This window comes from Trachinotus anak, unplaced genomic scaffold (genome assembly GCF_046630095.1).
Source record: "Trachinotus anak isolate AG129_WGS33_773 ecotype Australia unplaced genomic scaffold, CSIRO_AGI_Tana_v1 ptg000014l, whole genome shotgun sequence".
Taxonomy (NCBI): domain Eukaryota; kingdom Metazoa; phylum Chordata; class Actinopteri; order Carangiformes; family Carangidae; genus Trachinotus; species Trachinotus anak.
Window position 1 is genome coordinate 10013023 of NW_027273865.1, and position 51052 is coordinate 10064074.

The 51052-nt window shown below is 41.7% G+C and overlaps 7 protein-coding genes and 1 long non-coding RNA gene across 8 annotated transcripts; 5 read left to right on the top strand and 3 right to left on the bottom strand.

Annotated features, from left to right (window-relative positions):
* Positions 1-420: 420 nt before the first annotated feature.
* Positions 421-3999, top strand: LOC139632382 (odorant receptor 131-2-like). Its single transcript, XM_071497303.1, has one exon. It carries the CDS (start codon positions 790-792, stop codon positions 1714-1716), a length of 927 nt encoding a protein of 308 aa, XP_071353404.1. The 5' UTR covers positions 421-789; the 3' UTR covers positions 1717-3999.
* Positions 4000-11538: 7539 nt separating this feature from the next.
* Positions 11539-12785, bottom strand: LOC139632373 (odorant receptor 131-2-like). The gene has a single exon (XM_071497285.1). It carries the CDS (start codon positions 12735-12737, stop codon positions 11793-11795), a length of 945 nt encoding a protein of 314 aa, XP_071353386.1. The 5' UTR covers positions 12738-12785; the 3' UTR covers positions 11539-11792.
* A 312-nt stretch (positions 12786-13097) lies between these two features.
* On the bottom strand, positions 13098-17559 carry LOC139632307 (odorant receptor 131-2-like). The gene has a single exon (XM_071497183.1). It carries the CDS (start codon positions 15620-15622, stop codon positions 14693-14695), a length of 930 nt encoding a protein of 309 aa, XP_071353284.1. The 5' UTR covers positions 15623-17559; the 3' UTR covers positions 13098-14692.
* A 71-nt stretch (positions 17560-17630) lies between these two features.
* LOC139632308 (uncharacterized) lies at positions 17631-22516 on the bottom strand. Its single transcript, XR_011693542.1, has 3 exons — positions 20953-22516; positions 18728-18805; positions 17631-18619 (listed from the first exon to the last, which is right to left on the bottom strand). It is a non-coding gene; the product is annotated as an uncharacterized lncRNA (long non-coding RNA).
* Positions 22517-24764: 2248 nt separating this feature from the next.
* On the top strand, positions 24765-29468 carry LOC139632306 (odorant receptor 131-2-like). Its single transcript, XM_071497182.1, has one exon. The coding sequence runs from the start codon at positions 27792-27794 to the stop codon at positions 28770-28772; it is 981 nt and encodes a 326-aa protein (XP_071353283.1). The 5' UTR covers positions 24765-27791; the 3' UTR covers positions 28773-29468.
* Positions 29469-30651: 1183 nt separating this feature from the next.
* LOC139632230 (odorant receptor 131-2-like) lies at positions 30652-32003 on the top strand. Its single transcript, XM_071497053.1, has one exon. The coding sequence runs from the start codon at positions 30893-30895 to the stop codon at positions 31568-31570; it is 678 nt and encodes a 225-aa protein (XP_071353154.1). The 5' UTR covers positions 30652-30892; the 3' UTR covers positions 31571-32003.
* A 4843-nt stretch (positions 32004-36846) lies between these two features.
* Positions 36847-39865, top strand: LOC139631999 (uncharacterized). The gene is made up of 3 exons (XM_071496708.1): positions 36847-38245; positions 38530-38594; positions 38741-39865. The coding sequence occupies exons 2-3, from the start codon at positions 38552-38554 to the stop codon at positions 39250-39252; spliced, it is 555 nt and encodes a 184-aa protein (XP_071352809.1). The 5' UTR covers positions 36847-38245; positions 38530-38551; the 3' UTR covers positions 39253-39865.
* A 3560-nt stretch (positions 39866-43425) lies between these two features.
* Positions 43426-44969, top strand: LOC139632392 (odorant receptor 131-2-like). The gene has a single exon (XM_071497313.1). It carries the CDS (start codon positions 43426-43428, stop codon positions 44350-44352), a length of 927 nt encoding a protein of 308 aa, XP_071353414.1. The 3' UTR covers positions 44353-44969.
* The last annotated feature ends 6083 nt before the right edge of the window (positions 44970-51052 follow it).

Below are 51052 nucleotides of genomic sequence, written 5' to 3' on the forward strand. Positions count from 1 at the left end.
TGTCATCATAAGAGATGATACTTCAATTAGAAATTAATTACACTGCTCTTAATCACGTGAACAAGTTATCGGCCTGGAGAATTATTCAGAATTAAGGGCTCTGAAATTTTGCCCTAGCCCAGACTACATCTCTCTCTTTAAGTAGACAAGATAATTCAGGTGAAAACCAGGGATGGCATTGTCCTGTCACCCCTAATTTAAAGAAGTGGACATGTCATTTGTAATGCCATTAAACTCTTCAAAAAGTAATTCTTATCGAACTCATCATCAATTAGACTTATCCTGTCCCACTCAAAGAGACACAGATCATGATAGAAAGCTTTAGCTTTTTTGGCAAGAGTGTTTCAAAACATGTCTAAATAAAAGACAAGCAGAGGCCTTTATTTTTTGTCACAACTTGATGATGATGAATAACTTTGGAAAAAACAGGACTTGCAAATAATTTTAATTACACTGCAGCACTCCTATCCAACTGTGAACATGCAATGAGGGAGACAACAGTTAAGTGGCAATGACGACACTGGTGTTATTTTTGGACATTTTAGTCTTTAAAGTCATCATCATGCACAGCCCTTTCTCAGAAGGCTGCACAGAGCTCAGCAGACATTATTCCTAAGGCAGCATGTAGAGTTTGGGAAACTGCTCCACTCTTTCCACCATTGTATCACTTCAGAGAAGGTTGCTTGTGGACATACATAATATTGTATATATAATCCTGTTTTCTTTTGATAATGACTCTTTCAATGACTTTTTGCAGAGGCTGAAACTCGTCTATGTTTGCTAAGAAATATGGCAGATAACAATTCACTGACTGGTGTTGAGTCCTTGGAGGTGGAGCTTCCAGACCGGATTGTTACAGCGCAGATCCTGGTAGTGATTTTTCTCTGCATCAACTTGATGCTCATCATAACCTTTTTTACAAAAGAGTGCTTCTACACAACTACACGCTATATCTTATTTGCTGTTACATTACTGTCAGATAGTTTCCTGTTCTTCTCGTCTGATATCCTTCTCATCTTCACCCAGTTCTATATTACCATCCAAGTGTGGTTATGTATCATTATCTGTGTTGTGGTACTTGTGTATTCTACAGTCACACCAGTTACCCTGACAGCAATGACCCTGGAGCGTTATGTGGCCATTTGCATGCCCCTGCGCCATGGAGAGCTGTGCTCTCCACGCAATACTATTCACTGCATCCTCATCATCCATGGCCTCAGCTCTGTACCCTGCATTGTTATTCTTTCCACCTTATTTGGATCAGCACCCCTTAGCTTTTACAAACAATATCAGTTATGTTCAGTGGAACTGTTTTTATTATCTATTTGGCAGCAATATCTTAGGTCAGCTGTATTTCAATTCCAGTTTTTGATTATGTGGATCGTCCTTGTTTTTTCTTATGTTAAAATCATGAAAGTGGCCAAAGCTGCATCAGGAGAGGATAAAAAGTCAACAAAGAAAGGGCTCAGAACAGTGGTTCTTCATGGTTTTCAGCTACTACTCTGTCTCATCCAGCTGTGGTGTCCATTCATAGAAGCTCCTTTGCTTCAGATTAGTTTTAGCTTATTCAATCATGTCAGGTACTTTAACTACATCATATTTTTTCTTGCACCAAGATGTCTGAGTCCTCTGATTTATGGCCTCAGAGATGAAGTTTTTTTTCATGCACTTAAAAACTGTGCCTCCTTTGGCTTGTATAAAGGAAATACTATTTGATTATTTGACAAATTAGAATCAAAATGACTCACTGTGTGTTTGGAATTATTTGTCTATGAAAAGCATGGATGTTGAACTGGGCTTTAATCGGTGTGTGCTCACGAATAATTGGCCAGCAGGCCAGGTGTTTTTCCACAAAACCACAGTATCAGTGATGATGGATCAGTCTCAGGACCTGCATAACAATGTAATGAGTAATGATATGCAGTGAGGTGCTTGGCCGCCAGAAGTCATGAAGTTTTTTCCATATAGTACAGCATAGGAATGGCTTTAGATGGAAATTGCTTCATTGGATAAATCGGTAACTTTGAGAAATGAAATGCTGTTCACTTTTTTTCCCCCCTGTCAACAGGTCTGACATATCATACATAATGTAAATGGAAACTAACAACATTGCCCTCTATGACAGTATAAAATCTTTTATCTGCTTTTTGGAACCCTTGTAAACTTTCAAACAAATCAAGTCAATCCATCCATTTTATATTGTTTTTATTCTGCCTTGATAACAATGTGTACATATGACACAGATGAGCAGAGCAGTTCACTGCTTACCATTTGCTGGTAAGTTAGACCCTGTCTGTGAGGTATAACTTAACCTGCACCCTGGGGCAGAGTGGAAACATGGAGCCTCAGTGGGCTATTTTCAAACTTCAGGAGTCCATCAGGCTAAACAAGGAGGATGAAAATGATATGTCTGTTATTTTCTAGGGGCAATTTTGTTGTACAGTTAGCAGTGACCACACAACCATCAGACTGCCAATAACAAATGGACAATTAACACATCAAAATCCCTCAGAGTAAAATAAAAGACAATAAATTCAACATATAACTCAAATTGTGTTATTTAAAGGGTCAATGGTAGCTGGGACAGATCAGTTCTTGGGTCTATTTGTCACAGTGGCAGAACATGGTGGCAGATTGTATCCATGGCCAGGGGGTGGTTAGGATCAAGGGGTTACTATGATCAGCCAGGATCACCTGTGCTTCTTCATTGTCCTAACCTTGTACAAATTAATCAAGTCACTCAACGTTGTGCCAGTAATTTTGCTGCACAGATTGACAATACCCTGCAATATCTATTTTTTGGTTTAAGTGACCCATAGCAGCTGACAAAGGAGAATGTGAGGACAGAATCAAAAACCAAGAATAAAACATTTTCAAACAGATATCATCAACAGTCCTATCAGGAAAACCTTAATTTGTGTTCATGAATAAACTTTTATTGCCATGTGCAAAATGAGAGAAAAAGTGTGAGATGTGAGAGTCTTTGGTAATTACAGCCCACTGTGATGTCATATTTGAAAAGGGGCTGAGGCTGTGCACAGTTTAAGAGATGCTGCAAAATAAAAGCAAAAGAAGGAAGAATGACAAACCAGCTTGTTATATCAAACCTTACCTAACTGCCCGAAGTAAAGTTATGTGAGGCAGCAATTTTAGATAAATGTGAAAATTTAAGATGTGGTTGAATGCCAGGGGGTAGAAGCGTCTCACTGCAGCGATCTTGTGGGGGAGTTGTTCCAGCACCGGTCTTGGCCAAGGCTGGTGCTGCGGGGGCCGGAACGCAGATTAGATTATGATTGTTTGGGTTAGGGCGAGCAGTCGTATTTCAATAGACACGGCTTACTCTGTTAGTCCATTCTGGTCATCTTCATCCATACTCCTTTTCAAAGCTGCAAGCTTCTCCAAGATGTGACCCATGTTGCGATTTATGACCACAGTCTGAGCATTAACAGCTCTGTCTATTACCACAGACAGGGTGTTGACAGCTCCTTCCAAGGTTGGTCCCAAGTTGCGGTTCACAATCACAGTCTGAGTGCTTACAGCTTTACTCACTCCATCAATTATGTCGGGCAGCGTGGGGATTTGGACTGCTGTCACCGTCTTCCGAATTTTCCGATACACCAGGGCAATGCCTAATCCAATCAGCAGAAAGCCTGATATCACAATTCCAAATATATAAAGATCTTCTATGTCCTCAACGGAAAGAATCGCCAGGCACACGACCCTCCACTGCTCCCAGGAGTCCCTCATGTAACCAGCGGCGTACGTTCCTCCAGGGCAGACAGGTTCCCCCGAACCTGGGCTTCTCGTCGAGAAGATCCTGTCAATTGCGTTGAGAGACCAGTTGACCAATTCCATGATTTTAGATTTAGAGAGCAGTGCGGAGAGAGGCTTCCAAGGTTTAGACAAGACAGGACGAGACGTGAGATGCAAAGCAGGGAAAAAAAGGGAAAGGAGAGAGGGGGAAGATGCGTCCGCCTTCGTTGGGAGCCGGAAGAAGAAGATATCAGAATCAGAATCAGAATCAGGTTTATTGCCAAGTATGTTTTCACGTACAAGGAATTTGTTCTAGTGAATGGTGCAGAGCGCACCAAAACACCGAGGCAGCCATCTGCGGCGCCATTTAAAGAGGAGGAATGGGGAAAAAAACAAGTGGAGAGGAGAGGAGAAAAAATAACAGAACCCAAACTATACTCTCGGGGGGGGGGGGGGGGGGGGGGGGTACAGTGTGGGATTCGGGAAAAAAAACCTCAGCAACATAGGCATATATAAACAAACACATCTTACAACACAGTGACTCAAGACAATTTGCTCCAGGGGAGGGGGGAAAGGGGGGAGGAGGTGATTCCAGTGCAGACAGGCAGCCAGCCGCAGCCGCTGCCATTAAGGCGCAGCTATCGGACCCCGCCCGCCGCGCTGGATGGGAGGAAGCGGCGAAGGCGTGGGATGGGGTTGGGTTGTGAGTTGCATATGTACATGTAAGAGGTGTCCGTGAATGTGTGTGTGTGCATAGGCCTGGGGAGTCGCTTCGTCTAGTTCACAATCAGTGCCTCAGTTCGCAGGGTGTCATCGCGATAACACAGCAAGTTGCCATGGAGACATCCTTGATTGGGTCCCGGACGGAGTCAACAATCCACAGGTGTCCGTGGAGGAGGGGGGGGGTAGGAGTAGAAGCGTCTCACTGCAGAGATCTCGTGGGGGAGTTGTTCCAGCACCGGTCTTGGCCAAGGCCGGTGCTGCGGGGGCCGGAACGCAGATTAGATTATGATTGTTTGGGTTAGGGCGAGCAGTCGTATTTCAATAGACACGGCTTACTCTGTTAGTCCATTCTGGTCATCTCCATCCATTCTCCTTTTCAAAGCTGCAAGCTTCTCCAAGATGTGACCCATGTTGCGATTTATGACCACAGTCTGAGCATTAACAGCTCCTTCCAAGGTGGTTCCCAAGTTGCGGTTCACAATCACAGTCTGAGTGCTTACAGCTTTACTCACTCCATCAATTATGTGGGGCAGCGTGGGGATTTGGACTGCTGTCACCGTCTTCCGAATTTTCCGATACACCAGGGCAATGCCTAATCCAATCAGCAGAAAGCCTGATATCACAGTTCCGAATATATAGAGATCTTCGATGTCCTCAACGGAAAGACTCGCCAGGCACACGACCCTCCAGTCCTCCCAGGAGTCCCTCATGTAGCCAGCGGGGTACGTTCCGCCAGGGCAGACAGGTTCCCCCGAACCCGGGCTTCTCGTCGAGAAGATCCTGTCAATTGCGTTGAGAGACCAGTTGACCAATTCCATGATTTTAGATTTGGAGAGCAGTGCGGAGAGAGGCTTCCAAGGTTTAGACAAGACAGGACGAGACGTGAGATGCAAAGCAGGGAAAAAAAAGGGAGAGGAGAGAGGGGGAAGATGCGTCCGCCTTCGTTGGGAGCCGGAAGAAGAGATGTCAGAGCTCCTTACCCTATCTCTAAGGCTGAGCCCAGTCACCCTGCAGAAGAAGTGCATTTCAGCTCCCTCCTCACTACAGTGGTCTAGTACAACAACCATTTTACTGCTGATGGGGTGCTGATCCACCTATCAGTCTCACACTCCATCCTACCCCCACTAGTGAACAAGACATAGAGATACTCAAACTCCTTCACTTGGGGGAGAAACTTCCAACCTGAAGAGAGCAATCGACCATTTTCCAGCAGAGATCCATTGCCTCAGACTTGGAAGTGCTGAACCTCATCCCAACTGCTTCATAATTGACTGCAATCCACCCTAGTGCATGCTGAAGGTCCCAGTCTGATGAAGCCACCAGAGCAGAACCACATAATCTGCAAATAGCAGAGAGGAAATTCTGAGGCCCCCAAACTGGACACACTCCTCCACTGGGCTGTGCCTTCAAATCCTGTCCATGAAAATCCCAAACAGGATTGGAGACAAGGGACAACTCTGGTGGAGGCTAACACCCACAAGTTGGCTGCCTAGAATATGGACACAACTCTCAGTTGGGTCATATGGGGACCAGATAGCTTGTAGCAATGGCCCCCGTATTCGTAAGTCCACAACGCACATGTAGACTTGATGCATGCTTCTTTGTTTCTTGGTATAATTAGTTAGCTTTAAGAAATCAGATGCTGTCTGATTTGTTTCCTCTGTCAAAAGGTCTGACATGTTTCCTTTTACTGTTGAAAATTCTGTCAGTCATGTTTGTGGCTGATGCACAAGTACTTAAACTTTAAGACAGCATGCCTTTTCCTTATTTCAGTATTTGTTCTTTATCATTGGATCTTTAGGTCTCGATGTAGTATTACGTAGTGTTTTTTCCAAAGGTCCCACACAGGTCCCTTATTGTAAGCAATGGTTCACTATTTATTTCTAGCATAGCTGATTGTATCCAGCTTCCCAGCCCCCACTGGCAGTTACCATAGCAATTATGGTCCACAGACCCTCAGTGAAAGGACAAGTCAGAGTCTCTGGTAAATTGTCGTAACACCCCACAACTATCACACTCCTCAGGGGAACATATTCTCTGGGAGGAAAATGTTTCATAGTTATACACAAGGTAAAGGTGATTTAAATTTTAGAAGTAGTTACGCAATCTTCACACAGGTGTGGATATGATGTGGTTCCATGAAGAATAACCTTATTTGAACATGTAATAAGTATGAGATGGCATAAGGATACAGTTGACCGGGGATTAATCCTTCAGAATTAGGTAACATTCTACTTATTAACTTGTTAAAGTTAGTGCTCATTTCTTTTCTCTTTGAGTAGTCAAGCTCCAATGAATGCTTAAAGTTAAGACATCTGGGTCTCCTCCTGTACCTTCTTCCATCAGCTCAGCTTTCTATCCTAGTAAATAGTTAGCTTGGGGAAGTGCTGTCCAGCACTTTTTTCCTCTGTCAGCAGGTCTAACATGTTTCCTCTGCCTAAAATTCTGTCAGTCTGTGTTTGTACATACACCCAGACCATGGGTTAAAGGGTAATCTCCAGAGGATCAACAAATGCACACAAGATTGAAGTGTGATTAACACTAATGTGTGAATCCTGAACTCTCGGTCTCACACATGCACACGCACACACATATCCAAACTAAGGTTTACCGTTCTTCCTCAGCCACCCAGGGTCCGCCGTCAAGATTACTGCTCAGCTGCTTCAGGTTCCAGCTGGGTCTCAAGCTACAGCCAACTCACCCTAGGCAAAGTCTTAATATTCTGCTCAAAATAATATTCAATCATCAGATTCCATTCCATTCCATTTAGTTTTATAGCATATTTGCCAATAGCCACCACACGTTCTCTTCCAAAATTGCTTAACCACTGGTCTTCTATTCCACTTTTCAACCTATTGACATTGCATTTACTCTGTAAATAGTAGTGTAGCTAATAAATCTCTGATAATCAGTTGTTTTGCTGTTGTGTTTCTTTGAAAAAAAAAAAAAAAAGAGACTGGAGATCAATTTAATAGAGAAGTTATGACTTCTGATATTTGATTGATTAATTGAATTTATGGATTCATATGTTTTTTCCTCTTCAGAGACTTGTGCCCCATTCAGTGAGGATTCTCAATCATAATAATGTGGCTTTAGTATGCTACACATGTCTCAAACTAAATTATGTAATTTTTTTTTTTTCTGAGCTCTGGAATGCAGTCAACATAAGAGAGAGACGCAGTGGAGAAAGGCCCGTGGTTGCCATGCTCGCACTCTTGATGGTGTCCATGAGAGGCTTTACACTGAAGAGTTTGTAGTGGTTGACTGTGCCCTTGTTTTGGACATTTTGTAGATCCTCATCAGTGTTGCTGAGATGAATGTTCAGGGACAACGTTCTGTACCTGTCCTGTGACTTGATCTGTACTGGATGTGGCAAAGAAAAGAGGTGATTCCTCCTCCAGTAATCTGCAATGCTGTCCAGTTTTACTATGGCCATATATATAAGCAGTCCAAAACAAATATAAAATCCCCCTACATTAAAGTCTGTCCACTTTAATTTTATTTTCCTGTGCAATCTTTTTAGCAGCCTGCTTGTTTGTCTTCTCACACAGTGTTTGTACAGGGGAGAAAAGTGTTAAGTGTAATAAGTTCAAGGGGTGTATATATGGAGGTGAAGCTGAGCTGCGGCTCTGTTGTCTGAGCGGGTTGAAACTTGGAAACAGGGGGAGCATTGTCAGGGTCTTTGGGGGTGCTGGTGGAGTTGGGGGAGCTATTTGTGCTTTGGGGGCATGGGATCTCTTTGCTGGCAGTGATGCTGAGGTTGGTCTTGACCTGGTGACAGGCAGAGTAGGAGGCAGCATCAGACAAGGAGGTGGTGGCAGAGCATTATGTGGTGGCTGCTGGGGAGATTCTGCATATGATGCACTGGTCAGCTCTGAATCCTCACTGGTTTGTGGTCTTTGGTGGAGCCACCTCAACCACAACTGCTGAGATGAATTTGGATGTGTTAGGATAGGGTCACTAGTGAACAGAGTCTTTAATGATGTAAATGCAGTCTCTGCCTCAGGTGACCAGGAAAATGGGTGAGGAGGTGAGGTGAGGTTTGTGAGAGGGGCAGCCACCTTACTGTAATCCCTTAAGAACATCTGGTAAAAGTTGGCAAATCCCAGGAACCGCTGGAGCTGTTTTCTGGTCTCTGGTCTCAGCCACTCCACCACTGCTTTGAATCCCAGAAAACTGATTAACATTTTTCTGCTTTACCAAACAACCTGTTCTTGAGTAGTCTTTGGAGCACTAACCTTACATGCTGTTGGTTTTCCTGTAGGGTCCTGGAGAAGATCAAGATGTCATCGAGATAGACAAACTGGTTGAGCATGTCCCTAAGAAGGCGTCTGGTGGGCAGGGAGGCTTTTGGAAGCAGGTTTATCACACAGTTGTAAGGATAGTGAGGAGGCAGGGAAAGGGCTGTGTCTTTGCTGAACACTTCAGCTCAATCATGGTAAACAGTAGGGACACTATTTTGCCTCATTTGAAGAATATGTTGTTGAGAAAACACTAGGGAACACTGCAGTAAGAACCGTCTGCAAGCACCCAACTCACTGCTGTAGTGCTCTGGGGTTGACATGTGGGGTTCCCGGAGGAGAGAAGCAGGGGTAGCCTGGGCAGAGGGAGCTGGAAGCTGCTGTGCCATGAGTGGAGCTTCAGCAGCTACAGGTTGAGACAGGCAAGTGGACACTTCGTCCATTTGTATGCCAAGCTGGGTGACGCTGGTGCTGAGGGCTTTCAGGTTCTCCATGACATCCAGGAGAATCCTCTTGTGTTGTCTGATGACAGTTCCCTGAGCAGCTAATGCCTGGCAAAGTGCATCTGAATCCATGGGGTCCATGTTGGCCAGATTGTTCTGTTACGTTAGATACAGACTCACAGCAGGCAAGATAGAATAAAAGATCTTTGTTGGCAAATGCCACAGGAAATTCAGTGAGTGAAAATCTTTGGGTAACTGGAGTTGGGGGTAATGGGTCCAGGTGGAGGCTAGTAGAGACCAGAGTTGGTTTATTAAGTGGAGACAGGTGAGGGAGCAGCTTGTAGGCTAAAGGTGAGTAGAGTGGTGGATAACGACGATGAGCTTTCAGCAGGAGCAGCGCTGGTGCAGATAACACTGAGGTGGAGAGAGACACTGGTGATAGCAATCTAAAACAACAATGACAAGTTATCAGAGTTTCTTCACTGGAGAGTTTTGTGGCCTGGAGAGTTACCACATTGATAGTAGAATAATCTGACGACAAGTGGGCGAAGACCCGGGGTTTTTATACAGTGCTTGATGAGTGATGAGAGACATGTGTGCCATGTACCTGGTGCTGTGTCATGCCCCTGCTGAGCACACACATGCACACACACAAAGGGGAGGAGACAGAAGGAAGGACAAAAGACACAGGGAAAAAAAAACAGGGAAAAATGAACACAGAGAACACTGGGGAAAACTTGAAGTCACACTGTGGCTGTGATATAGACAAGGATGTTAAAACCAGTACAAACACCAAATAAAACAGTGCCACTTTAAAAATCTGTGGTTTCCTGGCGCTTCTTGGCAGACACAAAGTCTTGGAATTGCTGGAAACTGAGACTCCTTACCTTTGTTTCTTTGATAACTTATGAACCAGACGTTCAAGATGTTTTTAAAGGCACACCATGCAGCCGCTAATCCATCAAGCAGGCAAGTCCCGGCCAGGACTCTTAAGTGCATCACATTGCCCTTTTCTCAGTCTTAACTGGTATTTATAAAGGTGCCCTCCTCTCCATAACAAATGGACCAGGACGTTAAAAGACACAGCAAATAAAACAGTTTCATTTAAGAAATCTGTGATTCGCTGATGCTCTTCAGTGGACACAGAGCATCTCAGAGTTGATGCACTGACATTTTGCCTGGATGTTTTCTCTGATAACTTAAATCCAGATGTCCACTATAGTTGAAAACGACCCAGGTGTAAAATGTTTATCTTAAAACAGGTTGAAAATAAAACAAGCTTAAAATAGGATAAAAGTAAACTCTGAACTTCTGGCAAGCAATTGCGACACTTTTTGCTTTTTTTTTATTCTTTATTGAAAGGGGGCCAAGATGCTGACACGTACGCTTAAGGGATATGACATCCTTGACAGGGGATCAAATGAAACAGACTGTTACTATGATTAAAATCACTATTTCTCTGGTTTGGGAATTGCTATAAACATGCCAGATAATTACATTTAAGTACATAACTCAAAAAAGTATATAACATAGGTCTAGTCATTGTGAAACATTTTAATGTGGAAAAGTTACGTAGTAAAACAATTTAAATTGCATTTCTTCAATATGTTTTCAGTTGAGAATATTTCACAGTAATCTTAAATCTTATATTTTATGAGAATTTGAAGAAATGTATCTATTGTTAATGAGTACAGTAGTTTAAATATTAAATGTTGTATTTCCTTTAAAGTTTGTACTTTAATTCTACAAAATACTGAATTATATATTGTCTGTAGATTTTGCTTCTATGGGTTTTAAACATTACTTAAACATTCAATGTAAACACAAATTCTGCAAGTTAAAGTTTGAGATGATTTTAATGCTTACACAGTAGTTTTATTTTGACACTTTTTTAATTTTATTATCAAGAAAAATCAGTAAAAAACTGTTTTTCTCTCCAGAGCCTTTAGCACCATCACTTTATTGAAGGTGTTTGATCATAATAATTTGTCAGAAGAAAAAAATCTGTAAAATAACAGCGTTTCACTGTTGAAACTTTAATGAAAATTTCTGGAAATGTATTGTTTTTACACTTTATTTGAATTAGGATATTTTACTTTAATATTATGGCAGCTGGTACTCCCAGTCGTTTGACTGTTTTTTCACAATTTTCTTTTTCTACTATATGTAATTGCAATGTAAATTTTCATTCAAATTTGATTTTTTTTTTTTTTTTTTATCAAAAGCCATCACATATTGTCCCTTGAACACTCCTGCAGTGGTCCATTTTTATTTTTTAACATTCATGTTCAGAAAAGAGCAGACATAATGTTATGTTACAATGATGTTACAGTGTTACAATGACTAACAAGTGTATGATGAAGGTTGATGAAAAGTAATGTATTTTAAGTTTGAATTTTTTATCTTTATGTTATCTTTATCAATATATATTTGTCTCATTGAGATCTCATCAAGATCTTTTTTTAAGAGAGACCCAAGAACAAAAAGCAATCACACACACAATCAATAACAAAGACAACACTACACAATACAATAAACTAAGAAACAAAGAATGAAGAAAAATGTATGTAATTAACTGTGAGCAAGTGATGAAAAATAATAGCAACAGATCATAATGCTTCATAATAATTTTTCAAACAATAGAAATCTGCACATTGTTTTTTACACAGTGAAATCCAAAAGAGGTATTACATTTCAGAGCATCAAAAAACTTGTCATCCCTGAGGCCATAAATCAGAGGACTCAGACATCTTGGAGCAAGATTAAACATTATGTAATTAAAGTACCTGACATCAATAAATAACTTTAAATTAATCTGAAGTACAGCATTTTCTATAAATGGACACCACAGCTGGATGAGGCAGAGCAGCAGCTGGAAACCATGAAGAACCACTGTTCTGAGCCCTTTCCATGTTGACTTTTTATCCTCTCCTGATGCAGCTTTGGCCACTTTCATTATTTCACCATAAGAGAAAATGATGGTAATGGTCAGGATCAAGAAGTAGAACTGATATACAGCTAATTTAACATTATTCTGCCACTGGAGAAACACAAACATGCCCATAGAGCATATGGTGTGTTGGGTATACAAGCTCTGTGGGGCGGATGCAAAGAAGATGGAGAGAATAATAACACAGGGTAGAGAGCTGAGGCTGTGAATGATAACGATACAGTTTATAGTAATGCGTGTGGAGCACAGCTCTCCATGGCGCAGGGGCATGCAAATGGCCACATAGCGCTCCAGTGTCATTGCTGTCAGAGTAACTGGTGTGATAAAAGTGCATAAAACCAAAAGAATATAGATGATGACACATAAGCCAATTTGTATGGTGAAATGCAAGTAGCTCAAGATGAGCAGGATATTAGACATGATTAATATCAAGCTATCAGACAAGAGTGTAACAGCAAATAAGATGTAACGCATGGTTGTGTAGAAGTAGACCTTTGAAAAAAAGGTCACTGTGAGCAAGAAGTTGATGCAAAGGAAAATCAAAACCACGAGCTGCACTATAGTGACCCGGTCAGTCATCTGCCAATGCAGGGACTCACCACCACTCACAGAGTTGTTATCTGCCATACTATATAAATTATTTTAGGTACTACCAAAAGTCAAATGACATGCCTTGTAATGTCGACACATAGTAATATGACAATCTTAGCCAAGTACAACATCAGCATCTTTTAAGCAATAAGGTCTTGGTTCAAGTGTAGTCATTTACCAAATCCTCTCAGTGCTAATGTGTCATTTAGGCACATTATTGAGCCCTCCTGAGCTCTGTGCAGCCCTCTGCAAGAGGATTGTGCATTATGACTTTATAAGAGTGACAAAACAATCCCAGATTGGTACCAAATTAAACTTCAGTTGATGTCTGCCTTACTATATCACAACATGGTCGTCACTGCTCTTTAACTGCCTTTGTTACTCATTGGTGCTGGAGTGCAGGAGAGTCTCTAGAGTGACCTCATTAAGTGTACCAAATAAGTTTTGGAATAGACTTATAGGAGAACTTTTTTTTTAAGTTTTCCATCAATGTTTAATGGTCAGGTTGGTAGATGGATAATTATGTAGAACCTCTGACTTTTGTGAAATTTGTGTTCTGTCAGAGACATGCATGTAACCGCAATTTTGTTTTGTTAACCCTAACAAGACAAACATCTTTATATGCCAAAAAATGGCATACTTAAGCCGGCAAGATATCTATGGCCTGCATAAAATACATGATGAATGAGCTAGGGAAGAGCCTCCAAAGTTAAATCACGTTTGTGTATTTAATGATAACTGACAGTTTTCTAAGTTGATAATTTAATAGCTGAATATGCTGTATGTCAGGATTTCGTGGTGAGGTGTGCGACATGCTCTACATTCATTTGCAGCTGATATGGGGTTTCAGCAGTCCAAGTTACTCAAATCCAGTAGATGTCTTAGTGCTGGTAGTCATGTGTAGGTTTACTAATGGTGTTATGCCCTTGAACCAAATCTCTGTGACTATCAGCTCTGCTGCAAAGAGAGAATACAAAGAAACACCAGGAGAGAATCTGAAGCTGCCAAGAGTAGAGAGATAAGTTTGGTCGCCTCAGGATTTCATGTTTGTTTTCAGCAGCTATTATTGTCCTTCTGCCTGTAACCTCCAGCACCTCCAGCACGTCATTTCAGGTCTGTTGTGGTAAAAGCACGAAAAAATTAACACAGCCCTGACAGCAGCTCTTTGAGGCTGTACTTAGCACAGTCACATATAGTGAAAAGTGAGATTTCCATTTCTTTATTGAATATAAAGATCTATAAAGGTCTATGTGCCCTATAAATACTCATCTACCAATTGTTGGATTACTTTTATCTTGCTGTTTTAAGTTGCCTGTGTTGTTTAATGAGTTACACTTGGACTGAAAACCAGCTATTATTATGGCTATGTGTGTGGACTCCAAACTTTCACACTGACAGGTTAGGGATGGTGTCTTCAGCCTGTAGTCATATCTCCACAAACAGGTTAAGCTGCTTGACAGCTTTGTCCCATAGCTGCGGAAACAGCAGAACCTGTGCTAGCCCTGTGCTACCCCTTAATTGAACCTTCATGGGAGGGGGTACGATATTTGAGAAAAGAGCTCAAAGAGCAATGGATTCATGGATCCAAAGGCAGCATTATTAAATATACAAGCACACATCCAAAATATGGCGCATGAGAACCTTTATTTTCAACACAGTTATCACTGCAACAACAAAACACAATTTTTTATTTTTTATTTTTTTGGAACTGGTTGATCACTTCAATCAATCAATCAATCAATCATACTTTATTTGTATAGCACTTTTCATACAATAAAATGTAGCACAAAGTGCTTTACATATACACTTGACATTTAGTATAGCAAAGACTGTTTTAACATGATTTAAACAAACATGATAAAGTTTGTTGGCAATGGGAAGTGACTAACTAAAAACAACAAAGCGATAAAAAGATTGAGATTGTTTCATGTGTTGCGATGTAAGTGTACAAGGAATGGGATGGGATGATCACACATGTCTTAGTAGTGACTTTAATTTGTCAATCGTAGTAAATCTGACAGTTGTTTCTTATACAAACCACAGAGAGCATAGCTTTTCAGTGCATGAAAAAACTTATCATCCCTGAGACCATAAATGAGCGGACTCAGACATCTTGGGGCAAGAATAAAAGTTATGTAATTAAAGTACCTGACATTGATATATAACACAACATTAATCTGGAGCACAGCAGCTTCTATGAATGGACACCACAGTTGGATGAGACAGAGGAACAGCTGGAAAGCATGAAGAACAACTGTTCTGAGACCTTTCCATGTTGATTTTTTATCCTCTCCTGATGCAGCTTTGGCCACTTTCATTATTTTAGCATAAGAGAACACAATGGTGACACACATGATCAAGAAGTAAAACTGACTTATTGTTGACCGAAGATGACCCTGCCAAGTGTGAAAGATAAAGATTTCCACAGAGCATATTCTGCCCTGATTGTAGAAGCTGTTGGTCGCAGATGCAAAGAAGATGGAGAGAACAACAGTGCAGGGAACAGAGCTGAGGCTGTGAATGATGAGAATGCAATGCAGAGCACTGCGTGTGGAGCACAGCTCTGCATGGCGCAGGGGCATGCAAATGGCCACATAGCGCTCCAGTGTCATTGTTGTCAGAGTAACTGGTGTAACAAAAGTGTATAGTGACAAAACAATATATACAATAAGGCACAACCACATTTCTATGTTAAAGCGAAAATAGCTCAAAATGAGCAGGATATCAGTCATGAGTAAAAACAGACTATCAGACAGTAGTGTAATAGCGAATAAGATGTAGCGCATGGTGGTACAGAAGAAATCCTTCATAAAAAAAGTTGTGAGTAGCAAAAAGTTGATGAGAAGGAAAATTGCTACAAAAACTTGAACCAAAATGACCCTGTCATTGATCTTGTACACAGCAGAGTCATTGGCTGCCATATAGTTCTCTCCCTAGACACAGCCACAATTCATTGAGCTCCAAAGACAGATCCAAAAGAAGTCAATTACTCATCTAAGACTAAAGTGGAAATATAATTTAAAATGTTTGTTTAGGATGTATGTCAAGATTTTTTGTGGAAAAGGGCTCAATTAATTTAATTTTAAACAATGTGGAATTTATACTGATGAAAACAAGCACTATACAGAAAAATTAAACAGAAAAATATCAGTCAGTTTACCAAACCATCCCTGGAGTGAATGAATGAATGAATGTCTTCTGCTGAGTTCTGTGCAGTCTTCTGAGTAATGGCTGTATATGACGACTTTATAGGGGCAACTATTACACAAGGGGAAACACAAATGAAAGTACTCACAACAGTGTCATCATTGTCAACTTTTGCAAACAATACACCTTGAAGGCTATTACTGTAGTGATGACTCAAAGGCAATTAGGCATTATTGTGTACATCAGGTTTACAATTTTAAGCAGGAGGGCCTTGTTATGTGAGACATGTTGACATGTTTTGTCAATTTATTCCCTCGTGATGCAGCTTTGTTAAGGCCTGTTCATTTTGTGTTTGAAGAATCCTAACAATGGGATGTACATTTTAAGCAGCTGTGATGGAAATGTTGGCAAATAATCTGCCTGCAGATACAACTCAGTTTCCTAAGAAGTTGGGACTTGGAAGTTGTTAAATGTAAATAAAAACAGAATGCTATGATTTTCAAATCATGTAAACCCATATTTAATTGACAATAGAACAAAGACAACATATCAAATGTTGAAATGCTGAAATGTTATTGTTTTATGAAAAATATATGTTCAATTTGAATTTTATGCCAGCAACACGCTTCAAAAAAGTCCGGACAGTGGCATGTTTACCACTTTGTTGCATCACTTCTTCTTTTAACAACACTCTGTAAACATTTTGGAGCTGAGGAGAAGTAAAATGTAAAATCCTAATATAGGATTTCAATTGCTCAACAGTTCGGGGTCTCCCTTGTCATATTTCTCATTTCATGATGTGCCAAATGTTTTCAATGGGTGACAGGTCTGGACTGCAGGCAGGCCAGTTTAGCGTCTGGACTCTTCTACTGCAGAGCCATGCATTTGCAATATGCTCAGAATGCAGTTTGGCATTGTCTTGCTAAAATACAACATATAAGACATTGTCTGGATAGCAGCATATGTTGCTCCAAAACCCGTATATATCGTTCAGCATTAATGATGCCTTCCCAGATGTGCAAGCTACCCGAGCCATAGGCACTAATGCACCCCCATACCATCACGAATGCTGGCTTTTGAACTGTGCGCTGATAACTAGCTGGATAGTCCCTCTTCTCTTTAGCCTGGAGGACGTGGCGTCCATGATTTCCAAAAAGAATTAGAAATTTTGATTTGTCAGACCACAGGACAGTTTTCCATTTCACCTCAGACTATCTTAAATGAGCTCAGGTCAAGAGAAGTCGGCGATGTTTCTGGATCATGTTTAGATATGGTTTTTTCATTGCATGGTAGAATTTCAACCTGCATTTGTGAATGAAACAACAAACTGTGTTCACAGACAATGGTTTTCAGAAGTGTTCCCGTGCCCATGCAGTGATTTCCACAATAGCATTATGTCTGTTTTTAATGCCATGCTGCCTGGGGACCCAAAGATCACAGCCATCTAGCATTGGTTCTCAGCCTTGTCCCTTGCATACAGAGATTTCTCCTGATTCTCTGAAACTTTTAATGACATTATGAGCTGTAGATGCTGAAATTCCCAAACTCTTTGCAATTTTATGTTGAGGAACATTATTCTTCAACTGTTGCACTATTTGCCCACGCAGTCTTTCACAGAGTAGTGAACCTCTCTGCATCATCACTGCACAGAGACTCTGCCTGTCTGGGAAGTTATTTTTATACCCAATCATCTTACTGACCTGTTGCCAATTAAGATATTCAACCAGATGTTTTATTTTTTTTTTAATTAATTTATTTTTTTTAAACAGAGATTGGATCCACTTTAACAAACAAGGCTCTAGAATGCTAATTGCAAATATGCTGCACACGGTGCTGTCTCACCCATTTGACTGACTGTTGACATCTTATAAATGCTGCTCAGAAATGCCCTCTTTTTCTGAGGTCCCAGCTCACTTTGCTGAATGGAACACTAGCACATCCTACTGTCCTCTCCCCTCCATATCACCCTCACAATCTCCTCCCTGTAAAACCATCACCAACACCTACAGCACAACCAATATTAATCTGTGACAATCCAAACGACTGTGTCATCCCTGTTAAAATCCATTATCAACCACGCAAATCACCTGCACTGAGAGGACAGAATTTCCTAAATATTCGATGACTGGTGTATACTTAGTACTGGAAGTACAACAGGAAGTCGTCAGGACGCATTTGAGATCCAATCACTAAGACCACATTCAGAGGTGGTTTGGGCCACATGTGGCCACATTCTTTTAGCAGTGCAAACATAAATGGGTCCTAGCTACACTGAAGGATCGCCTCCTCTACTGACGTCCTCTGCCACAGTCTAATTAGTCCCATCACAGTTTCACAATGAACCGAAAATATTTTACTATTTTAAATGGATAAACCCTTATTTCACTGTAGAGCAGTGCACAGCACATTGATTCGCTCAACCCCTCCGTACTGCTCTCTTTCACTGGCTCTTTCTCACTCACACACACACACACAAACACAAACTCAGAAGCAACACCGCATACTTGTCTATTTGCATATGAAGCAGGGAAGTGAGATCTGATCACAAGTGATCACTGGAGACAGATGTGGAGACGCATTTTAAAGCCAGGTGTGAACAGACGAACTCAAGAGTTGAACACTTGTAATTGGATCACTCAGGACGCATGTTAATACCAGGTCCGAACAGGGCCTTAAATTAAGGGCTTGTCCGGTCTCGTTATTTTGTACTGCCTGTCTTTCCTTTGCTGCCCTTTGCCTGGATATCTTCACCTTGCTGCACTCCTTCTTATCTGAAGGGGGATAAGGATTGTTCCTTTAAAATGTTGGTAAATACAATGAAATGTGAAGTATTGAGGAAAATATAACATTACTTCTATGTTAATCTTCAAAATATTTACCAGTGATTGACAGTGACACACCCCAGTGACAATGCAGAATGTTCTTCCTGCCTCAATATTCATGGATCATCAGTTGGACTGTTGTTGGGAAGCACAGAGAGGACAGAGTAAATTCTCCCTTCGACTAAACACACAACCTATGTAATGACCTTTTCTTGACTTTACTTGTTTACTCACTACTGTTGCCTCTTAATGCTTGGGAAGAAAAAACTAAGCTGTCAGAGCAATTTTCAAATGTGCAAGTTTAGTTTCCACAACCATTTGTGTATTTGTATAATGCCTGCAATATCATAGCTCATGTTAGACAAGTAGAAGCTAAGCCAGGGATAGCTTTGCAACCACATTTTAGCTTTGCTATTCACCCATCAAAGTTCCCAGCATAATCCTCAATGCACATGTGAAAACGTCCAAAAAACTCTTGATAAGCACAGTCACTCCCTCAAAAATGACAGAAAAAATCGATATAACAGCTGGTATTTAAGCTAACATTCAAAAGACAGTAGCCTACTGCTGCCACACAAGGGCAGTAAATTACATGATAAACTGTCTGCAGAGTAGGTTGGAAGTAAGCTGAGTCAGTACAGGCAGCAGGTGAACCAACCCATGCCATCTGGAATGCAGGCTGGTTAGCCAACTGGGAAGCAGGCAGAAACTTAGCAATCCCTGGGGTGTTGGGCGTCTAACTGGATGTGTAACTGACTAGGAGACTACCTGTTGGCTAGGTGACTGGGTGACTGGTGGCTGAGTAGCAGGCCAGAGGCTAGCTGACTGTGGGACAAGCTGGCAACTAGCTGGCTGGAGGGTAGCCAACTGCTTGGCAAGTGTGAAGTCAGAGGTGTTAAGGATGCTGCCGGCATGCAGCTGGCCACCAATAGTTAGACACTGATATTTAGTTAAATGTCATATGTGATGTTGGATGACAAAAATTTAATGAATTTTAATGTGAAGGAGCGGCAGCTCTACTCCAAACTGATGATGTCTGAGCTCCTTACGCTGTCTCTAAGACTGAGCCCAGCCACCCTATGGAGGAAACCCATTTCAGCCACTTGTATCCACAATCTCATTCTCTCAGTCTCTACCTGAAGCTCATGACCATAGGTGAGGGCTAGAACGAAGATCGACTGGTATATTGAGAGCTTTGCCTTTCAGCTCAGTTCCCTCTTCACCACAACGGCCCGGTACAAGGTCTGCATTACTGCTGATGCTGCACTACTGATCTCCTGCTCCATCTTACCCTCATTCGTGAACAAGATACTTAACACTTGGCTGCAAACCATCCTAAGGAGCACTGGAGGTCACACTCCAAAGAACCACATCATTTGCAAAGAGCAGAGATGCAATTCTGAGGTTCCCAAAGCTGACACACTCCTTACCTCAGCTGCGCCGCAAGATCCTGCCCATGAATGTTGCAAACATGATCGGAGACAAGGGGCAACCTCGGTGGAGCTCAAAACTCACCAAAAATGCACTTGACTTTATGCTGAGGATGCAGATACAGCTCTCACTTTGGTTGTACAGGGACCGAATGGCTCGTAATAATGAGTGGGGCACAGTCATAAGCTTTCTCCAAGTCGACAAAGAACAAGTGGACTGATAGGTCAAACTCCCATGACCCCCTCAGAACTCCTGCAAGGGAAAAGAGCTGGTCCACTGTTCCACGGCCAGGACGGAACCTGCATTGTTCCTCCTCAATCTGAGGCTCAACAATTGGTTGGAGCCTCCTTTCCAGCACCCTGGTGTAGACTTTCCCATGGAGGCTGAGCAGTGTAATACCCTGATAGTTGGCGAGCCCTGCTTTCCCTACCTGAGCCAGAATCTCCTTGAGGCTAAACGAAAGTCCTTCTCCATAGCCTCACCGAACTCTTCCCACACCTGAGTTTTTGCTTCTGCTTCCGGAAACCCCTGGGTCAACCAGGTCCTAAAGGCCTCCTTCTTTAGCTTGACGGCCTCCCTCACTGCCGGTGTCCACCTGTTCTTGGGTTGCTGCCTCAACAGACACTGACGACCTTAAGACCACAGGTCCCAACCACCGCTTCTGCAATATAGGCTTTGAACAGGGCCCACTCAGACTCCATGTCCCCAATCTCCCCTGGGATGTACAAGAAATTGTGCAAGATGAAAACCTCACGGACAGGGTCCTCTGCCGGACGTTCCCAGCTCACCCTCACTACACGTTTGGGTTTACTAGGTCTGTCCGGCCTTCCCCACCATCTGATCCAACTCACCATCAGGTGGCGATCAGTTGACAGCTCTGCCCCTTTCTTCACCCAAGTATCCAGAACATAGAGCCGTAGATCTTTTGAAACGACCATGAAGTTAATCATTGACCTTTGGCCTAAGGTACTCTTGTACCAGGTACACTTATGAGCTACCTTCTGTTCGAACATGGTGTTTGTTAAAGCCAAACTACACTATATTGCCAAAAGTATTCACTCACCCATCCAAATAATTGAAATCAGGTGTTCCAATCACCTCCATGGCCACAGGTGTATAAAATCCAATCACCTAGGTATGCAGACTGTTTCTACAAACATTTGTGAAAGAATGGGTCACTCTCAGGAGCTCAGTGAATTCCAGGGTGGTACTGTGATAGGATGCCACCTGTGCAACAAGTCCAGTCATGAAATTTCCTTGCTCCTAAATTTCCACAGTCAACTGTCAGTGGTATTATAACAAAGTGGAAGCTATTGGGAATGACAGCAACTCAGCCACGAAGTGGTAGGCCACGTAACTTGACGGAACGGGGTCAGCGGATGCTGAGGCACATAGTGCACAGAGGTCGCCAACTTTCTGTAGAGTCAATTGCTACAGACCTCCAAACTTCATGTGGCCTTCAGATTAGTTCAAGAACAGTGCGTAGAGAGCTTCATGGAATGGGTTTCCATGGCCGAGCAGCTGCATCCAAGACATACTTCACCAAGTGCAATGCAAAGCATTGGATGCAGTGGTGTAAAGCACGCCGGCACTGGACTCTAGAGCAGTGGAGACGCGTTCTCTGGAGTGACAAATCGCGCTTCTCCATCTGGCAATCTGATGGACGAGTCTGGGTTTGGTGGTTGCCAGGAGAACGGTACTTGTCTGACTGCATTGTGCCAAGTGTAAAGTTTGGTGGAGGGGGGGGTTATGGTGTGGGGTTGTTTTTCAGGAGCTGGGCTTGGCCCCTTACTTCCAGTGAAAGGAACTCTGAATGCTTCTGCATACCAAGAGATTTTGGACAATTCCATGCTCCCAACTTTGTGGGAACAGTTTGGAGATGGCCCCTTCCTCTTCCAACATGACTGTGCACCAGTGCACAAAGCTAGGTCCATAAAGACATGGATGAGAAAGTTTGGTGTGAATGAACTTGACCGGCCTGCACAGAGTCCTGACCTCAACCCGAACACCTTTGGGATGAATTAGAGCAGAGACTGAGGGCCAGGCCTTCTCGTTCAACATCAGTGTGTGACCTCACAAATGTGCTTCTGGAAGAATGGTCACAAATCCCCATAAACACACTCCTGAACCTTGTGAACAGCCTTCCCAGAAGAGTTGAAGCTGTTACAGCTGCAAAGGGTGGATCGACGTCATATTAAACCCTATGGATTAAGAATTGTCACTTAAGTTCATATGCGAGTCAAGGCAGGTGAGCGAATACTTTTGGCAATATAGTGTATGACTTGCACAGAAGTCCAATAACAAAGCACTGCTCGGGTTTAGATCAGGGAGGTCATTCCTCTCAATCATGCCCCTCCAGGTTTCTCCATTGTTGCCCACATCGACATTGTGGCCCAGCAGAACTATAGAGTCCCCACACGGAACCCCCCCCCCAACTCTCAGGTACAGAGAGGCGACCCTCTCATCTGCCAAGGAAAACTCCAACACCGCGCTGCTCAACCGGGGGCTTGTGATTATCCCCACACCTGACAACCGGGGCAACTTAGGAAAAGAAGATAGTCCAGCCCCTCTCCAGAAGTTTGGTTCCAGAGCCCCTGCTATGCATAGAGATGAGCCCAACTATATCTAGTCGCTACCGCTCAACCACCCGTACCAGCTCAGGCTTCTTCCCCACAAAAGAATTGACATTGCATGTCCCCACAACCAGTCTGTGATACTTTTGTGTATCTGGTGTGTGACGACCCCCTCACTTGGGCACAAGTGGTTCCTGTTTCTTTTGTTGTTTTTTTAAGGTGCTAAATGGAGGGTCACCAGCTGCATCAGCTACACATGGGCCTGCTGTGCTCAGAGCTATAAAACTATCCTCACTCTGCAGCCTCTCTCTCATTAAAAGAGCTTCCCTCTCCCTTGCTGACCCTTGCTGTGGCCTTTGTTTTTTTCATTGATATTTTTATGCCTCCATGTTGGCAACAGCCAGGGCCAGAGGGATATTGTTTTCGAGTTGTCCGTCCCATTCTCGTGAACACAGTATCTCAATAATGCTTTCATTGAACTTCTACAAATTTGGCACAAATGTTCAGTTGTACTCAAGGATTACCTGATCAGATTTAGGTTGTCAAGGCCAAGGTCGTGATGACCTCCAAAAACATGGGTTCTCTCAGGAACGCCTTGAACGAACTTCTTCAAATTTGGCACAAATGTCCATTGGGATTCGATGGTGAACAGATTAGATTAAAATTCAATGTCAAAGGTCAAGGTCACAGTAAGCCCACAAAATGCAGTTTTAGCTGTATGAATGTATTATCTATGTAACACCTTGATGGAATTTCTTCAGATTTGGTAAAAACATTCACCTGGACTCAAAGACAAACTGATCAGGTCAAAGGTCAAGATCACAGTGACCTCACAAAACATGATTATGGCCTTGTGAACACAACATCTTGAGAATGCCTCAAGGGAATCCCTTCAAAATTGGCGCTAATATCCACTTGGACTCAAGAACAAACTGATTAGACTTTTGTGGTCAAAGGCCAAGCTCACTGTGACCTCACAAAATGTGGTTTTGGCCTTGTGAACATAATATCTCTGTAATGCCTTGAAGGAAATTCTTTGAATTTTGCACAAACATTCACTAGGACTCAAGAGCAAACTGAAGATTTTGGTGGTGACAGTGTGACCTCACAAAACACTTTTTAGCATTACTGAAGACTTCATACAGCGATTATGACAACATTTCACACAAATGGTTATTATTTTCAATGACTCTGTATAAACAGGGATGTAATCTGAAACTAGTCTGAGTTTCAGAGGCATCCAACTGCAAAGTGGTAATTCTAGTTTTATTGGTCAACGTAATTCTACTTTCTGTAAATAAATTACTTTTATTTAGTTGCCAATTTGTGCTGTCTCCCTCCAAGGCTGCCATTTAGATTTTGAATATATGGTCTGTTTATCCAAATAATGCCTGTTTGGAAATTTGGTCCTGAGATGAAAGGCCAGTTAGTGGTCACCCTTGTCCTGGTAGAAAAAGTGTTATCTCTGTGAGCCCTTTTGAAATATGATAAAAGTCCTTTTGAAAGATTTGGTCTCTGAGTTGAAATATTACCTGTGTTGCTGCCAGTTAGACTGAGAAGATTAAGCTAAAAACATGATTTAATGGACAGTTAAAATACGGCGCTGCCTCTGTGGGCCTCTTATATGTACAAATATACCACCACACTTTAATAAAAGTGAAAAAGGAGCAAAGGCAATGTCCATTTTACATTTTATTAGATTTTTAAGCATACATTTATATATTACAGATTGGATTTTCCCTGAACAAGCCTGTGTGTATTTATTATTTTGTCACAGTACAGCCAGGTATAGTTGTGTTGAAGTGTAACCTGTGCCAAGCTGAGCACATTCAACTGCTCAATTCCCCAGTAAGCCAGGACATTCTTGCTACCCACTCCACTCTCAGCCCAACCATACTTGCTGCCCGCATCTCTCTCTGCCTCCCTCTGCCAGCTGCTCACCTCTCACGATGCCCTGATTCTGCCAACTGCACCCAGCCCCTTTACCAAGATCCCCACTCACATTCAAACTAGCAATAAACTTACCTTAAATGCAAACTTTATGTTCCTGTCCTTCATTTGGGTTCCTCTTTTTTTGTGACAGGGGTCTTTTCCTCTCCCCAGACCAACACACAAGGGAATACGACAGATTATACAGTTCATATTCAAAAAGGTCTGTTGGGTCTGGTCAGTTTGTACAATTTTCAACATTTTCTAAACAGGCAGGGGGGACAAATTGTCAAATATCCAGTCAATTTTTCAGTGACTGTAAGCACAAAAGGATATATCATTCAGATACACCAGCATTGTAAACCTGCAAGACAGCAAAGCGGTGGTGACTCCCTACTGCACCAGCAGCCGTGAAGTCCTATTGTCTTTATGCTTCTTGATTATTTATAATCCTTTTGTCTGTAAGGTTCAACAGATCTCAAAAATCAAGTGGTTTTTCCAATGGATATGCCCGACATGTATTGCGTACAAATTGGAAGGCATCTACACAATTTTCTGTTGGGTTTTCACCCTGGAAGAATCAAGTGAATGTAGGCGAGCACACCTGCTCTGAAAAGCCAATAATGATTTTCTGCCAGTGGTTGAGTGCACTGTCATTGGCTAGAGGCTTTGTCAATCATTCTGCAATCAAGACCGGCATTTACACTGTCCAGTGATACCAAATAAGGGTTGGTCAGCATTGTTGTAGCCAATGCTATTGGCCTCCATTATGCTTTAAGAATCTGTTTTATGTACAAGATTAATATTGAGTGGAATGACATATAGACACGATAGTGGAGAGGAGACAGCAATAAGAAGAGAATCAACAGAGAGAACAAAATAATAGCAGGATTTAGTCGGTTCTGCATTGTGTAACGTTGTCAGTGTAACACTGTAAGCAAGCAGAATGATGTAGAGAGAGACAAAATTGTGGAGGGGAGACAGCAGTGAGAAAAGATCAACAGAGAGAAGAGGAGAGAACAAAGTAATAGCAGAAATTAGTCAGTTTTGCTGTGTTATATTTTTCTACATTCCTTTGCAATACCAAGGGATCAAGGAAAGACAGGGTTTACCACAGACAAGGCTCTGGATTCTGTCATTGCCTCGTCTGATGACAGTGAAGACAGCAGGTGTGACTCAGACAGGAGATGTTTGCTCAAGGACTCAACCCAACCCCATTTTAGATTTTATGTTTCATTGAGTTTAGTTTGAATTTTGCTGTCTGTATACTTACTTTAGGGTCTCTATATTTACTTTGATGTGAAGTTTAGCAAAACATGCTATTTTGCACTGATATAAACAGATTGGTAGGGATTTCTTTATAGTATTGAAGTTACATTAAACTTTAGAGATAGTGAATTGTGAATGACTATATATTGTCACATTGAATATTCTTACATTACAACTCCTCTGTGTATATGTGTTGTTATGGAAATTTCACGGTATGCCTGTAGAGAGTCAAAAAACAAGACTGGAAGGGTAGCATGCACCAAAATGTTTAATCTCTATAAAGAGGAAGCAACACATGGAACCACACGGTAGTAAGCAGTTCAGAGTTGTGCCCCCTTGATCGAAGGCTTTACCCCATTTTTATACTTTCTGATATACCTCTGGCCCTTTGTTTGAAGCTTCACAAACATTCCTCTACAGATGAAGTAACAATCAGGGTACAATAAAAGGCAGGTAGTGACCTATCTCAGGAATTTACAACTGGGTGTAATCTCCTGTGGTGATCAAGATATCATCCTGCCATCTTCCCTATACCCAGGAAGTTATTTACAGTGGGAACATAACAGTAAGGTTCATCAGGTCATCCTTTGATCACTATAATAGTACACAACTAAGGCTACAGACTAATTCTATCAAGTATAGGATTATCTCATTGTTACTACAAAGCATGGAAAGATTCCATCACGGTGTTTTTTTTGATGTTGGTGTTTCATGCTTGCTAAGGCTATGTAAATGTGTTTCCTATGTCAATAAAGCCCCTTTCAACTGATCTTAATATTTTGCTAACTGTGCATTAAATTTTGTTTTTTGGGCCAGAGGAAGATAGCAGTGAGGACTGGGAGCCTGACACAGCTCACTTCATCTAAGAGACCATGGTGCTCCTCTTCTGCTGCCATCATTACTGCATCCACTCCTACACCCACTGGATCAGGGGATGCTGCTGCCACCACACCCACCACTGGATAGGCCCGTGCTGCCAGAGGTGCTTGGGGTAGCTGTAGAGCCAGAGACAACGTGATATTTGAGAGCATCTGTGGGTGTAGTTTAAGTTTGTCAAGTTCAAAATTCATGTTCAAAAGGCCTCAAATAAAGAGCCTGCTGATGTACAGTGCTTATTAAAACAAGAATATCTGCCTTATCAGTCACGAAATGGGAGCCATCAGCAATATGTGTGCAATCAACAGAAGATGTCACAATCCTCCAAAACATCCTTGGATCTTTTAGCTTTTCATAATTTATGTGAGATAAAATTCATTCTGAGATTTTTTTAATCAGACTTGTTTATCAATTTCTGAGTTGTCTAAAATACAGACAGTCAGACTCTAAATTTGTTTTCCTTGCCCTAGCTAAGGTTACATGGCTACACAAAGGGGGAATGTTGGTTTGTAATGCCATTAAACCCTTCATAAAAGTAATTTCAAACCAACTCAAAATGAGCAATTAGACAAATTCTGTCCCACAGAGTCACAGAAAAGTATTTCAAGTCACGAAGACATGCCCTGGACTTTACTCTTAGTTACAACTTGTGATTAATAATTTTGGGAAAACAGGACCTACTGAATAAAATATTCTATTGGAAGCAACTTTGAAAGAGCACACCCTCTGAGGTCACTTTGGAGTCTGCAGTACTCTATCTATATATAGACAGCCAATGAGTGGCGATGATGACACTGGTAAAATCTAGTTTCATTTGGTGTTAATTCTGGATGATCTATTCTTTAAAGTCATCATCATACACAGCTCTCTTACAGAAGGCTGCACAGAGAGCACAGCAGACAGTGTTACTCTCTTGAAAAGCATGTAGGATTTGGGAAAGTACTGGATTTAATCTATCATTGTATCACTTCAGATAGATTGAAAGTGGACATGCATCATCTTGTATAAAAAATCCAATTTTCTTTTTTGTTAATGAGACTTTAATGGACTTTTTGCAGTGGCTGCAACTCCTCTGTGTTTGCTTAGAAAACAGATACATGGCAAATAACAATTCACTGTTTGGTGTTGAGTCCTTGCAGGTGCTGTACAATGACCAGGTGGTTATTGTACAGATCTTAATCATGATTTTTCTCTGCATCAACTTGCTGCTCATCATAACCTTTTTCAAAAAAGAGTGCCTCTACACGACTGCACGGTACATCTTATTTGCTGTTATGTTACTCTCAGATAGTTTTTTGTTATTCATGTCTGATATCCTTGTCATCTTCACCCATTTTTATATTACCATTCAAGTGTGGTTATGTATCATTATCTGTGTCGTGGTACTTGTGTATACTACAGTCACACCAGTTACTCTGGCAGCAATGACACTGGAGCGTTATGTGGCCATTTGCATGCCCCTGCGCCATGGAGAGCTGTGCTCCACACGCAATACTGTGAACTGTATCCTCATCATTCATGGCCTCAGCTCTGTTCCCTGCATTATTATTCTCTCCACCTTCTTTGCATCAGTATCGCTAAGGTTTTACAAACAATGTCAGTTGTGCTCAGTGGAGGTGTTTATGATTAACATATGGCAGCAACATCTCAGGTCAGCTATATATCAATTCCAGTTTTTGATAATGTGCATCATCATTGTTTTCTCTTATATTAAAATAATGAAAGTGGCCAAAGCTGCATCAGGAGAAAGTAAAAAGTCATCAAGGAAAGGGCTCAGAACAGTGGTTCTTCATGGTTTTCAGCTACTGCTCTGTCTCATCCAGTTGTGGTGCCCATTTATAGAAGCTGCTTTGCTTCAGATTAATTTCACTTTATTCTATAATTTCAGGTTTGTTAACTACATAATGTTTTTTCTTGCACCCAGATGTCTGAGTCCTCTTATTTATGGCCTCAGGGATGAAGTTTTCTTTCATACACTGAAAAGCTATGCCTCCTTTGGCTTGTATAAAAGAAATATTATTTGACATTTAAATTAAAACCACAGTTCTTACTGCGTGCAATTGTTCTTCTGTGACAAGCGTGGATGTTGAACTGAGCTTAACAGTTGACTGCTCACAAATAATTAGACTCTGGGTTTCCTTAAAACAGAACCATAATATCAGTGATGATAGATCTGTATCAGGTTCTGCGTGATAATCAGTGAGGTTCTTGACAGCCACCAGTCATTTAGTTTTTCATAGTTTAGTGCAGATATGGCAGCATGTCATTTAATTGTCTAGTAAGCATTACTGTGTTCATGTTGTTTCATCTATATTGCTGTTTAGATTTATAAACTGGATAATGTCACTGTCAGTCCTATAGTGACACATAAAATATGGGTACTTGTTTGTGAACTTTGTTAATGTACACTGCAGTCAAACATCTTTAAGAAGGAATTTAATTGAGCTGCAGGAATTGAGGGTTGTTGATACTGACAAGCCCTCCATCTTTTTCCTTATTTGTCCTTTGTTATTAGGTCTTTAGGTCTCTGTGGGGGATGAGACCATGTTTCTCCACATGTCACAAACAGGTCCCTATTGTAAGGAATGGCTCATTGTTTATTTCTAGCATAGCTGATAGTATCCAGCTGCCCAATCCCATTTGCATTTACCATAGCAACGAAATTCGAACACAGACCCTCAAAGATGGGACAAGACACAGTCTCTGGCGGTGGTTCGCCGTCAGAGCAATCAAGGCAAGCAGTGCTTGCCTAGTTACAGCTAAGAATAGACAGAAATTAGAACAATACTGAAGTTGAAGCGACATTCCTCCTTCTCAGATCAGCTTTGCCACATAAAGGATCTGATGCATGCTTGCATTCATCATGTAATTTACTGCCCACTTGTTGTGGCAGCAGGGTATTGTCCCTGCAACCGAGCTTGCCTTCCACCCGTTGCATCTATTGTTTCTTTCATTTTCGTGGGTGTGATCGTATCAACAACCCTCAATTCCTTGGCAACCGAGACTCTGGGTCACTTGGCATTGTAGGCTCTGTGGTCTTGGGCAGATGAGTCTAAAGTGAGCTGTACAGCTGAGTCTCTGTGGGAAAACCCACGCTTCCTACCAGGGGCCCTGACCCCTACATATCTTCAGGCAAATGGTGAGAACCAAACAAAGGGGACTGCTCAAGGTTTTCAGGTTCAGGATCAGATGGGGGCCAGCCGGCTCAGGGACAGGAGTAGACAGGAGGCTGGGGTGCAGATTGGAGACAAGCAGGTAGGAAGCGAGCCGACCTGGGCTGAAGGTTTCCCAACAGGGATGCATGCTGGATGCTAGCAGTCCAAGGGCCAGCTGACCGGAGTGCAAGCTGTAGGTTAGCTGACTCAAATCTCAACATTCAAAATTTTAGCAGACTGTGGAATAGACTGTTAGCTAACCAACTGGCTGGAGGCAGATTTTAACCAGTTTAGAGATTGTTTCCCCACATGCCAACCTTGAGGCAGCATCATTGTACATGTACTCCCTAGTACAGGCTGTTTTTCAGGGCCTATACCAGCATACAAGGGATTAAAATAAATCATGACTCCTTAAAGTAACTTAACAGTCTCTGCAGAACAATACATGGCTAATGAGGGGGGCTAACAGTAAGTGACGATGACGACAGTGTAGTGAACAGGGAGTTTCATTTGGTGTTATTTTTTGATGTACTAGTCTTTAAAGTCATCAGACACAGCACTCTCTCAGAAGGCTGCACAGAGCTCAGCAGAAGACACTCATCTTTGGAATAACACGGAGGGTGTGGTGAACTGCTGTAAGCTTGACATTCTACTTAACCTTTATTGGTTGGGAATAAAAATCTAAATTCCTATTGACAGGTGTATTAGAGACTGATGTGTGTGTTTGCTTAGAAACTACATGGCAGATAACTACTCACTGGTTGATGGTGAGTCACAGCTTCGAAAGATCAATGACCAGGTCATTATTGTGCAGATCCTGGTGATGATTTTTCTCTGCATCAACTTGTTGCTCATCATAACCTTTTTTAAAAAAAGAGTGCTTTTACACAACAACACGTTACATCTTATTTGCTGTTACATTGCTGTCAGATAGTCTGTTGTTATTCTTCACTGATATCCTGTTCATCTTCACCTATTTTCGCTTTACCATGCAAGTTTGGTTGTGTATTATTATCTGTGTTTTTATGTTTTTGTTCACTTTACTCACACCAGTTACTCTGACAGCAATGAGCCTGGAGCGCTATGTGGCCATTTGCATGCCCCTGCGCCATGGAGAGCTGTGCACCACACGCAGCACTGTGCACTGTATTCTCATCATCCATGGCATCAGCTTTGTGCCCTGCATTGTTATTTTCACCATGTTCTGTGCAACAGCATTTCTTAGTTTCTATAAACAATATCAGGTTTGTTCATTCGAATTGTTTAGTTTACATGTATGGCAGGATCATGTTAGGTCAGCTGTATATCAGTTCTACTTCTTGGTCATGTTTATGATCATTGTTGTCTCCTATGTTAAAATAATGAAAGTGGCCAAAGCTGCATCAGGAGAGGATAAAAAGTCAACATGGAAAGGGCTCAGAACAGTGGTTCTTCATGGTTTCCAGCTGCTGCTCTGTCTCATCCAGCTGTGGTGCCCATTCATAGAGACTTGGCTACTTCAGATTAATTTAAGGTTGTTTTCTGCAGTCCGGTACATTAATTACGTAATCTTCTTTCTTGTACCAAGATGTTTGAGTCCTCTTATTTATGGCCTGAGAGATGAAATTTTTTCTCAGGCACTGAAAAAATATGCCTTCAGTGGCTTGTGTAAAAGAAATGTTATTTGACTAGACTAAGACTAATTATTTTCTGACAGAAATTCACATTGCAATCATTTATTTAAACTGTAATTTCATTAAAACATATTGGAAATAATTGTGTGTTTGTAAATCCCTTTCGAAATACTTAAATGGTAATTACTGTATTATTTTGGAACCAAGGCCTTCTTTTCCCATGTTTTTGGGTGTGAAAAAGGGAAAAAAACTGAAATGTTTTGCATATAACTCTGAATAATTGAAGAGTAGTTGTGGGAAGACGCTGGCAAACAGATGATGGCTGTGTCAAGGGAAGAGATGGAGGATCAATGGGACAAGCGTTTGTGACTCATTATTCCACAGAATGTGCAAAACGGCCCTTTCTGCAGGCAACTCAGCAATGTTTATTGGGTTACAAAGTGCATTTCCAAGATCTGGGTCTTCATATTGTATAGAAAATTCACCTTTAAGAGCAAGTTTTTTTTATAGTTCATCTTGCTATTGTTCTAGAGATTCCAAGGTCTTCCGGATGAGTTTTGGGTTTATGTTTACTCACAATAAAAGAACCTGTCAAAACAAACATTAATTGCATGTTTCTACTCTCACAAAATAAATGTGATAATGTTAATCACAAATTAAAATTCAGGCATGGCCCCGCAGTCCACTGCATTGCCCAGCAGAAACTATCATGACCTTTACATATTGGGTCTCATACAGATTAACATCTTTGGTGCTTCTGTTTCAGTGCTTCCTCCACATGTAACTGGGCCACGTTTATGTTTTATGTAATTTTGTTCACTGTGATGGTTGCACGTCCAGACTCCTGGGAACACACAGATACAAAAATGCATTTTGTCAAATTGCTGAAATTGCTAATTTCCAAAAAGAACAATACATCAGAACCTGGAACCCAGGGATTCAGATGCACTTCACTAAACATTAGCCGCTCAGGGAACCACGGTCAAACCACACGAGAGAGTTTTCTTGGATGTCATGGAAAGCCTGAAGGCCCTCAGTGCCACTGTCACTGTCACAATTCCGACCGAGAGCAAACACTTGGTGACAGTGGCAAGGAAAAACTTCCTTTAAGAGGCACAAACCTCAGGCAGAACCCTGGTGGGTTTGGCTCATTGTGGCTCATTGTTTATTTCTAGTGTAGCTGATAGTATCCAGCTGCCCAATTCTCATTTCCATTTACCATAGCAACAAAATTCGAACCCAGACCCTCAAAGATAGGATAAGACACAGTCTCTGGCAGCAGCGCACCGTCAGAGCAAGCAAGGCAAGCAGTGCTTGCCTAGTTACAGCTAAGAAGAGACAGAAATTAGAACAATACTGAAGTTGAAGCGACATTCCTCCTTCTCAGATCAGCTTTGTCACATAAAGGATCTGATGCATGCTTGCATTCATCATGTAATTTACTGCCCACTTGTTGTGGCAGCAGGGTATTGTCCCTGCAACCTAGCTAGTCTTCCACCCGTTGTATCTATTGTTTCTGTCATTTTCTTGGGTGTGACCATGTCCGGTTGACAAAGGAGCTGGAGCTGGAGCAGGAAGGAGAAAGGTGAAAATGTCCAGGCAGAGAGCAGCAAGATGGAGGAGAAGAATCATGAGATTGGACAGGCCCTGAATCAGAATCAGAATCAGAATCAGTTTTATTGCCAAGTATGTTTTCACATACAAGGAATTTTTTCTGGTGATTGGTGCAATTGATCAGCAACAGTGGGGCTCTCTAGCCTTGTTGATAAGGCTAATAGCAGATGGGAAGAAGCTATTTTTGTGGCGAGAGGTTTTGGTCCTGAAGGACCGCAGCCTCCTGCCAGAGGGGAGTGTCACAAAGAGTTTGTGTCCAGGGTGGGAGGAGTCAGCTACAATCTTCCCTGCACGCCTCAGAGTCCTTGAGGTGTACAGGTCCTGGAGGGACGGAAGATTGCAGCCAATCACCTTCTCAGCAGAGTGGATGATACGCTGCAGTCTGTTATTGTCCCTCTCCGTGGCAGCAGCGTACCAGATGGTGATGGAGGAGGTGAGGATGGACTCAATGATGGAGGTGTAGAAGTTCACCATCATAGTCCTTGGCAGGTTGAACTTCTTCAATTGCCTCAGCAAATACATCCTCTGCTGAGCTTTTTTGATGAGGGAGCTGATGTTTAGCTCCCATTTGAGATCCTGTGTGATGGTGGTTCCCAAGAAGCGAAAATGCTCCACGGTAGCCACGGGGGAGTCACACAGGGAGATGGGGGTGGGTGGGGCTGGGCTCTTCCTGAAGTCCACTATCATTTCCACTGCCTTCAGAGCGTTTAGCTCTAGGTTGTTCTGCCTGCACCAGGTCACCAGACGGTCAGTCTCCCACCTGTAGGCAGACTCATCGCCATCAGAGATGAGTCCAATGAGAGTGGTGTCGTCTGCAAACTTCAGGAGCTTGACAGACTGATGGCTGGAGGTGCAGGTGTTGGTGTACAGGGAGAAGAGCAGAGGAGAAAGAACGCAGCCTTGTGGGGATCCAGTGCTGATGGTCTGGGAGTCAGACACGTGCTTTCCTAGCTTCACGTGCTGCCTCCTGTCAGACAGGAAGTCGGTGATCCACCTGCAGGTGGAGTCAGGCACGCTCAGCTGGGAGAGCTTGTCCTGCAGCAGAGCCGGGATGATGGTGTTGAAGGCAGAGCTGAAGTCCACAAACAGGATCCTGGCATAGGTCCCTGAGGAGTCCAGGTGCTGGAGGATGAAGTGGAGAGCCATGTTGACGGCGTCATCTACAGACCTGTTGGCTCTGTAGGCGAACTGCAGGGGGTCCAGGAGTGAGTGAGTGATGGATTTGAGATGGGACAGGACAAGGCGCTCAAATGATTTCATGACCACAGAGGTCAGGGCAATGGGTCTATAGTCATTTAGACCTGTGGGCCTTGGTTTTTTGGGGACAGGGATGATGGTGGAGGATTTGAAGCAGGCTGGCACGTGGCAGGTCTCCAGTGAGGTGTTGAAGATGTCCGTGAACACCGGAGACAGCTGATCAGCACAGTGCTTCAGGGATGATGGAGAGACAGAGTCAGGACCGGCTGCTTTGCGGGGGTTCTGCTTCTTAAAAAGCCTGTTGACATCTCTCTCCAGGATAGAGAGAGATGTTCCTTTGGTAGAGGAGGAGGAGGGGGGTTCTGATGTGGCTCTGATGTGGAGGTTAGTGTCAGGCTTGTCCCACTGTCTTTCAAAGCGGCAGTAGAACTCATTCAGATCGTTGGCCAGACGGAAGTCGTTAATGGAGTGGGGGGGTTTAGGTTTGTAGTTTGTGATCTTTCTGAGCCCTTTCCAGACAGAAGCAGAGTCATTGGCTGAGAACTGGAGCTGAAGTTTCTCAGAGTACAGTCGTTTAGCTTCTCTCACCGCTTTGCTAAACCTGTACTTGGACTCTTTAAACTTGTCCCTGTCCCCACTCCTGAAAGCTTCCTCCTTTTGCCTCCTGAGCTGACTGAGCTTAGCTGTGAACCAGGGTTTGTCATTGTTATAACTCACCCTGGTGCGTGATGGGATACAGCAGTCCTCACAGAAGCTGATGTATGACGTCACAGCCTCTGTGAACTCATCCAGACTGTTGGAAGCAGTCCTGAACACCTCCCAGTCAGTGCAGTCCAAACATGCCCGCAGATCCTCGATGGCTTCACTGCTCCACTGCTTCGATGTCTTCACAACAGGTTTACACAGTTTTAGTTTCTGCCTGTATGTGGGAATCAGGTGGACCATGACATGGTCAGAGTGGCCCAGTGCAGCCCGGGGGACAGCGTGATAGGCACCACTGATTGTGGTGTAACAGTGGTCCAGAGTGTTCCCCTCTCTGGTCGGGCAATTAACAAACTGTCTGTATTTGGGCAGTTCGTGGTTGAGGTTACCTTTGTTAAAGTCACCAAGGACAATAACTACGGAGTCCGGGTTGGTCCGCTCCACACACAGTATCTGATCGGCGAGCGCCCGCTGTGCCTCCTGCACGTTGGCCTGTGGTGGGATGTAAACACCGACCAGGATATTCATGAGAGATTTGATTTGCTACTATCTATATAAACTGAAAAGGTATGTTTTAGTCTGGTCTATATTTTCGTGGTCAGTGTAGTACACAGCTGAATTGTTAATTGATCAAACAGCATAATAAATATTTCCTGAAGCTAATGGTAAATACATGTGGATTACACAGCAGTCCTGTGATTATAATCAAAAATAATGAAAAAAAAATTGTGTATGTCTGTTATATCTGTTACCCTGTGTGAAGGATGCTGGGAATACACAGTTTCGTAGTGCTATTTCGGGTTATTTGACGTTGTGTTGTGTGAGCTCGTCATGCATAGTCAGTGTGTTAGCTGCAGTAGATTCAGATCAGCATGCTGCCAGGAGCCGCCAGGAGCAACAGCAGAGAAGCTGAGTGACGTGCTGGTGTGGAAGGGGTCTGCAGAAAAAACATGTTTTACACAATTTTAAAAGACGTCTACTGAAACAATCCAGTATCCATTTCAAATGTACGCTTCCTTTAGAATCTTTTTAGCACTTTATCTCCCTGTCAAAACAAAGTGAAGTTGAACTCTTTCTGACTCACTCAGCTGACCTGTGGCTATGGTGTAATACAATGCATGCCATAGTTGCTCTTGTGCGTAGATATATGGTAGTTCAACTGGAGCAGAGAGTTCGCTATTTAGTTTCCATCTGCGCAAGCATATATGCTGCACTATCATAGCTGATCTCACAACAGTAGAAGCTGAGTCAAGGACAGCTTGGCAAGCATGCTTTTGCTATAGCTAGTCACCCATCAAAGATCCCAGGATTATCATCAATGCACATGTGTAAACCTGTAAGAAAAGCTGCTGTCCTCTCTGCTTGACAAGCCCACAGCCTTTGTCAATGGGACACAATCATGCCCACATCAATAAATGCACACACATGTAACAAGGTTGTTTTGTTTATTTGAAGTCCGTCAAAATTCACAGTCTTCCTTTAATTTTGTTCTTATTTTATTATAATATTGATGGATGTTGATTGATGGATGGTATATTTATGCAGGGCTCCGTTTTATTTTATTGAAATAAAATATATATATTTATATATATATATATATTTTATATAATATAATATAATTATATATTATATTATGTGCATATATATATATATATATGCACATATATATATATATATATATATATATATATATATATATATATATACTTAGAATGAGAAATCACATTTTACATTACATTTTATTACAAAGACTCGCAATGAACTGTAACAACATGCAAAACAACATTTTTTTGGCCTGCATTAACAGCAGATTTTTAAATTAAATTTTTTTTTTTTTTTTTAAAGCAAAAATGTACTTCCCGGGCTTCAAAATCAACACATTAACTGAACTGTACATCCATGTTAAACTATGTGTGTGTGTGCCTGTGTCTGTGTCACCCTGTGGCAGAGGTCATGGAAAGTTTATAAAATAACAGCATTGCCTATGTTCAGGTAATAACTTGTGCTCCGTAGTGCAAGCTACAAGTTTTACCATGAACACTGCGTTTTTGTTATTTCATAGAGATTGAAGCTGAGTCACATACAATAGCTGCTAATAGGTAAAGTAGGCTAATAGGTACATTTTAGAATGGAGCCAGTAATGGGATGTTGAGGTTGTTTTACACCACTGAAAGACAAAGAAACAAAACACACAAACACTAAGACAAATAAATACATATATACATATACACACACAAATAAATACACACACATATATACATATATACTCACTCAAATAAATGCATATATATATATATATATATATATATATATATATATATATATATATATATATATACACACACACACACACACATATACAGACCCATTGACAGAGCAGTCCTAATTTATGTACACTACTGATGGTGAAAATGGACCAGTTTTGTATATTTATGTCTAACAAAATCTTTTTTTAACTTTTCAGTCTCTCGTTTTGCCAAATGGTGCATTCTAATGGTGCAATAAATGGAGGATACCATTTTCACCAAGTAGTGTACATGGTTGTCTTGAACAGTGGTTTCAAACATGTGGTTGTGCAGCTCTGGGAACAGAGTTTTGTCAGCGCTGTAGCTTTGCACTTCATTGGTAACAGCTGATGCTAAGCCATGTCCCTGGGGAAGCTTTCCTGAGGTTGTTCTCAAAATCCTTTGAAAACAATATTCTGACTTTGTACACATGCCAATAATTCCTGCCGATGGCTTCTGCAGACCTCCTCGATTCTTTAAGAGAAATCAGAATATGCAAGCATGTTGGTTAATATCTCATGTATGACATGAACAGTCAAACTGTCTTGTCAGTTATTTTCAGCTTTTTTGCTGATGTTAAATTATGTAATTATTATTACAATTATTGATGTAAGTATTCATTATGTAAGTGTTATTTTTTTGATACTATCCGACCAAAACAACTGTTGTCCTTTGCAATCCAATTGGTTGATGCAGTTGATGGCAACACAGGACGGCATTTTCTCGCTGTATAGGTCAGTTGTAAGTTCACCAGGCCAGAAGTAGAAGAAAAGGGAATGTGTCAAGATTCTGCATCTTTTAAAATTTGACTCTGCTGTCAATCAAATTCCCATCCCCCACCCGAACTGTCCTTACTGTACTTACAGTAGGCTAACTTTACTGTACTGTGTAGTGGAAGCAAGAAAATATCATCACGAGGATCTCTTGAAAGGTATGGTTTTCATTTTAAATCAAGTTCATTTATAATGTCAATAACCTGTATTATGATTTATAAACATTTCCATCAACTTTGTTATTAAGCGGCAAATATTATTAGGCATTACAATATGATATTGACTATATGACTGGAATTATACAATGCAGGCTAATTTACAAAACTAGAGGGAAAGAGATAACAAATAACATTATGTCATTCATTTAGTCATTTAGTCATTTAGCAGACGCTTTTATCCAAAGCAACTTACAGAAAGGGGAACAATTATGTACATATTTCAGTGTTTAACTACAATAGCCAACAATGACAGAGGAGCCAGGATCGTCCCAGAACAGACAGCAGTCCCGTAAGTAAGGCAACAATCAGTGTTTTAACCATATGACAACCCACAACACTGTCGAAATTGTGAAAATGTTTATATCAATTTTTAAATAATCTTTTAAATAAATACTCCATATGAAGGCAAAAAGTAAATGGCCTTTTGTTCCACAGGGGAAAGTATATGGATAATTGGGGACAGCTATGTCCGACGTGGGGAGCAGAGAGCCATGCAAACCATCGGGTCCAATCTCGGCCTGGATGCCAGCGTCCAGTGGTTTGGCTCGGGTGGCCTGAGATGGCGGAACCTGCTTCCCTTCTTCCACCAGTCCTTGCCAGGAAGAACCCTCCTGGATGTCCTCATCATCGTCTGCGGCAGCAACGACATGGGAAAGATCACAGGTCTGGAGCTAGTCGCAGCGATGAAGAGGTACCTGCAGCACCTCCATCAGAAGTTCCCAGGGATGGTTATCATCTTGTCCTCCATCTCCTCCAGGCGCCGGTGGAGGGCTGCTAATCCGGGACGGTTAAATAAATCAAGAAAATGGGTGAACAGTGTGATGAACACATTTATGAAGGATTTAGGTGGAAGCACGGTTAGTCATCCTTACATAAATTTTGATATCCCTGGTCTGTTTCTGCACGATGGAGTTCATTTCACCGCTATGGGGAATGACATTTTTTGAGACCCTTAAAACCCACATTCAGGAGCAGTAAAACTGCCTTGAAAACATTGCTGTTATTTTTTTGTTCTAGTCATTCTTTTGTTTTTTTCGTTTGATTCAGTTGGAGCCAACAGTTTTTCCAACCTGATTGTGGGTTTTATTTTTTTGTTATTTTATATATATATTTAGCCCATAAATAGGCCAGGGAATTCTTATTGATGTAAGGATGACATTTTTTTTTTTTTTCATTTTGGGATTAACGTGCATTTTTGTTTTTTCGTTGTTTTCATCACACTGTTCACCCCCATCCTCACCATTATCACACAACCACACACACACACACAAAACCTTATTTCTCAATATTTCTTTGACATGTACTGTATATAGTTATGTTAAATGATTTATGGTGTCAATCATCAATTAAGTCTTTTTTTTTTTTTTTAAATCCTTTTGATTTATTTGTATGTGTTCAAATCAAATATCTGCGACATTAATGTAACTCATGAAAATGCCTGGGTTCTGTGGCAGCTGCTTTTGTGGCCATTCTGCAGAGTTGTGAAAATATTCAAAAAGCTTTCAACTGTTTCATAAAGAGTCACCATACAGACCAAAAATAATTTGCATATGAAAGACCAAATTATGTTAAGGTATCACTGTATTATTTCCCTTTGGGAAATAATACAGTGTTCCAGCAGCAGCTTATGTTCAAGATAAACAGATACCAATAGAAGAAAGCAAATAAGATAACACAGAATAATAATAATAATAATAATACAATGATAATAAAATTGGGATAAAATGGAAACATAAAGCATGGGAATATAAACAGAGAAGGTATATGGCATGTGTTTTATGTTTACTAGAAATGTAGGTTAGATCGTCCACAGCAGTAAAATGCTAGTACAGTGTTACAGTGTTTGAAGGAAAGGGAAAATATTCCATAATGAACACGCATCACATTTAGTGTACTCCAGTCCTCATACAGTTTACATACATATTACAAGAAGATGCTCATATAGTTCAACACATTTTATTTGACATGGTCCACTATAAATAAGTACATGGCAAATCAACTCCTGACAGAAACCGGAGGCACAGTCACTTTAGGAGAAGACAGTGTTGTACTGAAGGGTCAGCTTGTAATAGTTGAATGCTCTTGGAGCTCAACCATATGAAAAGACATTTTAACACATCCATGACCTCAACCCATGGCTTAGCTCCGATCCTGAGTGTAGGATACAGCTGCGGAGAACAGTGTGAAAAAGAAGTATAAGACAGGAAATTACGCACAACTACAACACTATACAACGTTTAGAAGGGAACACATGCCATATGAATAAATATTTTTGCCCGATTATGATTTATCGTGTTGAATCCATTGCGATTTCAGGCTCTAAACCTTCGTACTGAATGACACGTTTTCCTTTTAACATCACAAATAAATTAACCACGATATCCAGCGATTATAGGGTTAAATACCATCTTACTTTTCAAAACATTATCATCATTGGTTGCTGTTGCAATTGTGTAAATCGATGGTTTCAAGCCTCGAGCAAGTCCCGCATAAGTCTTATAATACATCCAAGAAGTCCGCTTTCATAGCATTTGTGAACGCGCATCGCCAGATCCAGAACGCGATTCGCTCATTCTCATAGCTCAGATGCATGATGGGAGAGACACTACTGCACAGTCTCTATGGGCTGCATAACGCGGAAGTAACCGGGAAGCCAGAAACTTTTTCAGCGTATGTGCCAGGCGAGCAACTTGTATTGAACTGAATGGGCGCCATTTTTTAGATCTGTCATCCAGTTCTTATAATACATCCATGGAGAGGACAAACGTCAACCACACTTGTGGTATTAAAAGAGAAAATAAAAAGAGAAACGTTTTAGTTTATCATTTTATTTATTATTTTATTTATTGGTGAGAGACTTTGCATACAATTTTGTATTTCATTTTTTATATGAATTCATTGTTATATTGTGTTTGGGATTAAAAAATACTTAAAAACAGGTTCATGGCTAAAAATAGTGGATGCTGTGAGGAAAATGTTTCATGATTTCATTTCATGTCATGTTAAAAAAGTAATAATTCATGTTTGTGTAAAAACTATACTATCACATTGACTGTCTTAATCACGCCTTTTGCTGCTTGGACTTCCATGTTATGGGGCAGGAGCTGTGTGTGAGGACAACGCCAACCACACTATTGTGTTGTTTATCTGTTTACACAGAGGATGACAATTAAACGTTGTGTACATAATCAAAGCCAGTCTCGTCATTCTACTGGAGTGAGGCAGAACATAAGGGGTTACACATACATACATACATACATACACAAAAATAAAGTCCCATTGTTACGAAATGGAGATTCTGGTAGTTTACTCCAATTTTGCCTTGTGTCTATTTGGAGCTGACCATTTGACCCATGGTCTGATTGTACATCTCTTCGTTGTGCTAAAAACGGTCTGTTTGTGAAAGTATCCTTTGTCACTGTTTCCTATCAATTTGACAGCTTGATGGTGGGGAGAGTAAGAAAGGTGACATTCTTGGGTCTGTAACTTTACATGTCCTCTCTATGAACCTCTTTAATGGCTTGTAACTAATGCCAGACCAGGTATGTCCGTTACATTTCATATTATAGCAACATGAAATACGTTTTTATATCCTTTTTGGAACACTTTGAAACTTTCCCAGGTGTTCAACTCAGCTGATCCTGTTTGTGAGGTATAATTTGACCTGCACAAACTTGTGGTCTCAAGATCAACATGGTGCTTTTTGTGGTAAGGGCAATTTGTTTTTGTTGTGCCATCAGCATTAACCACACAACCATAGGATTAACAATTTATAATTAGGGCCAATGGCACGCATGATGTACGCGTTTCCCAGCAAAAATAGACGAGGAAAAAAACTGTTGATAGTCCTACTGACGCAATACTAGCAACATTCCATAAATTTGACACCTTTCACTATATTTCTACCAAAAAATAAATCAGAAATGAATTTACAATGACAAGAAATCCAACATTCAAGTAGCCTGCTAACTCTATGTAGTAAGCTAGAGCTGACAGTAGCAGTGAGGCAGCAGACACACAGCCGGTGCAGGCAGGACGTCAGTTGGGTTGGCCGACTCAGGGAACAGGCCTGAAATCAGGGCAACTCAGGAATAGGCTCAGGAACAGACGAGACATTGGCCGGGACTTCTAACACGGAACAGACAAGAAGTCAGCAGGGACCCCCAACAAAGGAAAAGGGCATTGGTTATGGCACAAGGCAGGCTCTGGGTAGCTTGGCGGCCGAGACTCTGGGTCGCTTGGCATTGTAGGCTCTGTGGCCTTGGGCAGATGAGTCTCAATGGAGCTGGACAGCTGAGTCTCTGTGGGAAAACCCACGCTTCCCACCAGGGGCCCTGACCCCTACATATCTCCAGGCAAATGGTGAGACCCAAACAAAGGGGACTGCTCGAGGTTTTCAGGTTCAGGATCAGATGGGGGCCAGCCGGCTCAGGGACAGGAGTAGACAGGAGGCTGGGGTGCAGATTGGAGACAAGCAGGTAGGAGGCGAGCCGACCTGGGCTGAAGGTTTCCCAACAGGGATGCATGCTGGATGCTAGCAGTCCAAGGGCCAGCTGACCGGAGTGCAAGCTGTAGGTTAGCTGACTCAAATCTCAACATTCAGAATTTTAGCAGACCGTGGAATAGACTGTTAGCTAACCAACTGGCTGGAGGCAGATTTTAACCAGTTTAGAGATTGTTTCCCCACATGCCAACCTTGGGGCAGCATCATTGTACATGTACTCCCTAGTACAGGCTGTTTTTCAGGGCCTATACCAGCATACAAGGGATTAAAATAAATCATGACTCCTTGAGGTAACTTCACAGTCTCTGCAGAACTAACAATACATGGCTAATGAGGGGGGCTAACAGTAAGTGACGATGACGACAGTGTAGTGAACAGGGAGTTTCATTTGGTGTTATTTTTTGATGTACTAGTCTTTAAGTCATCAGACACAGCACTCTCTCAGAAGGCTGCACAGAGCTCAGCAGAAGACACTCATCTTTGGAATAACATGGAGAGTGTGGTGAACTGCTGTAAGCTTGACATTCTACTTAACCTTTATCGGTTTGCAATGAAAATCAAAATTCCTATTGACAGGTGTATTAGAGACTGCTGTGTGTGTTTGCTTAGGAACTAGATGGCAGATAACTACTCACTGGTTGATGGTGAGTCACAGCTTCGAAAGATCAATGACAAGGTCATTATTGTGCAGATCCTGGTGATGATTTTTCTCTGCATTGACTTGTTGCTCATCATAACCTTTTTTAAAAAAGAGTGCTTTTACACAACAACACGTTACATCTTATTTGCTGTTACATTGCTGTCAGATAGTCTGTTGTTATTCTTCTCTGATATCCTGCTCCTTTTGAGCTATTTTCACTTTACCATGCAAGTTTGGTTGTGTATTATTATCTGTGTTTTTATGTTTTTGTTCACTTTACTCACACCAGTTACTCTGACAGCAATGAGCTTGGAGCGCTATGTGGCCATTTGCATGCCCCTGCGCCATGGAGAGCTGTGCACCACACGCAGCACTGTGCACTGTATTCTCATCATCCATGGCATCAGCTTTGTGCCCTGCATTGTTATTTTCACCATGTTCTGTGCAACAGCATTTCTTAGTTTCTATAAACAATATCAGGTTTGTTCATTCGAATTGTTTAGTTTACATGTATGGCAGGATCATGTTAGGTCAGCTGTATATCAGTTCTACTTCTTGGTCATGTTTATGATCATTGTTGTCTCCTACATTAAAATAATGAAAGTGGCCAAAGCTGCATCAGGAGAGGATAAAAAGTCAACATGGAAAGGGCTCAGAACAGTGGTTCTTCATGGTTTCCAGCTGCTGCTGCTTCTCATCCAGCTGTGGTGCCCATTCATAGAGACTTGGCTACTTCAGATTAATTTAAGGTTGTTTTCTCCAATCCGGTACATTAATTACATTATGTTTTATCTTGCACCAAGATGTCTGAGTCCTCTCATTTATGGCCTTAGAGATGAACTTTTTTCTCAGGCACTGAAAAAATATGCCTTCAGTGGCTTGTGTAAAAGAAATGTTATTTGACAAGACTTAGACTAATTATTTTCTGACAGAAATTCACATTGCAATCATTTATTTCAATTGTCATTTAATTAAAACATATTGCAAATAACTGTGTGTGTTCGTAAATCACTTTCTAAATACTTAAATGGTAATTATTGTATTATTTTGGAACCAAGGCCTTCTTTTCTCATACATTTGGGTGTGAATGATTGAAAGGGAAAAAAAAACTGAAATGTTTGCCATTATGTTTGTCCTCACTGTGATAGTTGCATGTGCAGCTCCTGGGAACACACAGATACAAAAATGCATTTTGTCAAATTGCTGAAATTGCTAATTTCCAAAAAGAACAACCAGATCGTCATAAAAGACTTCACTAAACATTAGCCACTCAGGGAACCACGGTCGGAACAACACAAGAGAGTTCTCTTGGATATCATGGAAAACCTGAAGGCCCTCAGTGCCACTGTCACTCAGCTCAACATACAGATAGACCACGTGTTGTGTAATTTTCACTAAAAAGTATCAAGTATTGTAAAAAGTGGTCAAAGCATCATTAAAAATACATCCTGCAATGTATTATGTGATCTAACATGATTAAGATGTATTCTGCACTGCAAAGTATGTGGGAGCAGTCACAACAGAAGTTATCTCAAGGCACTTTCCAATTGGAGGAGATCAAGACCTTCTCTATAAAGTATAGGAAAGAAAGAGAACCAACAATTCCCACCGAGAGCAAGCACTTGGTGACAGTGGCAAGGAAAAACTTCCTTTAAGAGGCGGAAACCTCAGGCAGAACAGGGCTCCTGGTGGGCGGCCATCTGCCTCGATGGAGCTGATGACAGTTTCATTGATGTCACCCTTGCCTCTCAAAGTGGTATTCCCATTCAAGAACTCACCTCTCCTAAGACTATCAATGCCTTCGATTGGAAGACTGCTCTCTAACGTAACTCAGGTAATCACTGTGAAGTAATCCAGCTATTCCTGATTCCCTCTCCTCACACTCCGCTGGTTCTGGGTCAGTCAGGTTTGTTTACTACATAATGTTTTTTCTTGTTTTTTCTTTCATACACTGAAAAGCTATAAAAGAAATATTATTTGACATTTAAATTAAAACCACAGTTGTTACTGCATGCAATTGTTCATCTGTGACAAGCGTGGATGTTAATGTACACTGCAGTCAAACATCTTTAAGAAGGAATTTAATTGAGCTGGAGGAATTGAGGGTTGTTGATACTGACAAGCCCTCCATCTTTTTCCTTATTTGTCCTTTATTATTAGGTCTTTAGGTCTCTGTGGGGGATGAGACCATGTTTCTCCACATGTCACACACAGGTCCCTATTGTAAGGAATGGCTCATTCTTAGTCTGTCTCACCCAAACTGGAAGACACAAAAACCAGTCCTACTAGTTACTGTATATCGTCCACCTGCCCCTTACTCTGTGTTCTTATCTGAGTTCTCAGACTTTTTATCTGAGTTAGTTCTCAGCACAGATAAAGTTATCATGGTGGGTGATTTTAACATTCACGTAGATGTTGAAAGTGACAGCCTGAGTATTGCATTTAATTCATTATTAGACTCAATTGGCTTCTCTCAGCATGTTAATGAACCCACTCACTCTTTTAACCATACCTTTGATCTGGTTCTGACTTATGGGATTGACATCGGATATCTAACAGTTTCTCCCAGAAACCCTCTTTTATCTGACCATTCTCTGTTAACATTTGAGTTTTCAGTCATGGACTACAGAGCATCTGGGGAAAAAAATCTATTACAGCAGGTGTCTCTCTGACAATACCATTAGCAAATTTAAAGAAAGAATCCCATCAGTACTTAGCCCACTGCCATGTATCAATGCAGTAGGGAACAGCTCTCTTAACTTCACATCCACACAGGTTGATGATCTTGTTGACAGTACTGTAGCCTCACTGCGTGCAACTCTAGACACTGTGGCCCCTCTGAGGAAGAAGGTAGTGAGTCAGAGAAGGCTAGCTCCATGGTACAACTCAGAAACACGAGCTTTAAAGCAAAATTCAAGGAAACTAGAAAGAAGGTGGCGTTCTACTAACCTGGATGAATCTCTAAAGGCTTGGAAAGACAGCCTATTGGCATATAAAAAAAGCCTCCGTAAAGCCAGAACATCCTATTATTCATCATTGATAGAAGAAAACAAGAACAATCCCAGGTTTCTGTTCAGCACTGTAGCCAGGCTGACAGACAGCCACAGCTCTGTTGACCCATCTATACCTTTAGCCCTCAGCTGTAATGACTTTATGAGCTTCTTTACAAATAAAATTGTCTCTGTTAGAGAAAAAATTCACAATCTCCTCCCCACAGCTGGCTCAGATGTACTGTCCAGTTCAGCAGCCTCAGAGTCGACTGTAACTGGCTTATATTTTGACTGTTTCTCTCCTGTACATCTCCCTGAGCTCACTTCAACAGTTTCATCATCTAAACCATCGTCTTGTCTTCTTGACCCCGTTCCAACAAGGTTGTTCAAAGAAGTTTTTCCTTTAATTGACACCTCTATATTAAGTCTGATTAACTTATCTTTATCAACTGGTTATGTACCGCAGGCTTTTAAAGTTGCAGTAATTAAACCTCTACTTAAAAAGCCTACTCTTGATCCTGATGTTTTAGCCAATTATAGACCTACAGTTGTATGAAAAAGTTTGGGCACCCCTTAGGAAAATCATTGCATCAGTTTGTCACTTGCTGAGCTTTTGAAGCAGCAACTTTATTTTAACATATGTTATACCTTATGGAAACAGAAACATCTCAGTAGTGAAATCATTCTCATTGGTCCAACAGAAACATTTTTATGTGTATTTAAACAAAAATAGGCATGTGCATAAATTTGGGTACCCCAAAGAAATAATTCCATTAATATTTAGTAGAGCCTCCTTTTGCTGCAAGAACAGCCTGTAGACGCCTCCTATAGCTACAGACAAGTCCCTGAAGTCTGGCAGGTGGTAGTTTGGCCCATTCCTCCATACAAAACGCCTCCAGTTCAGTCAGGTTTCTTGGTTTCCGTGCGTAAACAGCCTGCTTCAAATCAATCCATACATTTTCAATGATGTTAAGGTCTGGGGACTGGGATGGCCATTCCAGAAGATTGTACTTGTGCTTCTGCATGAATTCCTTGGTGGATTTTGAACAGTGCTTAGGATCATTGTCCTGCTGAAAGATCCAACCCCGGCGTAGCTTCAACTTTGTGACAGATTCTTGAACATTCTTGTCAAGAATCTGCTGATACTGAGAGGAATTCATGTGGCCCTCAACTTTAACAAGGTTTCCAGTCCCTGTGCTAGCCACACAGCCCCATAACATGATGGACCCTCCACCAAATTTCACAGTAGGCAATAAGTTCTTCCCATGGAATTCAGTGTGTTTTTTTCGCCATGCATACCTCATCTTGTTCTGACCAAATAACTCTATCTTAGTCTCATCTGACCACAGTATTTTTTTCCAAAATGCTTCTGGCTTGTCCAGATGTGCTTTTGCATACCTCATGCGACTCTTCTTGTGACAAACACTCAGGAAAGGCTTTTTGCGCATCAGCCTTCCAAAGAGCTTTTCCTGGTGCAAAGTACGCTGGATTGTGGAACGATGAACAACTACACCATCAGTAGCCAGATGTTCTTGTAGTTCTCTGGAGGTGGTCTGTGGCTTGTCTGTGACCATTCTAACCATCCCTTGCCTGTGCCTTTCCACTATTTTTTTTGGCCTACCACATCTTTCCTTCACAAGGACTGTTCTTGTGGCCTTCCATTTCTGCACCACATTTCTGACTGTGGAGACAGACAGTCCAAACCTTCTTGATAATTTCTTGTACCCTTCTCCTAATTCATGATAATGAATTATCTTAGTTTTTTGGTCAGTGGAGAGTTGTTTCGATGCCCCCATGTTGCCACACTCTAAAAAAGAACCTAGGACAAGTGCAACCAGCAATTGCCTCTGTTAAATAGCCTTTTTCATGATTGGTTCCACCTGTCTTTGTAATTGAAGGTCTCACAAGCAAGTCAAAGCAATTCTGTGCTGTAACCTGTCAGCTATAAATCCCTACAGGTCTTGAAATCAATGTGATTAGAAGGGTGCCCAAACTTTTGCACATACCATTTTTTACATTTTAATTTATCATAATAAAACTATGTAATGCTACTCTGACAATTTTGGTCTGGAAAACACTTAAATGTCTACATCTCTGTAGGAAATCAAATCTTGTTGCTGTGATCTTCTTTTATAAAGTTAGAGCAAATTATCATGAAATCTTAGAGGGGTGCCCAAACTTTTTCATACAACTGTATATCCAACCTCCCCTTTATTTCCAAAATCCTTGAGAAGGTTGTTGCAAACCAGTTATGTGATTATTTGCACAGGAATGGCTTGTTTGAAGATTTTCAGTCAGGTTTTAGAGTCCATCATAGCACAGAAACAGCTCTGGTTAAGGTTACCAATGATCTCCTCATAGCTTCAGACAATGGACTTGTCTCTGTACTTGTCCTACTAGATCTTAGTGCCGCATTTGACACCATTGATCATAAGATTTTATTACAGAGACTAGAACATATGGTCGGCATCAAAGGAACCACACTAAGCTGGTTTAAGTCATATCTGTCAGATAGACTCCAGTTTGTTCATGTTAATAATGACTCCTCTATCATCACAGAAGTTAGTCATGGAGTTCCACAAGGTTCTGTGCTAGGACCAATGCTCTTCAGTCTATATATGCTCCCTCTGGGAAACATTATTAGGAGGCGCCAGATGAATTTCCATTGTTACGCAGATGACACCCAGCTGTACTTATCCATGAAGCCAGGTGAGACTAACCAGGTAGCCAAGCTTCAGGTGTGTCTTAAGGACATAATTTCTTACTCTTAAATTCAGACAAAACTGAAGTTATTGTAATTGGCCCAAAACACCTCAGAGATACACTATGTGATAATATACTGACTTTGGATGACATCACCTTGGCCTCCAGTGCTACAGTCAGAAACCTTGGTGTCATTTTTGACCAGGACTTGTCCTTTACTTCACATATAAAGCAAGTCTCTAGGACAGCCTTCTTCCACCTGCGCAATATTGCTAAAATATAGCAGACCCATTCTATGTCTAAAGGATGCTGAAAAACTAGTTCATGCATTTGTTACCTCAAGACTGGACTACTGTAACTCTTTATTGTCAGGATGTCCCAAAAATTCAGTAAAAAGCCTCCAACTGATCCAGAATGCGGCAGCACGAGTACTGACAGGAACTAGGAAACGAGATCACATCTCTCCTGTGTTAGCCTCTCTGCATTGGCTCCCTGTAAACTCTAGAATCGAATTTAAAATCCTCCTCCTCACCTACAAAGCCATTCATGGTCAGGCACCATCGTACCTTGGAGAGCTCATAGTTCCCTATTTTCCCAATAGGACACTTCGCTCTCTAAATGCAGGTCAACTTGTGGTTCCCAGAGTTTGTAAGAGTAGAATGGGGGGCAGAGCCTTCAGCTATCAGGCTCCTCTCCTGTGGAACCAGCTCCCAGTGTGGGTTCAGGAGGCAGACACCCTCTCTACCTTTAAGATCAGGCTTAAAACGGTCTTGTTTAGTAAAGCTTATAGTTAGGGCTGGCTCGGGTATGTCCTGACCCATCCCTTAGTTATGCTGCTATAGAGCTAGACTGCTGGGGGATTCCCATGATTCACTGCGTGCTCTCTCTCTATTTCTGTCTCTCTCCCCCTTTCTCTCTCGATAACTTCATGCCATTAACTTTGTATTTTTTCTCTCCCGTAGTTTGTGCTTCTCCTCTCTCTCCCTCTCTCTGTCCTCATTCTGCAGGTCTCTCTGCCCTGGGAGCGGCAGGACCCAGATCCACCACTACTCATCTTTACTATTAACCACTGTTACCTGTCATTATTATTGATAACACCATTACCGACACAGCTGTTCCTGGTCTCTCTCTCTCTCTCTTCTCTCCCCTCTCCTCCCCCTCCCCCTCTTTCTATCTTCTCCTAAACCCAACCGGTCGAGGCAGACGGCCGCCCACCCCGAGCCCGGTTCTGTTGGAGGTTTCTTCCTGTTAAAAGGGAGTTTTTCCTCCCCCCTGTCGCCAAGCGCTTGCTCTTTGTGGGAACTGTTGGGTTTATTCTGTAACAAAGTAAGGTCTTGACCTTACCCTGTAAAGTGCCTTGAGATAATGTATATTATGATTTGGCACTATACAAATAAAATTGAATTGAATTGAATTGTTTATTTCTAGCATAGCTGATAGTATCCAGCTGCCCAATCCCATTTGGATTTACCATAGCAACAAAATTCGAACCCAGACCCTCAAAGATAGGATAAGACACAGTCTCTGGCAGCAGCGCACCACCAGAGCAAGCAAGGCAAGCAGTACTTGCCTAGTTAAAGCTAAGAATAGACAGAAATTAGAACGATACTGAAGTTGAAACGACATTCCTCCTTCTCATATCAGCTTTGTCATATAAAGGATCTGATGCATGCTTGCATTCATCATGTAATTTACTACCCATTTGTTGTGGCAGCAGGGTATTGTCCCTGCAACCTAGCTTGCCTTCCACCCGTTGTATCTATTGTTTCTTTCATTTTCGTGGGTGTGACCGTGTCCGGTTGACAAAGGAGCTGGAGCAGGAAGGAGAAAGGTGAAAATGTCCAGGCAGAGAGCAGCAAGATGGAGGAGAAGAATCATGAGATTGGACAGGCCCTGAATTCATGAGAGAT

Excerpts from the sequence above, each read along its gene's own strand:
- LOC139632382 (XM_071497303.1), top strand. The coding sequence starts at position 790 with ATGGCAGATAACAATTCACTGACTGGTGTTGAGTCCTTGGAGGTGGAG.
- LOC139632373 (XM_071497285.1), bottom strand. The coding sequence starts at position 12,737 with ATGGCAGATAACAACTCTGTGAGTGGTGGTGAGTCCCTGCATTGGCAG.
- LOC139632307 (XM_071497183.1), bottom strand. The coding sequence starts at position 15,622 with ATGGCAGCCAATGACTCTGCTGTGTACAAGATCAATGACAGGGTCATT.
- LOC139632306 (XM_071497182.1), top strand. The coding sequence starts at position 27,792 with ATGGACTTTTTGCAGTGGCTGCAACTCCTCTGTGTTTGCTTAGAAAAC.
- LOC139632230 (XM_071497053.1), top strand. The coding sequence starts at position 30,893 with ATGCAAGTTTGGTTGTGTATTATTATCTGTGTTTTTATGTTTTTGTTC.
- LOC139631999 (XM_071496708.1), top strand. The coding sequence starts at position 38,552 with ATGACAGAGGAGCCAGGATCGTCCCAGAACAGACAGCAGTCCC. Across the intron at positions 38,595-38,740 it reads CCAGAACAGACAGCAGTCCC|GGGAAAGTATATGGATAATT; the intron begins GTAAGTAAGGCA and ends TTTGTTCCACAG.
- LOC139632392 (XM_071497313.1), top strand. The coding sequence starts at position 43,426 with ATGGCAGATAACTACTCACTGGTTGATGGTGAGTCACAGCTTCGAAAG.